Source organism: Hakea prostrata, chromosome 2 (genome assembly GCF_041222555.1).
Source record: "Hakea prostrata isolate BN-2017 chromosome 2, UWA_Hpros_2, whole genome shotgun sequence".
NCBI classification, from domain to species: Eukaryota; Viridiplantae; Streptophyta; class Magnoliopsida; order Proteales; family Proteaceae; genus Hakea; species Hakea prostrata.
The window spans coordinates 39330531-39402619 of record NC_142601.1 but is presented as its reverse complement, the minus strand read 5'-3'; the positions used below and the strand labels follow the sequence as shown (position 1 = coordinate 39402619).

Below are 72089 nucleotides of genomic sequence, written 5' to 3'. Positions count from 1 at the left end.
TGCATACTTTGCTACTATTCAAAGTGAGGGAAGTTCCAGGTTTGGGTTTTCTTTCCGTGTATTCTTTTGTCTGGATACAACTTATTGTTTTGCAGTTGGTTGGTGGTTTTCCAAATAAGCCACAAGAATCCATTCATTCTCAACATGGTCACTTTCCTCCCCCCCCCCCCCCTTATTTTGAAAGGATGTACCCAAGGGGATAGTTTTCTTTGTCAAAATATTATTTGTGCAACGAATTATTAACAATAATTGAATTAGTTACGCATGGCCCCAAAATTGAATTAGTTACCCTTGGCCAGAGCTTTTAGAACATCATAGTTTCTCAGCTTGTGGTGTTGTCCAATAATTTGAGTTTGTGTTACCTTAATCATGTTTACGTATGCACTCCAAATTTTGCTTGTTGACAGGTCTATAGCTTTGCAGCTGCACTTTCTCATTTGTAACCTGAGGCCAAGATGGTGAAGATTTGAGATTACTGCTGCTGATGGAGTCGAGGAAATACATATGTGATACAGTGGTGGTGTTGCTCCATCGATATCAGGTATTGATTCAGTGGAGTTGTTTTTGGGTGAGGAGTTTCAAGAACTGGTTTTTGTGTATCATAGCAAAAGGTGGGTATTTCTTTGCCATTGCCTTTTCCTTCTGTATGGATTAACTAAGGTATCCATTTACACAAGCCTCAAGTTGCAATGGTTGTATTATGGATGCCAAAAGATGCTTCTGTGTGCTACTCCCTGAAGCAGCCTTTTTTTCTGTGATTAGACTCAGAAATTACACTCCTGTAGAGAAATCTCACTTTGCTGGACGAGATCATCAAGTGATGGTACCATTGCATGTGAAATGAAATCACAAAAGTGCACTGGTTGAGTTGCTTTCGCAGTACCAATTTCACCTAGTATCATCAGCAGCGTTGGGGAACTCAACATTGATGGGAGCAATTAATGGTCAATATGCAGTTTGCTTACGCGTTCTCATCGTAGGAAATAGTTGGTGGAAGTGCAACTAGCTTGTGGTTTTGCCCAACATGAGTACATTCTCCAATTTGTGATGGGGGCATTGTTGTTGGTAACCAAGTAGTTGCAATCCACTTCGCCACCGTATGTTTCACCTTTCTCTTTCCTTTTCATCTCGAATTTCCTTTTGCTCTTCCTGATAAAAAGAAAAAGAGAATAAACCCAATTTTAACGTTCTCAGAGTTTTAACTCATCAGACTGAAAGGTTATCGTTTCTTGGTTGCATTGGATACTTGTGCCAAATACAGTACCCAACGGTGCCAAAAGCCAAGACGGATCCACTGGTGTTACTGGAGGTACGCGCGTACGACACATGCAGGTAATCAGGTCAGATCTTTGCCCGAGTAATGCACCCGGCCAGATACTCTGTCAGCTGGTCGGGACTCATCTCGGTCACACCAGACGAATACAAATATGTTTCATTTATGTAAAGGCAAAAAAGGCAAGGACAACAAAAATGACGAGTCTATCTCAGGACAACTGGGCGTGCCTGTAATCGAGCCCATGGTCAGGATCTTGTCGGCTTTAAATAAGGTAATTGATGCACTATTTAACGAGGATTCGCCCCTTGGGTAAGACAAACATTTTCTAGTGAATCCCTAAGCAACACTCACTCGGGACCTTAATCTGATTGCTGATTGACTTAGTCATCGGAGGCGGTTGTCTGGCATCCAAGTCGGCCCGCGCTTGCTCGGGAGTCAATCCTACTACGTCGGGACCAGGATTAAATCTGAGACTCAACAATTGGTTCTGCAATTGCCTAAGAAATTTGTGCAGAAGTAGTGTTGTCACACTAACGATACAATTAAACTCAATCCCTCGAGAGTATGGGAGTCCCATTAAACGATAGCTTAGATTTTAATAACTTAGCTGCTTTCTGTTCCTTGGCATGGACAACAGCGGATCGCGTTCTGGAATTGTGCCTGCAGAGCCTGCCGGCTTCTGTAGTAATATTACAATAGCAAGATAGACCAAGGTGGTCATATTAGATCCCCGTGAATCATTTCCATTATGACTGGCCTATATTTGTACTAGAATGCCTAGTCTTCAAACTAAATAATTCCACCATTGAATCTATAGTTCTGGGTTTTCTAAAGGATTCTTCCAAAGGTTGGGAACTGATTCAAAAGGGTTTTTTTTCATTGCACGCTAGCAGGTAATAAGCTTCTTAGAGGCTTTTAGGAATCAATTCCCGAAACCTATTTATAGTTCTATTTTGGTTCGACCATAATAATTGTTTATAATTTCCAGCTCCAAGGGAAGTCTGTTGTTGAAAAGTGTTTCCTGTTCTTGGTCCACCGGTCCACCTTGGTTTAGTAGACCAAACAGCCGGACCAACCGATCTTCCTAATCACTGATCATCATCCACTGTGATCGCGTGACTTCTATTCCATAAAAAGGTTGCTTCAAAGCTTCCACCCAAAAGGCACAGATAGGTCAATGGAGGCATCAATTCTATATCGAACCATTTTGCTTGTGCATTTCTCTCTTTACACCGAATTGAAACTCATGAAAATACAGAAAACTTCTCCTGGGAGCCCTTTCTTTCCAAAATAAATGGAATCAAGAAGATGGAAGACCGAGTTACCTCATCAAGAAAATACTGAGTTCCTGATCAGAGCAATCAACCGGGTTAAGGAGATGAAACGATTCCGTGTCGGAGTTCCCAACGACTCGTTCATAATCGGCTCTCATGTACATGACTTCACCATCATCGTCGGTAGGATCAGTTGGAATGAAACCAGCCCCAAAAGATACCAATCGAATGGTCTTCAAGATCTTACGATCTATATTCGTTGCCTTCCTTCGCACAGCAAAACCAACCTTGTGTCCGTTACAGTACATTGTCCACACAGGTACTGAGTGCAGTGGTTGGGTTCTCATGTCGATTCGATCACAGTTGAGTGAAATTCGAAGGACCCCAGATTGCATTTCCTTGACAAGATGGTTGGTGGTGATGGAGAATTGCAGAAGGAGAGAGGGTTTAGAACTGATACGTTCATGTTGGATGGAGAACAAGACACGGCCGCGCCGGTGGCCGTAGATGGTGCCTATAACCATTGATTTCGACGGTCTGGCCGGCAAGTGTGGATGACCATCGTTGTTCACACTTTCTTCTTCGTCTTCTTCTGCTTCTGTGATTGTAGTTGTCTTTTCCCTTTGCTTGTTTCGATCTTCTTGGATGTCATCTCTCAGGGACGCGCTCATGCGTTTCTTGTTGGTTTTGGTGGTGGTGGAGGTGGCGGCGCAGCTGGAAAAGAAGCATGGGCAGATTAATCGACAGAGAATGTCGATCTTCGTCATCTCCATTTGGCTTGAAGGTGGGCTGGGAGAGGGAGAGGGAGAGAGAGAGAGATTGAAAGAACCAAGAAGGCTTCTTTCTTTCTTTTTAACCTCTCGAAGACGAGAAAAGATAGGAACTGAAGCAAGGAAACTGAAACCAACTTCCAACCTGAGACTCTGCTCTTTGGTGGGCTTTCGTGAATATATAAAGGTGAGATTGCATATAGATGTTAAAATCTGCACTGCAGGATGATGTGGGGCTGGATGATGGATCATCACATGGTGGTGATTAGTTCAGATTTGAATTTCCTCCAAGATTATTTCGATTTCTGAACATCTACTGAACAAATTGCAACTACTTGGATTCGGTTTTAGAGAGACTAAGAAGGGCGAGCAGTTGCCCTTCAGGCTGCGACTATGCAGTCGTTTTTATTTATTGAGTAAATATCACCTACCTCCTTAGCTGAACAAGTCGCACTTAGAGTGCCCCTCGTGGCTGCTGGATAATGTTACTTAATTCTGGTTAACTAGCAAATATATTAAACACCTCATCATCTCAGTTAATTTTCTCGGTTCAATTTAACTTTTACTGTCAAATATTTTTTTAAAACTCCAAACTAAACTTGGTTAATTTTTTTTTTAGTTTAAATCCGAAATTATTATAATCGCTCTAGTAGTTAAAATACTAAATTACCTTCAATTAAAGTAATTATTAAAACCCAAAATACCATAGTTAAACCCAAATTATTTTTAATTATTAAAACCCAACCCCTAAATTATCGTAATCACCCTAGCAGTTAAATACTAAATTACCCTCAATTAAAATAATTGTTAAAAACCAAAATAGCATAGTTAAAACTTAAATTATTTTTAATTATTAAAACCCTAACATACCTTTTTTATTATTATTTTATCAAAAAAAAAAAACATGTACTACTTTATAACAAAATGCAATTTAAATTGAGATATCTTGACCAAAACACCCTTAATTAACTTCGATTCTTTACTTTAAACATTAAAAAGAAAAGAAAAAAAAAGAAGAAGAGAGAGAGAGAGAATTGACGCTTCATCTTCTCAATTTAAATTGCATTTTGATTATCAAGTAGTGCGTTTTTTTAGTTGTTTGAGAAAATTAAAAAAAATAGGGTACATTGGGGTTTTAATAATTAAAGATAAAAATAATTACTATTATCCCCTTATACTTTGGTTTTATTACTAATCAAACCCCCTTCTTTGTGAAATTACTATTGTCCCCCACATTTCTAACGGTGTTAAGTAATTGTTAACATCAGATATGAAATGTCTATTTTGCCCTTAAAATTAAGAAGTAAAAAAATATTGCATTACCTCATTTATAGAAATTATATTAAATGTCAATTATATCTTTAAAATCTTATATTTTAGGAATAATTACTATTGCCACTTATACTTTGATTTTATTACTACTTTATCCTCTGTACTTTTTAAAATTAATATTCCAACATTTAACTTTGTCAACAATTACTAATGCCCCCTACCATTAAGCTCCATCAATTTACTGATGATGTGGCATCTATATATTTTTTCAAAATCCCAAAAATAACCATGCAATTATCTTTTTATTTATTTGCTCTTTTTTCAAGTTATAATACTACTCTTAATAAGAAAAAATTTAATTTAATTTCACTTTTATTTTTTAAAAAGAAACCACCAAATAAAGAAAAGATGTGAATTTTTTTTCTCTAAAAATAAATTCCAAATAAAGGAAAGATGTAATTAAATAGAAACTAAAATATTAAGAAATATCAAATTTAATTCAAAGCTGAAAATTGAAAATCACCTAATATATGCTAACCATTATGTATGTTACCAAATTTTCTATCAATTAGATTTTATATGCAAATTTGTTTATAAAACTTCCATCATGGTGATTACAAAAAATTTAAATGGAATATGAAAGTTTCAACAATCATAAGTATGTGGTCCCACCAAATCCAAAACTAATTCTAAAATATAAGATTTTAAGGATATAATTGACATACAATATAGTTTCTATAAATGAGGGTAATGCCATATTTTTTTACTTCTTAATTTTAAGGGCAAAATAGACATTTCATATTTGATGTTAACAGCCACTTAACACCTTTAGAAGTGAGGGGGGGCAATAGTAATTTCACAAAGAAGGGGGTTTGATTAATAATAAAACCAAAGTATAAGGGGCAATAGTAATTATCCCTATATTTTAGAATTAGTTTTGGATTTGGTGGGACCACATACTTATGGTTGTTGAAAACACATTCCCCTTAAATTTTTCATAATCACTATGATGAAAATTTTACAAACAAATTAGTATATAAGATGCTAATTGATAGAAAATTTCGTAACATACATAATGATCAACATATATTAGGTGATTTTCAATTTCAAACTTTGACTTAAATTTGATATTTCTTAATATTTTAGTTTCTATTTTAAGTTTTGTTTAATTACATCTTTCATTTATTTTGGTGATTTCTTTTTGGAGAAGAAAAATCACATCTTTCCTTTTTTTTTTTTTTTTGGTTGCCAACCCCGGTTTCCAAGGTTTTGCCCTGACTAATCCAATGTTCGACTCGGGTAGCACACCTAGCTGTGGTGGGTGAGTCTCCCAGCGGGGATGTTCTGCATCCACAAGGTTTCGATACCGGAACCTTGCTTAAGGTGACCAAGTTGCTTACCACTTGGACCAACCCTTGTTGGTGATCACATCTTTCCTTTATTAAGTGGTTTCTTTTTAAAAAGAAAAGTTAATTTAAAATTAATTTTACTCCATAGTTAATCAAAATAGTAAATAAGTAAAAAGATAATTGCAGTGTTATTTTTTAGATTTTGAAAAACATATATATAGATGCCACATCATCAGTAAACTATGGGGTATTAATAATTGTAGACAAAGTTAAAGGTTGGATTAGCAATTTTAAAAAGTACAGGGTTTGAAGTAGTAATAAAATCAAAGTATAAGGGGGCAACAATAATTATCCCTTAAAGATAATTTGGGTTTTAACTATGGTATTTTGGTTTTCAACAATTATTTTAATTGAAGTTAATTTAGTATTTTAACTGCTAGGGTGATTACGGTAATTTAGGGTTTAAACTAAAAAAATGTTTAAAAACCAATGGTAATTTGGGTTTTTAGAAAAATATTTAATGGTAAAAGTTAAATTTAACCGAGAAAGTTAACAGAGGAGAGGTAAGTGACATTATCCAACTAAGAGGGGGTCTATGTGCTATTTTGTTCAGCTAAGAGGGTGGTAGGTGATATTTATCCTAATTTATTTCATTTTTCTTTATAAAAAGTTTGTAAAAGTTATTATTATTATTATTATTATTATTATTATTATTATTATTATTATTATTATTATTATTATTATTATTATTATTATTATTATTATTATTATTATTATTAGGCTAAAGTGTAGTTGGATGGACGTGTGAATAGGTTATATGAATGGCTATAAATATTCACCGGCAGATTTGTTAAACTAAATCTGGATCATCCAATAAAATACCTACTCAGTGGATTCTCGTTGTCGGTAATGTCTCTTTCTTCTTCCTCTGTTACTTTTCTATCGGCTTCACTGAAAACCCATTTTACCTGCGCTCATCAAGCTAGGAGTTCATCACTGAAAACCCTATGACTCAAGTAGTTTTTTTGTTGTCGTCTCGAAGAAGTGAAAATGAAATCTCATTTCACAAGTATTTCATTTTTTCTCGTCTCACTCACAAACCCTCTCGATGACAGAATATCAGATCTCTTGTCCTACTTACATCATTTCCCCTTGTCTCACTCGCAAACCCTCTCAATGTTTCTCACAATGATGATTGTTGCTTTTTTGCTTTGGATTCTCAACTATTTCTGGTAAATTATCTCTCCATTGTCTCACATCCCATTATTCTTAAGTGAATTCTTTAGGTATTTCTCTATTTTCTTAAATTTATTTTTTCGTTTCTGGTTTTCTATGGTGAGGGAATGTGTGGTGAAAAATATCTCATGTGAAGAAATTTTGATTTGGAGCCTTCAATGTGAATTTCTGATTTCGTTATTTCGTATATACATACTAGATATTTATACGGTCAATTAGGAGAGTTGTTTTGCTTGTTATAAGGAACAGATGAAGAAATAGAGAAAGAACAGAGGAAAAAGAAAGAGATGTTACTCTAACCACTAGCGTTGTTTTTCTTCTTTTCTTTTCGAAAATTTAACTGGTGATAGAAGGTTAACTTAACTAACCTATAAAGAATTGGAGGAAAAATAATAATTTTATTGCACGATTCAGATTTAGTTAATAGATTTGATGGTAGCTATTTATAACCGTTTAGCTAACATATTCACACGTACGTTCAACTACCACCTTATTATTATTTTGGTGAAAGTAAGCTTGAAATGGTTAAAGAAAACGCATAGAAATCAAGGTCAAATCTTCCACCGAGGCGGTTGTTCACCTATCTTCCCATACTTGCAATGGGTCTTACACAAGTTTGCCAGTGGTACACGGGATACCACAGGCAGGCCAATGTGTGAGGGTGAAGAGATGGGAGGACGGGTAGTTGGGTAAAGAGGATCTATAGAAATCAACAAACAACAATGCTCACTGGAAGAGGGATACAAGTTTTGGTCTTGATGGCTCGAATCTGCTTAAGACAGCCCTAAGCATAGAGTTTGACCTCAAAACTTTGGCCCTCACGACTGATTCAAGTGGCTCAAAACCTTCAACTCGTCCTAATTAAGGTTAGGGTTGAATGTTTTGATTGGCTCGGTCTAGCTCTGTTCAAGCCTATCTATCTTGTAGGTTATTTTAGGTTAAAGTAGTAGAATACAGATAATATGAGGTGATAAAAATGTATTTGGGAAATTATGGGAACCATCCCCCAAGTTAACCCCAAATATATATTAATTTCACACATACACAAATCAAAATGGTAGGTAGATCCATTATTTCACCCTTTGAATTTAAACAACGAATTCTTTTTACCAAGAAGAGAATGCAAATGCAGATAAGAATAACCTTAAAACCAAACGCTGTGGCAATGATCTCTTGATCAATCTATCTACAAGTTGATTCGATGTTTGTTTTGTTACTCCTTTTAATTCCCCCCCCCCCCCCCCCCCCCTTTTGGGTTGAAATACTTCTTTAAAGGGTTATAAAATAGACACTTGACATTACTGCAAGGGGTATCTTTCTTTGACTAACAAAATAGCTTGTTGACAAGGTGTGAAGTCTCCGCAATATTTTGCCTTTCGCTGGTTGACATATCTGCACAATTTTGTCCAGAATTTAAGGGCGTGTTTGGTTACATGAGTCCGGAGATTTCAAATATATAGAAAATTCAAATCTATAGATTTCAAATCTATGGAGTATTATAAATTAGATGTTTGGTTGGGAATGAAATCTTTGGTTCATCCAAAAACTATTTGATCGCGGTTTTGGTGTGCAATGTAGCTTTTTGAAATCTTGGTTTCCCCTTACCCATATCTCGTTCCGTTGGTGGCATCTCTGTTTCTGATCATTTTCCCACGGGTATTTCCTTCTGTCCGTTTGTCTCGTCTGTCCGCCCAAAAAAATTGATAAGATAATAAGGCAAAGGTTTAAAACGTCAAGTCTTAAAAGGTCAAGTAATTTTATCAACAAAGACTTAACACGTCAAGTTATTTTTTAAATGTCAAGTTATTTAAAAAAATTCTCCATTTTTCTATAGTTCCACCACGTGTGTGGCTAGAAATACCAAATGGCAACTCATTTTCTTCACTTGGATGATGGAAGGAAGACGAGAAGGGGCTTTTTATTTTCCAGAAAAGAGAAGGTGATGAGACTATCTTGAATGGCACTCGTCTTGTTCTTCAAAGTCTAATCCTCAGTTGGATGGTGTCTTTCTTGTCTAAAAGTTCTCCGCCTATTCCAGAAATGCACTTCTGAGTTCTAAGAATCCATCTTTTTTTGAAGATGGGAGTTGGACTTCCACAATAGAGGCCTATGATCTTAGCTCACATTAAAAGGCTTGAAGAACTCCAAAGAGCAAGCGAGGTGAAGCGTCCATGCAAGAACCAGACATTGAAGCACCATCTAAGAACTCGACATACTCACCGGTGATCTACAACTCTACAACTTAAGAATGGAAGTCAAGATGTCCGGTAAAGTTTTGGCAATTTTTGCTAGTATTCACTGGTTTGTCGGCAAAATCAGTGATTTTGGTAAAGCTTGTTTTCGACCAACCTTTCGTATCACCACATAATGTAATGGGCGAAATTCACCATATTTCAGGCAAATTTTTCCGAAATGTTTTACACTACTAGTTGATGGGAGTTTACCTAATATTTTGATTTGTTTTGAAATGGGATTAATATTAGGAGATAATTTAGGGGTGGCACTTATAATTTCCCAATATGTTCTTAGTCTTCCTTCAACTGTTCATAGTCTTGATGTGTGTTTCTCAACAAATTCCATACCTTCTATACCTGACCATACCATATGAGTTTCAAATCCCCATCAACCAAAAAAGCTTTGTCCAAACCCCTATTCCCATGTGTGACCTCAAGAGGTTGACTCACTTTTTGTCCAAATAGGCACACTTACTCTAAATAGACATCTTCATGTATCTTATCTAGTTCAAAAGAGAATTTGTTAATTAATGTTTACAATTATATGTTTAAATGTATTTGAGTGAATTATGTTTTACATTGTGATGTCTTTATTCTTGTGTTTACACATGTCACATCCACCCAGCCGTTATCCTATTTGGCATACCCAAGTGTGTGATCCACAGCCTCGAAGATTAATATCGAGGAAACCAACCTCCCACATTTACAATAGTATAATCATGAACAAGACCAAATCAATGTCATCTATATTAATTGAGATATCAAGACAATATTCAAAAGAATAACAATATAATTAGAGTGCGGAAAATGATACCAATATAATAAATCAAATGTAGAGTGAGGCGGAAAAATCACTCCACAGTACACACAGAAAATGTAGCTCGAAAGTATAAAGAAAGTGTTGTGGGGAACTAAGGTCCCGAGTCCCCCCCCCCCTCGAGAGAGATACACCTCCCTCGGGCTGGTGCACCTCTTCCCTCATAAAGGGTCCCGAGTGCCTCACTCGGGACAGATGCACCCCTTTGGGTTGTCTGATTTCTTCCTTGAAGAAGGTCCCGAGGGCCTCATTCGGGAGAGACACCTCCCATGTGGGATGGCTCACCTCATCCTTGAAAAAGGTCCCGAGGGCCTCATTCGGGAGAGATACCTCCCTCTTGGGCAGGTTCATTTCTTCGTTGGAGAAGTGCCACACTTGGGAAAAATATATATCTATATCCAACTCTAGCATTTCTCAGAAGACTTTCTTGACTAGGTCAAGAAGAGTTAGTTACGCATAAACACTCAGCATATCTATTCCGAAGATTGGGGAGGTGAGTCAGCATAACGGCATTATCAGGTGCGACAAAGAAGGAGCCGTTATTCCACTACTCCACTCACTCCTCAACTATCGATCCGGAACTTAAGGAATCGCCGCCTCCAGGTAACCTCTATATAAACCCACCTCCTACATGGAGAAAGGTACGAGAACTTTCATCTGAGTACTTACTCATTACGTTCTTGAGAACTCCCTCAAGAACCATTATTGTTGCCTAGGCTGACTTGAGCGTCGGAGGCGGTTCCCCGGCCAAAACTAGGCCGGACCGTTCTTGCTTTCTTTGTGTGTGTAGGCATCCCAGATATTCCAACTTGGTTGGAGAGCTCTTAAGGTGGTCATCTCAATATCCGGCTCTCGAAGAAGTTCTAGACGCAACAATTTGGCGCCGTTTGTGGGAACGTCACAGAAAGTCATGACAAGACGTACCACACCTCAGGTGACAAGTTCTCAAATTCTCACTCGAGCGAGAGAAAGGGAGACAGAAAACGGACGTGTTGAAGAACAAACTCTCCCTTCTCTAGATCGACAAATTCCTATTCCAGAGGAAGGTCAAGAAGGAGTTCCGGAGAATCCCCCGTTAACTATTCCAACTCCATTTGGAGAAGGCGGTTCGAGTCAACCTCCAATTCCAGCGACAGTGGCCGATTTGCAGAATATGCAAAGAGAAGTCCAACAACAAATGTTGGAACTCCAAGGAGTTGTTCGAGGCTTAGTCCATCAAATCGGGGTACCATCCGGACCCCCCAGAAATTCCCAAGAGGGACGAAGGCGTGAAGCCGTCCGTCAAACTCGGGATAGGCAACGTCCGGTGAATGAAGAAAGGAGAAATCCCAGAATACCAAGACGACCAGCCAAACGAGTTGTAGAAAGATCTCAAGGAGTGCATATTGAAGAGCCACGTCCCCGAGAGGATCGGTCGAGGGGAAGTGTGTTCCACCGTTTGGCTGGGCTTAGGCAAACTCAAGATTTACCCAGAAAAGGAGTTCGGGAGCAAGAAGGAGAAAGCCACGGAAGAGGCCATTCTAGATCTAATAACCCGAGAGGGTCGGTTAGTCAATATGGATCTTCTCATAGAACAACTTCCCAATATTCTGATTTAGAAGTATTCAGTCTCCGCAAGAACGTCAAGAGGCGCATGGTCTCGGGAGAAGATTAGATGCCATGGAGAGATGGCTTGAGGATTGGGACCTCAATGACGACTATGATGTGGTTGATAGAGAACCCTTCTCAGAAGAAGTCATGAGAGCACCTCTTCCACCGAACTTTATCAAGCCGACATTCACTCCCTATGAAGGTAAGTCCAATCCTCGAGAACATATTAGTTATTTTAAATCTGTCATGGCTGTTATTGGCCGAGAAGATGAGCTATTATGCCGAACTTTCCCGGCATCTCTCAAAGGCCCGGCGATAAAATGGTTTTCTAGCCTACCGCCAAGATCCATCCAAAACTTTTGAGAACTCGGGAGGAAATTTATTGCCCGATTCCGAAGTTGCATCGGGAGTAAGAAGACAGCAGATAGCCTTTTTGCCATTAGGCAGAAACCAAATGAGTCCGTTCGGGACTATCTTCTCAGATTCAATAAAGTAGCTATCGAGGTTGAAGAATTGGATGATACAGTGGCGTACAATGCGCTATGGAGTGGAATGACCCAAAGACGTTTGCTCGAGGTATTGCTCCAAGATAAGCCGAGGACTTATGGAGCACTTCTTAAGAAATGCCAAAAACAAGCAACGGTCGCAGAAGTTATTGAAGCCCGAGAAGAGTCCACAAGAGGCGTAAAGGACAAGAAGAATTATGGAAAAAAGAGGTCAGAATTCAAATGCTCGGGCAAGAGATGACAAAAAGGGAGTTTGGAAAGAAAGACTCGCCAATGGAGACTTTACACCTCTTAATACTAAGAGGTCAGAAATTCTATTACAGATCAGAGATAAAGAAAACTTGAAGTGGCCGGGCAAGATAAGAGCCCGACCCGAAGATAGGAATATGACAAAGTATTGCCGCTTTCACAAAGACTACGGCCACCATACGGATGAGTGCAGAAATCTAAAGATCGAGATCGAGAAACTCATCCAAGAAGGGCATCTTGAAAAGTATCTTTAGAAGAAGCGACAAGATCGAGAGAAGTCCCCACCTAGATCAACTAAAAGACTCAGATCCAAAAGTCCCGAGAGGGCAGATAAGAATCCCGAGAAGAAACCCGACACTTGGGAGTTTTCCCCCATTTACATTGTTTTGGGAAATCCGACGGAAGAATCCATTAAGAAGGCGAAGCAAAAGGCACGGTTCGTTGGATCGATGCAGTTGCCAAGAAAACAAAGAAATGACTTATGCCCAGATCCAATAACCTTCATCGACGAAGATCTCAAGGGCGTCACTTCTCCTCACGACGATGCTATAGTTATCAAAGTGAAATTGGCAAATCGAGAAGTTCACCAAGTTCTTGTGGACACGGGATCTTCCGCCGACTTACTATCTTATGAAGCATTTAAGAAATTGAAGTTTGAGGACGAGATGATGACTCCATGCGGGACTCACTTATATGGGTTCGCCGGGTCGTCCGCCATATCTGAAGGGACCATCCAATTGGATCTAAGGATTGGGACCTCCCCTCGGGATGCAGTCGTCCAAGCAACATTCATGGTGGTTCGGGACCTTTCAGCTTACAACGTCTTACTCGGGAGGCCAACTCTTAACGCCTTAGGGGCGGTGGTTTCTCCAACACATATGAAGTTGAAGTTTCCAACCACAGCGGGAGTCGGGGAGTGCTCTTCTGATCAACGACTCTCCAGACAATGTTATGTGAATTATCTTAAGAAAGTCAAAAAAGCCGAGAGATCGGGCAATACAATGAGTATTGAAATTCGGGATGACCGGGATGAAGAAGCTATGCAAAGAGCCGAACCTGTTGAGAAATTTGAGCAAATTCAACTTCATCCGGATCTTCCCGAGAGAGGGACAACTGATCGAACTTGGAATTCCATGAACCTTCGGAAATTCTATCAATAGAATTAGTCCAAATATGTAACACTTGCAGGTAAAGTCGAAAGACCATTTGATTTTCAATAAATCCACGTCTTCATTGTTGACATCCTTTTTCTCAAGAAGAAAGTTATAGCGAAGAATATACAAGCATCTCTTCAAATTATTCAAAGGCGTTACACTCGGGACCTCGCTCGGGTAGCCACTCGGGAGTTTTCCCCACCTCTTATGAAAGTCCAAGTGAGACTCTCATGAGATGGAATTATTCAATGGCGTTACACTCGGGACCTTGCTCGGGTAGCCAGTCGGGAGTTTTCCCCACTTCTTATGAAAGTCCAAGTGAGACTCTCATGAGATGGAATTATTCAATGGCGTTACACTCGGGACCTCGCTCGGGTAGCCACTGGGAGTTTTCCCCACCTCTTATGAAAGTCCAAGTGAGACTCTCATGAGATGGAATTATTCAATGGCGTTACACTCGGGACCTCGCTCGGGTAGCCAGTCGGGAGTTTTCCCCACTTCTTATGAAAGTCCAAGTGAGACTCTCATGAGATGGAATTATTCAATGGCGTTACACTCGGGACCTCGCTCGGGTAGCCACTGGAGTGTTTCCCCACCTCTTATGAAAGTCCAAGTGAGACTCTCATGAGATGGAATTATTCAATGGCGTTACACTCGGGACCTCGCTCGGGTAGCCAGTCTGGAGTTTTCCCCACCTCTTATGAAAGTCCAAGTGAGACTCTCATGAGATGGAATTATTCAATGGCGTTACACTCGGGACCTCACTCGGGTAGCCAGTCGGGAGTTTTCCCCACCTCTTATGAAAGTCCAAGTGAGACTCTCATGAGATGGAATTATTCAATGGCGTTACACTCGGGACCTCGCTCGGGTAGCCACTCGGGAGTTTTCCCCACCTCTTATGAAAGTCCAAGTGAGACTCTCATGAGATGGAATTATTCAATGGCGTTACACTCGGGACCTCGCTCGGGTAGCCACTCGGGAGTTTTCCCCACCTCTTATGAAAGTCCAAGTGAGACTCTCATGAGATGGAATTATTCAATGTTGTTACACTCGGAACCTCACTCGGGTAGCCATTCGGGAGTATTTCCCCACCTCTTGTGAAAATCCAAGTGAGACTCTCATGAGATGGAATTTTTTCCATGAGATACATTTCTCTCCAAGACCTTCATTCGGGACCATATTCGGGACCATTGGTAATAAAGGCTCGGGAGAAATCAAAACACCATCAACCCTAAGGCATTACGCTAGGGGAGAAGACACATGGGACCAGTCAACAAAGAAGCTTAATGCCTCAGTTTGAATAAAACAACTACAAGTTAAGTTACTATTCAAAACATTTGGCCACAAGGACCAATATTACAGAAAGCACAAAGTTGCGCAAAATTCAACACTGTTTATAAAAATTCCAAAAGTTTCTCAGAAATGGAAGCAAGAAAAGGTTAAGTTTTTCAGTTCTCAGGAGATTCCCAAAAAAGGGAAGATTGTCTTCACCAGGCCCATCGCCATCAACATAGAGAAAAGGATCGGGAGGGCTGAAAGGTTCTTGGCATTTAACCCCTTCGGGTACGGCTCTTTCAAGAGTCTCATAAACTCTACCGTCTAGCATTCGCCTAATTCCTTCGGGTTAGGAATATCTACCCGTCGGAGAACAGCAGTGAAAGCATCATTAAGCCCGAGGCGGTAGGTAGAAGCAGAGAGAGCCACCTGGAGATTCTTGAACTGAGAAGTGCCGAGGTAAGAAGTGATGATCTCTTTCTGGACCACCTCGGGCACTTCATCGGCACTGACAGGAAGTTTACTAGCTCGGACTTCTTCGCGAAGCTGCATGGCAATAGTCTCCATCTCAGCTTTCTCGCGCTTCAACTTCTCCTTTTCTTGAAGGGCCTCTTCCAAATTTTCCTTGGCCTCAGAGTGTTCCTCCTTAAGAGCTGCCTTGCTTCGGGATATCTCCTTCAGTTTCAAGCTCCTTTCTTCGTCACATTTCTTCAGAGACCTAACAGTCTTAATAGACTCAGAGAGGTCTGCGACGGTGCGTTCCTGATCTTCCTTCAGCTCTCGAAGCTGATTAATCAAGTGCTCGGAACGAATCATGCACTCACCCATGTAATGCGCCCCTCCAGAGAAGAACCTGGAGAAAATACGGAATACCATGTTACAGAAATCACTTGGAGAACTATGAAGGACTAAGGACGGAGAATTACCTGTAGGCGTTGGCATAGAATTTGTCATCTGGAAGATCCTTCAGATGCTTTCGGTCCGAAGGGATCATCCCCTCAAGAAGCCAAGACCTGGCAGCGTTAGAGTCCCCCAGCACTGTGTCGGATGAGGTCAGATCCCATCCGGGAATGAAGACAGGGGACTTTCGGGAGTCCTCCTCGGCGGCCTTCTCACTCTCCCGAGGCCTCTTCAATGGCCTGCCCGAGCGGCTTGAAGGAGACGCTTGGGGAACACTTATCTCAGGAGGCCCTCCTCCCAAAGAGATACTCTTCCTCGCAGTCTTCTTGCCCGAAGGCTTGGACGAGCCAGGAGCGCCGAGAGCCTGGACGACGGGACCAGTGTCTGTGGCACCACCTTTCTTCACTGGCTTTTGGGCGAAAGCCTCTTTGATATTCCCAGTTGTAAGTGCCCGAAGAGCGTCGATGTCCAATTTGCTAGACACTGCGACAACAAATGAAGAAAGTCAGAAAGTGCGAAGATAAGAAAAATATACAAAATTGAAGAATATCAATGAAGAAGGGGCTCACCCGGAGAAAAGCCCCACAACTGAAGAGCAGACGGATACTCAGATAAATATCCGTGAACTGCGGCTGAATCTCCTCCAACTTGGATGATCTTTTCTAAAGCCGCTTCTTCGGCGGCGGATAACTCAATGAGATTATTGAGTTCTTTAAGATCAGACTTAGATTTCTTCACAAAAGTAGTTAGGAATGGCGGCGGGATCGGGGCCGGCGGAGAAGAAAAAGTGATGTCTCCACCCTTTGGTGGAGGTAGGCATAGACCCCGGCAAAATGATGTTGCCTGACCAGTCCACAGCGTCGGTTGCCCGACGAAGAAGAGAGAGCCAACCCCCTTTTGATTGACTCTTAACTTCAAAGAAACGCTGAAGAAGGGGGAATGTTGGTTTGACTCCAACATTATGACAGAAACCAACAAAGCAGGAAACACTTCTCCAACTATTTGGAATAAGGTTGGAGGGAGAAATTCCGTAATGAACGAGAAGGTCTTCAAAAATTTTCTGAATTGGAAGGCGAAGACCTCCTAAGAAAGCATCATAATAAAGGGAGAAGGCCCCGTTCGGGGGCTCTCCAACCCGACTAGAGGAAGACGGGAGCTGGAAGAGATAATTCTTTGGAATTTCGCAGAAATCCCTTAGACGCTGGAGATGATTTGGGTTGAGATCTCCGGGATAGAATTCGGGACCCGAAGACTTGAGATCATAGTCAATGTGAGAGGGCGTCTTGGGTTTGTTCCTTTCTTCGAGAGCTGCCTCTTCGGAAAGCAACTCAGAAAGAATAAAAGGTGGCCAGCGATTGTGGCAATCCTGAGGACGAGAAAGGGGTGGGCGAGGCGAATAATGTCTCTGACTCACTCGGAATTTACCAGGAGATTGATTAATACTATCAACCTCCCGCTCATCCGAAGAATCCACAGAAAGACCAAGGTTGACTAAGTCCATTCCTAAATCGGAGCATAGAGGTTCTTGGTCAAGAGGGTCGTCCCTAGCTAAGTCAGCAGTTGCTCTCACAATACGAGAGTCAAAGAACCTGAGAAAGCATCTTCACTGGAATAATGCATGGATTGGGTTCGGGAAGACATCTCGGGACTGGAGATCTCGGCAGTCGGGACCTCCAGTCGGGAGGGGGCTCGGGCTATTTCCTTGCCTTTTCTTAAATTATCCATAATACGGAAATGACAAAGGAAAGAAATGAAGAAAAGTTAGAGAAAACTTACTGGTTTGAAGATTGGAATAGCGAGTTGGAGAAAGCAAGCAACGCAGTCAGGGGACTTCAGAGGGAGTTTGCAAGCAAAAAATTGAAAATGAGGATTGAACCTCTATTTATAGTGAGGAGGAGGAAGATGACACATCCAACGGCTGTGAATCAAGCAAAGCGACGGTTGAGATCTGGCACATGAAAGGTCGCGATCCAACGACCAACAATGAACAGACACAACGGTCGAGATTGAGGGACTCAAGATCTCAATCAAATGGCCCATGATCGAGTAAATCAACGGCTGAGAAAACGTGACCATTCGCATATCAGAAGCAGCAATAAATGTGAATAAGTACGATGGTTGGGAGTTACGAAGGCCTTGGAGAAATAATGGCTATCATTCAAGACGACGTCTTAAAGCCTCTCCAAGAAGAAAGGAAATTTTCTAAGAAGCCTGGGAGTAGCATTCCATACGTTTGAGAAGTCAATCGCACGGAATGGGGGGCTCTGTTGTGGGGAACTAAGGTCCCGAGTCCCCCCCCCTCGGGAGAGATACACCTCCCTTGGGCTGGTGCACCTCTTCCCTCATAAAGGGTCCCGAGTGCCTCACTCGGGACAGATGCACCCCTTTGGGTTGTTTGATTTCTACCTTGAAGAAGGTCCCGAGGGCCTCATTCGGGAGAGACACCTCCCATGTGGGATGGCTCACCTCATCCTTGAAGAAGGTCCCGAGGGCCTCATTCGGGAGAGATACCTCCCTCTTGGGCAGGTTCATTTCTTCGTTGGAGAAGTGCCACACTTGGGAAAATATATATATATATCTATATCCAACTCTAGCATTTCTCAGAAGACTTTCTTGACTAGGTCAAGAAGAGTTAGTTACGCATAAACACTCAGCATATCTATTCCGAAGATTGGGGAGGTGAGTCAGCATAACGGCATTATCAGGTGCGACAAAGAAGGAGCCGTTATTCCACTACTCCACTCACTCCTCAACTATCGATCCGGAACTTAAGGAATCGCCGCCTCCAGGTAACCTCTATATAAACCCACCTCCTACATGGAGAAAGGTACGAGAACTTTCATCTGAGTACTTACTCATTACGTTCTTGAGAACTCCCTCAAGAACCATTATTGTTGCCTAGGCTGACTTGAGCGTCGGAGGCGGTTCCCCGGCCAAAACTAGGCCGGACCGTTCTTGCTTTCTTTGTGTGTGCAGGCATCCCAGATATTCCAACTTGGTTGGAGAGCTCTTAAGGTGGTCATCTTAATATCCGGCTCTCGAAGAAGTTCTAGACGCAACAGAAAGATTACAACCGATTCCCAAAATAAAAGGAACAAAAAAGAAGTAATCAAAACTAAACTAGTGTCTCTTCAAGCCTATAGAGAACACTTCTAAAAGTAAAAGTCTCGGAATCCAGATAACGCGTAACTAGTACATGGGTACGGCTAATCTTGATACGATACTCCTTCATCCAAGAATTCTTCACCGTCATAATCACCGTAGCCAACACCTTGGGTATAGCATGCGTCATCCGCTTGTGCTTCATAGTATTGGCTTTCATGTTCATCAGTGCCTACAAGATAATCTAACAAAGATATTTGCAAAAAGGAGTGAGTTCAAAAGAATTCAGCAAGGCAGTTCATTCCACAACAACATAATAAAGCATGATAGCAAAACAATAAAGATGCATGATGATATGAAACAGACAATGCATGTATGATTATAACTCTATGTATGTTGGTCTCTATTGGCAGACATGCTTTAAATTATAGCACCGTACTCCTCTGGGTAGGTCTCAAATTACTCTCCCTCAACCATCTCGGTATCTTGGGTTCTCCGGTGGTAATTGGGTCTTGAGTCCCTCTCGGACATTCCATGTCTGGGGTTTAGGTCACCGCTCTCTCACATCACCATTGGTTTGAGTATTGGCACATGTCAAGGTTAAACATAGCCCAATGCCAGTCTTCTACTTAGTTATATCAAGTTAGAGTCAGATACTTCCATTCCTCGCCTCTCGCGATCCTTTCCGATATCATTCTCACTAGAGTCAGTGTATCCTATGGCTACAACCAACTCGGACTACGGACTACGGACTCATTAACCCTATTGGTCATCCAGAAATAGTAAATGGGAAGTTCTCATGTCCTCTCACAGGTTGGATACCGGTCTTGAGCGCCCATGAGCCCAAGTCTACTACTGCAACCCTACCAATGAATGGCCCCCACAATGTAATCCATGTCCTCTCACGGGTTGGTTATCGGTCTTGAGCGCCCACAAACCCACATTGCTGCCACGGGTTACTCGGTCTCAATACCCTTCCGAATCGGGTCTGATATAATAGGGACATCCTAGCCAAACACCGCTAGACAAGCCCTAGGTATGACAACCAATAATCTGGGAAAGAGTCAAAGGGCATCATAGGAAATGTCCCATACCACTTCCATTGATGTCCAAGGACAAAAATGTGAAGGACATTCCCCATTCCAAATCATACCTAAACAAATCACATTCCCAATTTAGTCACAACATACACAATTGATATTCCAAGATAATCATATATACATGATCAATTAAATAAGAGAATTACATGAACATGACTGTACTTAAAGTACTTACAACAGTAATATCATAATAAGAAAATGTAAGAACAACAGTAATCTCATGAAATTCCCAAATTAGAAAGTAAGATCATGCAATCTAGGTTATTATGGAAATAACTGTCCTTACCTTAAATAACTTCAAAGAAATTTCGGAGAAACAAGAGATTAGGCCCAAGGTTAACAAACAAACCCTAAACAAACATAATTATAACATTAGGAATAAGCCCTAGAAGAACAGAGGTCAAACGGATCAAAACAGATGAAAAAATCCGTTACTGTCAGCTTGGGCAGCTTGCTGGGTCGATTGGCTCAGTCGACTAGGCAGTCAACCCAGTGAACAGTACGCAGCAGAAATCAGAATTTTGATCCAAAACTCATCTTCCGGGATTCAAAACACTCTGAAAATTCAAAGGAATATTAGAAACAGTAATCTAAAACTAACTAGCATAGATTAGACACCTACAATGATAAAAAAAAAAAAAAAACAAAAAAAAAAAAACATGACTTTCTAAATTGATCAAAATTAAGGTTTACAATGAAAACAATCCATAGATTCAATGGAGAAGCTAGAGAGAATAAGGATTCACTCTAGATTAATATTGTCACACCCCACCCGTCGGTCTCGGTTACCCGCCCAACAACCCGTGGGAGTGATCCATCACAGGATCCACGGTCTTACCCATCAATAATAATAAATGCAAGTAAAGATAATCATATGCAGTGATGAGCATATTTATGTGTGAAATCTTAGGGCATAAAGCATGCATTTTATACACTTAGAGTGGAGTTACCTTGGGTTTTATGTTGTTTTTGCAGATTTTAGGACTTTTCAAGATTTAAGCAAATATTTGGAGTTTTGGGCTTGAATCATGCTATTTTACACGTCAAGAAGTCCATTCAAATTCTCAAATGCGAAAATGAGCCTGATCTGGAGCATGATGGGCTAGAAATGTGTGATTATGGGCCAACTCCGAAATATTGAAGAGATAAAGAAGACAAATTTGATCTACGGCTGAGATTTTAAATAAAATCTACAGAGATATTATTGAGAGAGTCCAAATGGAAAAGAGTCCTTGCATACCTCAATATCTTATCTCCTATCTTGGATTTAATTAAAGAAAGAAAAAGAGGAAAAAGAATTATATTCAGAAAGAAAAGGAGGAAAAATCCCGTTTTTGAATGCCTCTGTCTAGTTTCCATCAAACCCTTCATCGAACGGTCATCCAATGTCCGATCGTGCTGATTTTTGGAGGAGAGCTTCAAGACTACTTAAACCTCAAATCCAACGGTGGAATTATGCATCTGATCTCTCTAAGTCGCCGCGATTAGTACGTCAAAACCCTAATTGGCTGAGTCAGATAGAAACCCTGAGTTTTATTCAAATTCAGCCATGCTTCATATCTCATGTAAACTCTATAAAAGGAGAGCATACTCCATCAAAGGAGAACATGTTCTAGAGCTTAGTAGAAGCATTCTTTCTTCTCTCTTCAGTTTATTTAGGTTTTCTCTAGTTTTCTTTGCTTGCATTAGTGAGATTTAAATTTCTAGATTCAATGTTTAGGTTTAATCTTTTTATGTAATGCAATTCAAGTTTCAATTTTTTTAGATTTGTTTTTCTCTGGGTCTAGCAATTACAGATTTAGATCATTTTAGATCTAGATCTGGTTGTTAGGGTTGGTTGAGATTCGAATCGTTTGTTCAATTCGCAAGTAAGTAACATTTTTTATTAATCTTCTCTCCTCCCTCCATTCCCGCTTCTATCTACCCCTCCATATTCTTAATTTAGGATTTACTTTTAGCATTATTTATTGTTCTCCCTTCCCCTGGATCCTTGATTAGAGATGCTTACAGTCGTGCCTCTCTTTGGTTAAGGCTTCCTTTTCCTTTTATTGCTTTGTTATTTACTTTCTGCCTATTCATTCATCATCTCGGACTACATAACCGGAGCAAGCCTACAGTCGTGCCTCTGCTTCTGGTGACAGGTTGTGTTGCATCTGCATTTTAGCTATGAACTAAATTTTACTGACTGCTTTTACATACTAACTAGTTTTACTTTTTTTTCCTTTTTATTTTTATTGTTCACATTTTTTTCTCCTTTCTTTTATTTATGCATTGATTGTGTTTAATTTATTTTTCGTTTCAATTCGATTGCATTAGACGTATAGATTAGGATCGTTTAGTTTAGTTAATTAGTTAACAAAAATTGAATCATTCCACTCTCGCATTACTATTAAGAAGTTGAATTATAAGTGGCATATCTCCCTAAGATCGACCCGTTAGCTACACGATACCGTGCGTTTGCTGTTACTTTTAAAATACATAAACAAGAATGCCCTCACCATGGTTTGTTGTTGTAGTATAGTGGTAAGTATTCTCGCCTGTCACGCGGGTGACCCGGGTTTGATCCCCGGCAACGGCGCCAAAAACTTGTTTTTGAATTTTAAAAGTAACCGCAAGTGCACGGTATCGTGTAGCTAACGGTCGATCTACACGATATTGATCCTGTATGAGTACTTACCAATTGTTAGAGTTGGAATTTGCAATATTTTATTTTGAGCTGAATTGGAATTTTGGATGTATATTCACTACAAACATCCACAAGACAAAACTTGTCCTCTAGGGGTAACCTAGTGGTTTAAAGGCCTGTTGCACATGCTAAGTGTAACCATGATTCCTACGAAAGTGAGTTAGGATTTATTTTGTTGCACTAGTTTCTTACCTGCATTTGTATTTTTCTTTATTTTTGCTTGAGGACAAGCTTAGTCTAAGTGTGGGGGAATCTCATGAGCACATTTATTTGCGAAATCTTAGGGCATAAAGCATGCATTTTACCCGTTAGCTACACGATACCGTGCGCTTGCACTTGCGGTTACTTTTAAAATTCAAAAACAAGAATGCCCTCACCATTGCTTTGTCGTTGTAGTATAGTGGTAAGTATTCCCGCCTGTCACCCGGGTGACCCGGGTTCGATCCCCAGCAACGGCGCCAAAAACTTGTTTTTGAATTTTAAAAGTAACCGCAAGTGCACGGTATCGTGTAGCTAAAGGTCGATCTTAGGGAGATATGCCATTTATAATTCAGCTTCTTAATAGTAATGGAGGAAGATTCAATTTTGTAACTATTAACTAAACTAAACGATCCTAATCTATACGCCTAATGCAATCAAATTGAAACGAAAAATAAATTTGTTAACTAATTAACTAAACTAAACGATCCTAATCTAAAAAATGCGAAAATAAAAATAAAAAGGAAAAAAAAAAGTAAAACCACTTAGTATGTTAAAGCAGTCAGTAAAATTTAGTTCATAGCTAAAATGCAGATGCAACACCACCCGTCACCAGAAGCAAAGGCACAGTCGTGCTCCGGTTATGTGGTCCGAGATGATGAATGAATAGGCAGAAAGTAAATAACAAAGCAATAAACAAAGCAATAAAAGGAAAAGGAAGCCTTAACCAAAGAGAGGCACGACTGTATGCATCTCTGATCAAGGATCCAGGAAGGGAGAACAATAAATAATGCTGAAAGTAAATCCTAAATTAAGAATATGGAGGGGTAGATAGAAGCGGGAATGGAGGGAGGAGAGAAGATTAATAAAGAAGGTTACTTACTTGCGAATTGAACAAACGATTCGAATCTCAACCAACCCTAACAATCAGATCTAGATCTAGAATGATCTAAATCTGCAATTGCTAATTGCGAATTGAACAAACGATTCGAATCTCAACCAACCCTAACAATCAGATCTAGATCTAGAATGATCTAAATCTACAATTGCTAGACCCAGAGAAAAACGAATCTAAAAAAATTGAAACTTGAAGCTTGAACTTGAATTGCATTACATAAAAAGATTAAACCTAAACATTGAATCTAGAAATTTAAATCTCACTAATGCAAGCAAAGAAAACTAGAGAAAACCTAAATAAACTGAAGAGAGAAGAAAGAATGCTTCTACAAAGCTCTAGAACATGTTCTTCTTTGATGGGAGTATGCTCTCCTTTTATAGAGTTTACATGAGATATGAAGCATGGCTAAATTTGAATAAAACTCAGGGTTTCTATTTGACTCAGCCAATTAGGGTTTTGACGTACTAATCGCACCGACTTAGAGAGATTAGATGCATAATTACACCGTTGGATTTGAGGTTTAAGTAGTCATGAAGCTCTCCTTCAAAAATCAGCACGATCGGACGTTGGATGACCGTTCGATGAAGGGTTTGATCGAAACTGGACAGAGGCATTCAAAAACGGGATTTTTCCTCTTTTTCTTCTGAATATAATTCTTTTTCCTCTTTTTCTTTCTTTTTCTTTCTTTAATTAAATCCAAGATAGGAGATAAGATATTGAGGTATGCAAGGACTCTTTTCCATTTGGACTCTCTCAATAATATCTCTGTAGATTTGACTTAAAATCTTAGCCGTAGATCAAATTTGCCTTCTTTATCTTTTCAATATTTCGGAGTTGGCCCATAATCACACATCTCTAGCCCATCATGCTCCAGATCAGGCCCATTTTCGCATTTAAGAATTTGAATGGACTTCTTGACGTGTAAAATAGCATGATTCAAGCCCAAAACTCCAAATATTTGCTTAGATCTTGAAAAGTCCTAAAATCTGCAAAAACAACATAAAACCCAAGGTAACTCCACTCTAAATGTATAAAATGCATATGCTTTATGCCCTAAGATTTCACACATAAATGTGCTCATCATGCAGGATTAAGTTCAATAATTAAATAAAAAAGATTACAGGAGTCCAAATACTCCAATAAAATAATCAAGGAAAGAATAAACTATCAAAAGAATAATGAGTTCAGCGGAAGCAATAAAAAAGAATTAAATAATCTTCTTTCCAGTTTCTTTCTCTAAAGCTAAGAACTTGGACTCAAGTTTATCAAGGTGAGGGGTTCTCCAATTCTTCTCCATACAATGGGCAAATTGCCTGGCAACCTGTCTCCTCCGTTCATCAATGGGTGCTATAAGTGCACTCCATGCACTCACAGGAGCTCCCGCACAGGCTATCTCCATTTCCCATTGCCTATGCCACATCCTCTTCATACGAGAAGGCTCCTTCATGGGAAACCAATCCATCTTCTAGCGCATATCCTCCCTTTGTATAGGATAATATAACATAGAAAAATAAAGGAATGAGTTTTGACGAACTCAGAAAGAACAACAATAATTCTCATCCGTATGTCAACCATCAAAAATGCATATATGATATGTATGAAGTGCAAAGATGTGAATACCACTAAGATCTAACTATGCCAAGTCTCGACACTTGACATGCTTTAAGTTGTACACCAGCCCTCCTCTGGGTAGGTCTAGTCACTCTGATCCAGTAAGGACTGGCTACCTTTGTAGGGATCCTAGGTAAAAGGGTAAGTCCACACCCCTGGCTCTCAAACCATGGCTGGGGTTAAGTCCACACTCTCACCACGACCATTGGCATGAGTAATGGCGCATGTCGGGGTTTCTAATCCAATGCAAGTCATAATAGTAACATACTACATGAAGTCCAGATACATCTCCTATGGCACCAACCAACTCGGTTCAATAATAACTCCAGAAGCCTCTAATTTGTAAGTCTAGTGAACAGAGCAATTTTAGCTACCTACTCATCCAAATTCTCGATCTCCATAGTGACCTTGTTGAATCTTTTCAAGTATTCCCAAATTGACTCGTTCTTCCCTTGCTTTATGGTGGATAGGGTCTCCTCTGTCTTTTTTTATTTGAATTCCACTCTAGAAACAATCGATAAACTTCTGCGCCAATTCTTCAAAATCAACAATTTTTTCCGAAGGAAGATTTGAAAACCACTTCTATGCCGTCCCAATCAAAGAGGAACCTAACACTCTACAAAGGATTTCATCAAAATTACTAACCATGGCCATTGTCTGCTAATAATAATTGATATCGGCGATGGGATCTCCCGAACCATCAAACGAAGAGAAAGTTGGGAGCCAAAAATTGTGAGGAAACTTAAATCCAGCTATAGCCTCAACGAATGGGGTTTTTTTGATGATTGAATAAATGTCATCGGTCATCCTCCCTCGAGAAAGTTGTCCCAGCCTCTAATTGATATCCGCAAGCTCTTGACCAATATGGACCGAACGTCCACCACTGATCCAAATGTTCTCTCGTCCCGAATGCTTGGAGGTTGGCGAATGAGTGTGTACTCCTCGACCCAACCTCGTTACTGACCGGGTTTGGTTCGCTTGCAACCATTCACGCCGATCGCCCCTTCTAGGTAAATCCCCAGTTCTCAATTCCCTGCTTCGCCCACGAGAATCCCCCCATAAATTCAGGCCATAATTTTGGCCTCCTGCCTGTTGCCTATCTCCTTGTGGGGAATGCCCTCGCAGTGGCTGTATAAGCGTCTCTGCTTCTCCAGCATGCCTTCTAACCTCCTGTTGGTCAAGAGCCTGGGGAGCCACCACCTGTCTGACCAGAGTACGAAGCGTCTAGTTCATCTATAAAAATTGGAGTTGCATTTGATCCAACTGTTGTTGGAGAGGATTTGGGGGGTTCAAGCGTTCGTTTCCGCCCAATCCTCCGTCTTCACGTACTTCACAAGCACAACTTCCTTCAGGGATATCTTATGGAGTATTCCCTTCTGGAAGTCGAATGCTAGGCTCTAGCTGAGCTGCCGCAGCTGCTGTTGCTGACCTAGTAACCATGACTTTTTGAAGCGTTTCCCATAGACGATGCCAAATGATGCATCTAAAACATGCTCAACCCTTAGATCACTGTTGAATGACATGCAAAACAATCGACAGATGTGGCCCGACCGTGGGGGTCTGGAGTCCACCTCCAAAGGCTAAGTTAGTTAATCAACTGATCACAAAGGCTCTGGCTAATCGCAGAACTAAAGTATGAATACAATTACTGGGAATACGATTCAGTTACCTTCTTCGTACATAGGTTATGACTTATATAGTATTTACCTTCTAATCCTGTCTGTTGAACTCGTTCAAGCCTTCTTCTAGTGGCCATCGGATCTTGACAGTTAGACCCGTTCGTGGGGTGATGGACAACTTCCCTTGATCACACGATCTTTTGTTGCGGGTGTGGTAGTTATCCAAGTTTGCACGACCGTCTGCTTCCGCGAGTGTTAATAACCGCCACTTGGTGGGTTATCCATCCCGAGATTCCTAGACGTGTGCTTGCTTACTAAATGTGCAAGGTTTCTTCCTTAACACACCACCTTCAAACCCGGTTCGTTTGAACCTAAAACGGTTATATCGCTCCCAACCGGGGTCAATGGTTGAACCGAAGGTGAACCCGGTTTCTTCATGTTTTTCCCGTATCACAGGGCAACAACATTTTCAAGAGTTGTAGCATTGCAAGAAACTCTTGAAATATCGAAAAAAGCCATGTACAACTACAAGTTAAAATACAATAAAGAAAACTAGCAATTGCTCTTCACCGTGGACGTAGGTTGAAGTACAAAACCGAACCACATTAACTTCTCTTGAGTTCACTTCTGATTTCCTTCTTTTCTTTCACATAAAATATAGATTTTAATATGGCATCAGACGCCCCGGTTGGTCTCCCATCCCCTCCTTTTCCCTCCCTCAACAACTTCCTCTCTATTATGTTGAATGAGAGAAATTACTTGAAATGGAAAAATCAGCTTGTTCCCTTGTTGTGAACCTATGGCTTGTATGGAATCATCAATGGGATCGATCCTTGCCCACCCCTAATTGTTGTGGACATTTCCTGTGAAATCCAGCCCTATCCTAACCTTGACCAGAAACCCTTGTTGTTTGTAGGTCCGAAGTCCCGGAGTGGAAGGAGGAGAGATTTGTGGGCCCTCTTTGTCACATCCCGCCCCAAATCCACCCAGGGGGTACCCTATCTGGGTTACTCGGGAGTGATCCACAGCCCAATAGATCTAGTTTAGGAACGATCATATCCACTTAGCACAATAATATAATCAAAAGCAAGAACAAATTATGGTATTCACGTAATCTAATAATAAAAGTTAAGAATTGATCATAGAAGGATCACAAAGAACATCAGAGTGTGGAATAACAAGTACCAAATCAAATGACAATTATAGAGTATAGCGGAAATATACTCTACAAACGTGTGTGGAAGGTAGATCGAAATAAGGTAAAGGTTACAACCAGATCTCCAAAGGAGGGAAATAAAAAGGTAAGCAACTAAGTTACAGTTTCTTCTAACTTATACAATGTCTCCTCAATAACATAATCATAAGAAACTAAGACAGGCCGGATCTACTCCTGACAAATATGAGTCTTGAACTGATAGCCTTCACCGATGTAGTCACCGTAGCCAAAGTGGTATGAGTCACCAATTTAGTCCTCAAAATGTTGACCGTCATAGTCAACAGTAGTAGTACCTGCAGAAAAGTCTAACAAAATATGTTGCAAAAAGGAGTGAGTTCAAAAGAACTCAGCAAGGAAAGTTATTCCATAATAACATAAATCATATGATGCACAGCATAGCATGATGCAATATGATATGAGACAATGATGATATATGATTCTAACCCTAAGTATGCTAGTCTCTAAGGTAGACATGCTTTAAGTCGTAGCACCATACTTCTTTAGGTAGTCTCAGTCACTCATCACTGGGGGGAATTGGGTCCTGCATCCCTCTCGGACAAATCCATGGTTGGGGGTTTCAGTCACCACTCTCTCACATCACCATTTGGTCTAAGTATTGGCGCATGTTAAGGTAAAGCCTAGCCCAATGCAAGTCATCTACTTAGTCATATCATGGCAGTTCCAGATATGTCCATTCCTCCCCTCTCGGGATCATTTCCGGTATCCTTCACAATAGAGTCACGGATATTACCCACCGGACTCATCAACCCTATTGGCCATCCAAAAATAGTAGACGGGAAGCTCTCACATCCCCTCACAAATCATTTCACCGGTCTTGAGTTCTCGTGAGCCCAAGTCTAGCCATTTGCAACCCTACCAATAAATGGCCCCCTTTTGGGTATCCGCAATGCGATTTATGTCCTCTCACTGGATGGTTACTGGTCTTGAGCGCTCACAAATCCACACTACTACCACGGGGTCGTTCGGTCTCAATGCCCTTCCGATTCGGGTCTGATACGACAGGGACATCCTAGCCATACATCTAGATAAGTCCTATGTATGTCATCCAATGATCCAGGAAAGCGTCGATGGGCATCTTCGGAGAACATCCCATACTATTCCCTCCGATGTCCAAGGACAGAAGTACCAGTAGGGCACTCCCCAATCCCAAATCATACCTAAGCAATCACATGCTTATTTCCATCCATTACATATCAACAATACATTATCATATTGAAAACATGTCATAACATCTCATAATATAGTGTATAAATAAATGACAAGAATAAGTAAACATGATAAGCCAAGTAATTAAGCATGGTGCTACTGTCATAAGGTAACTACAGTAGTCATATGATGTCTAAAATCAATTAATAAGTTAAGTCTACTAAGTTACCAACAACAGTGTAAAAGTCATACAGTCTATGTTATATGGCAATAACCGTCCTTACCTCAAATTGTGAAGAAGATGATCCAAAGTTACAAGAGAATGGTCCAATTATAGTCTTAAAGCCCTAAACAAACATACATGAAGGATTAGAGAAGAAATCAAAACAATCGGAGGTCGAATGGATCAAAACTGGGCAAAAGTTGCTGATAGCAACTCTGTTGGTCGATACCTTGGGTTGATGGTATCGACCCACTGTATCAACCCAAAGGGTCTCGGACAGCAAGTTGGGTTTTTGGCTCAAAGTTGGTCTTCCGGGTCTTGGATCGATACAAAACTTGGGGAGCAGCTTAAACACAATATAGAGACACTAATTATCAAAGAATTAACATCATCCAATGGTCAAATTAGAAATCCCCAAATTGGCATATCAAGTTCAAGAGTTAGAATTCATGGTCTTCAATGGAATCAATTGCAAATGTAAGAGAGCTTAGGAATTTAATCAATAGAATGATGAGCAGCAGAATATAGACAATTACTAACATATAATCAGACCTCATTGCTAAAGAAAATCAGATTAAGAAAATGAACTCATGTTGCTATGAAGAGGAATCGAAGTAAGAGAGCAAGAATATCAAGTTTCATAATGAAATCAATGCAATTGCAAGGGAGATCAGGGATTCAATCAAGAGAATGATAAGCAATAGATTAGGAATGATTATTAACATATAATCAGACTTAGCATACTATAGGAATCAGTTTAGGAGATGAAATCATGTTGCTATGGAGGAATTTCATAAGAAAGACAAGGTTAAGAATCGATATGAGATACATAGCATTGATAGAATGAATGGGGGTTTATAGGAATCACAATAGACATTAGAAGAAGTGGTTGCAAGGTTGCAACACCTCCTTCATAGCCCCAACAGCAAGAATAAGGTGAGGTAGAAGTAGATTAGAGAGAGAGTGAGAGATTCCATACCTTGTAGAAGAGATTAGAGAAGAGAGGCAAAGGATTCTTGAAGAAGATCAACACCCAAGCCAAGGAGGAGGCTTAGAGGAGCTTTCCCACATTCTCAGATGTTGAAATGAGTGAAATAATGTTTTAGGTTCGAGGTTTCACTTAAAAGGAGGAAGGAATATCCAAAAAACACATTTTTATTCGAATCTAGGCTTGTTGGGTCGATACCTTGGGTTGATGGTATCGACCCACTGTATCAACCCAAAGTAGTTTCAACATAATTTTCAGGAATAGTTCAGCAACTTCGGATGTGGATTTGGAGGGCTATACAAGGTCAAATTGAGTGCATTTTTCTCCTACAAGTCAATAAAGAAGTCTAGTTTCCATAAATACCTTTGTATCAAGCATGGGAGTTCATTAGGTCCACCAACTAAGCTCACCTTCTTCGATGCGCAAGCAGGATTTTCCAGACATAGTTCAGCAACTTCGGACAAGGATTTGGAGGGCTATATGGGGTCAAATTGAGTGGGGTTTTCTCCTACAAGTCCATCAAGAAGTCTAGTTTTGGGAAATACTTTCGGATTGAGCATAAGAGTTCATTATGTATTTCAAATAATTCACCCCTCTTCGGTGTGCAGATTCAAAACTAACACTGACAATGCTCTCAAGTGAGGGGCATCATCGTCAATGTCCATGGGCTTGGGCTCCGACACAAAATCATCAACCAAAGGGTCCACAAGTACTTCTCCCACCACTTTGGGTCATTGGATCTACAGACAATACAAATTCCGGGCCGGGTCAGGGTAAGGATAAGGCCGGATTTCACAGGATCTACCCTAAGGAAAAGGTCGGACATGGTCTCCTAAGGCTTTCAAGGATAACAACATTGAAATCAAGGTCCGACTTCAAGGTCTAAAATTAAAAAAGTCTTTCTTTATCCCAAAACAAATAGGGTGTCTTGGTTAGGTTTGGGCTGGATTTTACATTCTTCCCCCCTTAAAATAATTTCGTCCTCAAAATTGGGAGAGTACTAGGGTTCTAAAGAGATGGAGGACATTGCTTTTATCTTGACTTTTCTTCTCCCAAAATCTTTGGAAAACAATTAACAATAAATCTTTTGTAAGAAAACAAGGAATAAATCTAACATGCCTTGAAATCAAATCGAAAGTATGATCATGGCTTCTTGAAGACTTCACAAGGATCATGGCAAAGATCAATATGAAGATCATAAAACCTTAAGAATGACAGGAGATTGTAGAAGAGATGGTTGCAAGGATGTAGCATCTTCTTCTAAATCTCAATCACAAAGGATAAAACATAGTAAGAGTAGATCAGTACAACACAAGAGAGATTACTAACCTTTGATTGAGGAACAGGAGATGAAAAGCTTGAAGTCTTGAAACAATTAGAAGGAATAACAAATCATGAAGATCCAACTTGATTTCTCTTTGAAATCATCATGTGGAGAGTTCACAAGGTTATAGAGTGTATGGAGATCCACTCTAGAACAGCAGGGATAGAAAGATCAGTCATGGGAATGACTTAAGATCACCCTCCTATCAAAGGGAATAGAAGGCACAAGAAGAAATAGTAGAGAGGAAAGATCAACTTCGGGGTAAACTTCTACCAAACAAAACTAGACAACTCATACGACAGTCAACGAGAAACCATTCTTGCAAAAACTGAAAACATCAAAAACACCGAATTTTGAAGTTTCAACATAATTCATAAGTCCAAATGATTTCAAAATTTAAATCATGCTTAAATACATCCATTTAGTCATCAAACAATAATCCATAGGACAAAAATCACATTTTCCAAAAATTCAACAGAAAATGAGGTCACTGGGTCCATTGGTCGATTGATTGGTTGACTGGCCCAGTCGACCAATGCTCACAGAATACAAAAATTCGCATTTGAAGCCTCATTTCCTCATTCTAACTTCATTCTATCTTCTTCCAAACGTGAGAGAGCTCTGGGGAAAGTCTCCAAATCTTCTTCCAAGTATTCTTGAGCTGTTTTGGTGCTTCAACAACAACACAACATCTCACATTCAACACATACAAGGTAAATCTCTCATTCCTTCTTCCATTTCAAAAAAAACCAAGTTTGCTTGTATCTAATGTTAGAAATCATGCTTAGGAATACTTAGAAACATATTCCCTAGGTTTTAAACACAATGACATGCATAGACAACAAGTTCTAACACATTCTTGCACATCTCATAACGTTTTCGTACCGAAATCGTTAACTTTAGAAAAATTTCGATTCCTCACAAACCGCTAGGAGTTTTCGCACGAAATCAAATGCTGCATGCTAAAGATGATATTGTAGATATGCCCATATAATTTGATTCAACCAATTTCAACTTTTCAAAAATTCCATTTTGACCTAAATTGCAAAATCTCCAAATTTCCTTCTTACTAAATTTTCCACTTTTAACCAAGTTTTCGATCGATTTTCTTCAAATAAAGTTCATGATCATGCAATTCCAAGTATTGTGCACATGTTAGTATCTTCAAATCAAATTTTCCCCAAATTTGAATTTTTTCGAAAAATTACGAAAATACCCTTTTGGTGAAAATCATGAAATAACACTAACTAGCAATGTCTTTTGTCTCTTCCACATACATACACTATGCAGAGAGGAGGACGAGGACGAGGTAGAGGTCGTGGTCATATTGTAGGGGCACTCAGGGGTAGAGGTCAGGAGGTGCGGAGACCAGACATGTTCGATACACCACAGGCCGAGTTCTTGTACGGGGCCTACTTCAGTTATTGCAACATCGAGCTGGGACGTCTACTTCACCTACGTCAACTCAGAGTCTTTAGGATTCGGCAGAGATTCAACACTATGCAGTGGACACATCTCTTCACCGAGGATTTGCCGGTATATCTGGAGCTGGTGAGGTTGTTCTTCAGCAACCTTACATCTACAGAGGAGTCTAGAGGTCCAGGACATCCTCTTCGGCTAGTCCTCAGGAGAAGGGTCCTTCAGACACGGATCCGCTTCTCCATGAGATCATTGGCTGAGATCTTGCGGGTTCCTTACTACCCACGATAGTGCGTGTGGATACCTGCGGGGGCAGGAATTGACAGTTACTTGATGCCATATAAGCTGCACGAGATTTTCTCTACACTGTGGGATAGTCGCCAATGCCACACTCCATGGACCAGCGGGTGGATGACCAATTCAACACGGATCATCGGTCGCATTGTCGGCCGAAACATTATGTCGAAGGTTGGACATTACCATCGAGTCATAGTGATGGAGGCCTTAGTCATCTACCGCATCTACATGGACTTCGAGATCGACCTTTCTTACATCATTCAGCAGGTCATGCTGGACCTGGTTCTGCGGCCTAGCATGCGGAACCTTTGCTATGGGAGACTACTAACTTTGATCTTCCAGCATTTCGGAGTGAGTTTCGAGGATACACCAGTGGACACTGGTTCTCGAGAATACACGATCGGGACTAGGACCATTCGTCAGATGAGGCTGAGACAGACAATGAGATCTCCTGGTCCAGAGGATGAGGATGATGAGGAAACAGAGGAGGAGGATGAGTCTGATGATGGAGGAGAGGATGTCGGTCCTAATAGTGATGATCAGGCAGAAGATGATACAGAGATGCATGAGGCTGAGCCGGGGCATTACAAGTTTCCTTCTTCATCACACTTCGAGACAGGTGGCCCATCCCATGCAGTTCCAGAGACTTCAAATCTCGGTGCAAAGATGAGATCGATGACTTCCATGCTGGAGAGGATGGAGGTCAGACAGGAGCAGATGTATGAGAGGATGGAGTCACGACAGGATAGGATAGAGCATCAGGTGACTCAGCTAGCAGAGGACTTCAGATCTTTCAGAGATCAGAGGAGATCACCTAGATAGATTGTACTTTAGGATTTTCATTTATGCATTATCTGATGTAATCGTTGTAAAAGCTTTTGAAGTTAATGAAGTTCATTTTGTTTCACTTAATTATTGTGTATTATGCACTTTTCTTTTATTGCATTAAGTGACAATTGTCTAAGTATAATTATGGTTTGTTATTTAGAAATATTCAATTATGCTTCATTGGTTAAATTTCTAATCCAAATGTTCTATTATTCACTTCTTAGAGTAGAGGAGTCATTTTAGATCTATGACTCAGGAATGTTCCGTTATTGTTTTCTGTGGATAGGATTTCCTCGAACTTTGGGCTCTGATACCACTCTGTCACATCCACCCAGCCGGTACCCTACCTGGCATACCCGAGTGTGTGATCCACAGCCCCGAAGACCAAGTATCGAGTAATCAACCTCCGACATAGACAATAACACAATCATGAACAATAATAATCAATGTGCAAAAGATAAACCAAAGATCCAAATAAGGAAAGAATAAACCATATATATATATATATAATCAGAGTATGAATGACAATTAGAATGTCAAATCAATAAAGTAAAGTGAGGTGGAATAATCCCAATAGCAGGTACAATAGGTAACTAAATTGTTCTCAATCTTATAGACAACATCTCTATAAGTATAAATCTCAAAAATGGCGCAAGGGCGCTTCCACTGTATGGTCGGACTAAGCATCGTACGCACCATAACCACCCGCGGAATCTTCAGTGTAATTGTCGTAACCGCAATCACCTTCCTGGAGATATGCCTCTTCAGTTTGTGCTTCTTCATACGAACAGTCAAGATACTCGAACCCTGTAGAGTAGTCTAACAAAACATTGTACGAAAGGAATGAGTTTCAAAGAAACTCAGTAAGGCAGTTAATCCATAACAACATAAATAGCAGGATTTCAAAGCAAAGTAAAATGCTGTATGATATGAAACACATGATGCAATATGATTCTAACTCTATGTATGCTGGTCTCTATTGGCAGACATGCTTTAAGTCATAACACCGTACTTCTTTAGGAAGGTCTCATCACACAATGCCTTTTGGTAGTGGGTCCTACATCCCTCGGGACATTCCATGGCTGGGGGTATAGGTCACCACTCTCTCACATCACCATTGGTCTAAGTACCGGCGCATGTCAGGGTCAAAGCCTAGCCAAATGCAAGTCTCCTACTCAGTTACATCAAGTCAGATCCAGATACGTCCATTCCTTGCCCATGGCGATCCTTTTCGGTAGCCTTCACACTAGAGTCCTCATAGTCCCTAACTACGGACTCATCAACCCTATAGGTCATCCACATATGGTAAACAGGAAGCTCTCACGTCCTCTCACGGGTTGGTTACCGGTCTTGAGCGCCCATGAGCCCAAGTCTAATCATATGCAACCCTACCGATAAATGGTCCCCACAATGTGATTCCTATCCTCTCACGGGTTGGTTACCGGTCTTGAGCGCCCATGAATCCCCATTGCTACCACGGGTCATTTGGTCTCAATACTCCTCCGATTAGGGTTTGACATAATGGGACATCCTAGCCAAACACTACTAGACAGCCCTAAATATGTCAATCAACAGTTTAGGAAGGTGTCCAGAGGGCATCTCCGGAGACATCCCATAATATTCCCGTAGTAGTCCAAGGACATAAGTGTCAAAAGGGCACCTCTCCTTTCCAAACCATACTTAAGCATACACAAGCATCAATCCATAACATCACATATATGGTAACTTCATATATGGAAAGAAATCAATAATAACATCCATCTTGTATAAAATTGGTAAGTAAATCATACATGAGTCAATTTAATATAAACAAGCAATGCTACTGATATCAAGATAGTACAACAATAGTATAACATTGTAAGAATCTAATCAAAGAAATAAAGTAACAAGATTCAAATATAGAAATTAAGATATGCAATCTATGTAGTTAAGGAAGTAACCATCCTTACCTTTTATAACTCGCAAAGGAATCTTAAGAATTCAAGTAAGATCTTGACAAAACTTGAGAAGAAGGTCCTAAACAAGTGTATACAACATATTAGGAAAGATACCTAGAAGGAAAGATATCAAAACATCCAAAACAAACCAAATATGGAGTTGTTGTACTCATTGGTTGATTGGATTGGTCTACTGTCTCAATCAACCAATCAGTCGACCAACCGAGACAGTGGCCTTCAAAATCAGAGTTTTTAGAATATAGAACCGAATTTGGTGGTTCAAAAGGGTACCAAACAAGGGGGAAACTACTATGACAGTATCCTAGTATATAGAGGACTTCAAAACACTAATCGAATCAAGTCTTCAAGTTACAAATTAGGAAACAAAAGTTACCATAATTAGATCAATCATGGTTCTTGAAGAATTCATAGTAAAAATCATGGACAAGAACGATAGGATGATGGATCATTGATTGTGATAAAGAAATCATGAAAAGCATGCATAGATTTTCAAGAAAAATAGATCTAAGACTGAAGAACATGAATCTAAATAAGGAAACAAAACTTACCATAGATGTATCGATCATGATTCTTGAAGAAAGCATGGTATGATAAAGGAGAAATAACTAGAGATTGATAGATTATAGATCTTGTAAAGAAAACACAGTGATTGACAACTAATATGATCAATAAAATAGATCTAAGAAGATCAAAATTTAAATCAAAGATGAACGAAGACAAGATCATGATTCCTTCAAAAGCTTGCAATGATCATGATTAAGATCATTGCTTTAGCCATTAATCCTTAGGAAGTCATGAGGGTTAAGTAAAGAGATGTTTGCAATAGCGAATACAACATCTTCTCTACTGTCTCAACCCAAAAAGGAAAAAAAAACAAAGATGATGAAGAAGAAGAGAGTGTAGACATACCTTTGTGTGTAAGAACACGAGTTTTGACGAAGATCCGTCAAGATAAACACAAAGGACGCAAGGGAGATGACTTGCAGAGGTCTCTGCTACGTTCCAAAGAGTTTGGAGGCAGCAAATACGAAGTAGACTCGAGATTGAACTTAAATAGAGCAAGCAAGACCTACTTAGCAAAAACAGAACCCATTGGTCGATTGGATTGGTCGACTGGTCCAGTCGACCAATGAGTCGACCAATCAAAACAGCAAGACCAAAACAGGGAAATGAAGGCTCAGATCATATCCGAACATCAAGGGGTTTTGCACACACACCAAGTGACTTACCTAGTAGGTAGAAATGCCTTCAAACCATGATAGAGAGCACTCCAAGTCCATCAACAAATCCGATCTTCATCAGGATTCAGTTTCCATAAATGGAACACTGTCATCAACACTCATGGATTCAAAGCCAGTTACCAAGTCTTCCACTGGGATGGCCCATAGCTGACTTCTTGCTTTACTTCGGGTTGTCGGACCTACAAACAACAGGGTTTCCGGTCAAGGTTAGGGCTGGGTTTCACAGTTCAATTGGGGACTCATCAAATGTCCCAGATTTAGTCTATGAAGAAACGGGCCTGCATAAAGAAGCTCTGAGAGCATTCATTGATGCACTAACTTTCAAATACATCCATGTCCCAAGTCTGGTCTCTTTTCGTGCTCTTCATAGAAAGCTTCGTTACTTGTCAATGGATGCAAGAATCCTTCTATCAAAAGCCTTGGAACAATAATATGCAAATTGCTCTGCTTGGTACAACCTCGAGCTGCTATGCGAAGCTGCTGGTGATGCATTAGGAGCAGGAGGAGTTCATCCCTCAATGTCATCTTCTACAACTAGTTGGTGCATTTTTCTTTGAAGGGCAAGAACCTCCCTTGGAAAAGAACTCATCTGCCGTCATCATGGTGTTGTTGTTGACAGAGAATTCAAAGTTAGAGGAGGCAATAGGAGTCTCTCTTAAACTGCGGTCATACTTGATATGCATCTATTAGCATCAAACAAGTCATTTGCGAAGGAGATCCTTGGGCTCATGGGAACATAATGACCTTGGTGCTCTAGGTTGAACATATGTCTAAGCATGCCATAAGAAGCAAGCATAGCCTTGTGAAAGTAAACCTGAAACAGATGACCCACCAAGAAGAACATAACTATTAGGTTGCTCAGGAATCTATCTCTTCTTTGCATCATTTTATTTGCCAATTAATAGACTACTCCACACTTGGGTGGGAATCTTTGTCACATCCACCCAGCCGGTATCCTATCTGGCATACCCGGGATGTGATCCACAGCCCGAAGATCCGGATCGAGCGGCCATGCCTCCCACATACACGATAACATAATCATGAACAATATAATCAATGTATAAAACAAGCAATAAATAGATCAATTGAATAAGAGAAGATAGTAAATCAGAGTGCGGAAATATTAAGTATCAACTTCATATAGAGGTAATCTCAAAGGGAAGAAGTGATTAGAAGTCACTCCTCCAGCAATAGCGGAAATGTAGTTAATAAAGTTAAGTTTCAATCTGTGCCGAGAACAGATCCATAATAAATAGAGGGAAGATAACCAAATGATTACAGTTATCCAGGGAAATGGGGCCTACACATAGGTTTCTTCTTCAAAAGTGTGGATGAAGTAAACCCAACGTGGCCGCTCCCTCACTAATGTGGGACTAACCCTGGTAAGCACTATAATCCTCCTCGGTATAGCAATCCTGACTCTCCGTGTAGCCATCACCCGAAGGGTAGTATGCGGGATCATAGCTCGGGTCATAGGACTTGCCATCAAGGTCTTCTGTACTGCAGTATAATCTAACAAATTGCACAAAAGGAATGAGTTCAAAAAGAACTCAGCAAGGCAAGTCGTTTCATAATACACATTTCATTTGATACAAGTCACAATATGATGCAAAATGATATGAGACAATGATGAATTATGATTCTAATCTTAAGTATGCTAGTCTCTAAGGTAGACATGCTTTAAGCCATAGCACCATACTTCTTTGGGTCATCAGTCACTCCCCCTCAATCATAAGATATCTTGGGTCTGCCGTGGTAATTGGGTAAGGTCCTCATCAAGCCATGGTTGGGGATTTAGTCACCACTCTCTCACATCACCATTGGTATAAGTATTGGCGCATGTCGCGGCGAAGCCTATCCCAATGCAAGTCATCTACTTAGTCGTATCATGTCAGATCCGGATACTTCCCCTATGGCACCGACCAACTCGGTTCCGTATCCTTCACACTAGAGTCAGCGTATCCTATGGCACCGACCAACTCGGACTACGGACTCATCAACCCTATTGGTAATCCACAAATGGTAAACGGGAAGCTCTCACGTCCTCTCACGGGTTGCTTACCGGTCTTTAGCGCCCGTGAGCCCAGGTCTATCCATTTGCAACCCTACCAATGAATGGCCCCTTTCGGGTATCCGCAGTATAGTTCAAGTCCTCTCACGGAGTGGATACCGGTCTTGAGCGCCCTTCAACCATACTCTACCACGGGTCGCTTCGGTCTCAATACCCTTCCGATTTGGGTCTGATACGACAAGGAAAATATCATAACCATACACCTAGACAATCCTATACATGTCATCCAACAACCCGGGAAAGCGTCGATGGACACCTTCGGGGAATATCCCATACTACTCCCTCCGATGTCCAAGGACAGAAATGTCGAAAGGACACTTCCCAATCCCAAGTCATACGTAATCAATCACAAGCTCAATCTCATCATATCATACCAAATCAATGATTCATCATATAGATAATATATATCATAACATGATTGATCATATACAAAATCATAAAGTAAAATTGAACATGATATTCTAAATGATATATACATTCTATTACTGATAAGAAAACATATAACAATCATTTATAGTAAAGGAATACTCATATGAACATAACCATTAAGTTCCCATAATGTAAGCATGTTGGTATAATTAACATACTTGAGTTAACGACTGTCCTTACCTTAATCAAGTTGTAAGTAGATTCAATGATTACCAAGTATGGTCCCAAAATCAGTGTTGATACCCTAGATAATCACACAAGTAATGTCAGAGAAGAAGGCAATCAAATCGGGGTTCAAACGGATCAATTCGGCTAAGTACAGGGCCTTAACAGCTCTTGGTTGACTGGCTTGGTCGACTGATGAAGTCGACCAAGACTTGTTAACTTCAGGACAACAATGGAAACTTGATCCGAAACTGCCCTTCCGGTGCTTCGATCGTCATGAAATTTGGAGGGCATGCTTATAACAGTAAGAGGATACTACACACTAATTTTCATGATGATCCAACGGTTCAGTCAAAAATGCCCAAATCGAAATTTTAGGCTCTATATGATACTTAACAAGAATTAAATTGGAATTGATAGAAATTGTAAAGGATGATAGGAATCAATCAAATGAGTGTTAAGAATCAAGCTAGAATCTTAATTTCATTATAGTCTAAGCTTATCATGCATCTACATATCAGATTTGAATCAAAATAGGTTAGATTGAATAGAATCAAAGTGATGGAGTGCAATTAATCTCATTTGAATCATAGCATAGCAAGAGTGGGGGAGGATTAAGGAATTGAAAGGGGGAAACTCATGGTTAAGTGTTTACAAGGTTGCAGCACTTCAGCCATGGTTTCAAGATCATTAATTGATAGAAAAATGAATAGATTAGAAGAGGAATAGAAGAAATCATACATTGAGTTGGTGATTAGTGTATACAATAATGATTGGAGTCAAAGATTTTCCCAAATATCAAGGAATAGCCCAAGAGAGTGTCCAACCTCGAGCTCTGGGGTGCCAATGATTAGTTTAGGTCCTCATTCACGAGTTCCAAAAAGGTAGGGGCAAAATGGGAAGAGATTTAGTGAAATTTCGAATTCCATTACTCCTGCTCGACTAGCTGGTTGACTGTCAGTCGACCAAGCCATGACAACAACTTCAGGAGTGGATTCGGGAGGCTATACAGGGTCAAATCGAGCGGGGTTTTCTCCTACAAGTCAATCAACAAGTCTAGTTTCAAAAAATACCTTCGGATGATCACGGAGTTCCAGGAAGTGCTTCAACTAATTCAATCTTCATCGATGCGCAGATTTTCACTCAACATTGACAATGTGCTCAAGTAAGGGGCATCATTGTCAATGTCCATAGGCTCAGCATCAAGCATCGAATCATCCACTAAGAGGGCCCACAGATCTCTTTTACCACCACTTCAGGTCTTTGGACCTGCGACAGTATAAAATCCGGGCCGGGTTAGGTTTAGGATAAGGTCGGATTTTACAATCTCTATCAAAGCAAATTCATGAAAATTTCTAGACCAAGACAATGGACAGCATAAGAATATCCATACCTACAATCCATTTGGAGAAATTTTTGCAACTCATTACAACTCACGAGAAATGTTAGGGTTTGGGGATACCTCAACAAGAACATCCTTAAATAACTTATCATTCTTTAATAAGCATTTTAAAGAAAGGCAACTATACATCCTTTTGAGTGCTAAAGCCCAATCCACAAGCACCTTGAATCCTGTTGCAGAAGAAAAATGTTTGGAAATCTTAAGGGGGAGATGATGATTTAAGTACTGGTGTGAACTTGCTTTGGAGTGCCAAGGGGTTGGCATGTTAATCTGATTTCAAGACCAGCCTTCTAAAAATGGTTTTCTTTCCCTTGGCCTCAATGGAAAGCTTCACCCAACAAGTCAGATTTAAAAGGAAAGAGTGTAGGAGAATTGAAGCATAAGTAAATAGACTAGATTTAGGTCTCAATTGAAAACTTAATCTTTCGTAAGCTAGTTAGGTAAGAAAAGACAATAAGAACAATGCAGAATCATACCACAAATAATGGATAACGGAAGCATGGACTACTTAAAGAACTGAACAAGGGAAATCTAAGAGCAAAATAAAGCATTCTAAGCATGAAAAAATTCACTCCACATATTAGTTGTTCAAGATGAACAAGCATCCAACCATTGGCCTCAACATAAAGCTTCACCCAACAAGTTAGATTAGAGACAAACATTTCCATAGACATCTTTTGCAAGCAACCGAGAATCCATTTCTAACTACTTGTCTGAATTTTAACTTAACAACCAAGAACATGTTCTAAGCATCCACCCACAAGATTGTCTACAAGACAATAGGCATAAGAGCAAGACATCACAAAGAGAGGGAAAGAACCCTCTAATCTTAAAATCCAAATGCTTCAAATTTACAAACCCTAACAAGTTAAACTAAGAACCATCAACAAACAAACATGAAACAAACTTAGAAAGTATAAAAGTCAAGTAGTTTAAGTTCAAACCATTAAAAAATGAGGTGAATAACATGTCTAGGAATTGCATAACAACATCAGCCAAAAAAGTGTGTGCAACTGCACTACTCATTTCCATATTTCTCTAACTAGAACTTGATGACAATTGCCTTAAGATAAACTGAGAGTATCATACACAAGGATCTCTACACATGAGGTATTCTGAAATGAATTTGATAAGCAAAGGAACCCAATTCAAGCCCAAGAGAGAAAAACCAAGGGAATTGGAAGTAATTGATATGTAACTCAGTATACCCTTAAACCTATCCCATTTGAAAAAATAGACAAGAGCACAACAACCTTTAGCCTTGGTAAAGTCTTGCCAAACAATCTTAAAATATAATAATATATAGTTGGAGATGGAAAATCTACTAAAGGAAAAAGCAGGCAAGAGCACAACCGATAAAACAGAACAAATAGGACTATGAGCACCAATATTACTATCTAGTTTTCTGGCATGTGTCTGCCCTTGTGAGAAGCATGAAACAAAACAAATATGATAAAACATTTCTTTTTCAATTACAAAATAGAAATAGAAAAAACCCCACCAATGTAACTAAGTGATTATGCCAAAATGTGAACCCTAATAATAGAAAGGGTCTTAGGAACCAAAAGACTGGACTCAATGTTGTACGCTAAATGGCTGAAAAGATTCTGTGGTGACTAGAAGTTCAAAACTGGAGCTTAACATTAGTCACTATATGGCTGTATTCAATTCTCAGATAAATCTAAAAGTTTAAAACCAGCAACTTTCTTGTACACCATTATATCAAAGCCAATGTATTGCAAACCTTAGTTCTATCAATATAACTCCTGATTTGCTGGTGATCATATCTTAACTTCTAAGCCAGTGAGAAACCCCAAAGAGAGTATTCAGTACAAACTGAAAAAGATCACCAAAAGTCTTCAACTGAACCCTTCAAATAGAAAATACAGATAATCTAATGCTTCCCTTCCCCACCCTTGAAGAGTAGGTAAGATCCTGAACATCACCATTCAATATGAAGGTAATCTCACAATAGACCTATATGGTAGCATCTCAATGACTAGTATACAAAAAAACTCAATCATGTACTACAACATACCAACACAAGTCTTTGCTAGAACGAAGTCACGAAGATACAACTTGATGGGAAAACCATTCCCAGCAAGTTCATAAGTTTAAGAAAATAATGAAATAAAACTCAGAGGAGCTAGTCCAGATTGCATGATATAATATTTAGCAAGAGATACGTGTATATTTAGAATGTCATTTCCCTTGCAACCAAACAAAGTCTAAAAAGGAGAAACAATAGTCCTAAGAACAAAACTTCTACATTTAGAAATCCTACATTAACCGGCTCTTAATGACGTGATAACGCCGTTCGCATTTAAAGAATCTAATAAAAAAGCAGAAGAGAATGGACAGAGTGTCTCTGAATCAGAGCACTCACCAAAATTCTGTTAATCGTCTTTCTTCTAATAATATACTGCACAACCTGATCGTGCAAGAAGAATGCCTCCATACTCAGTTTAAAATTCTGCAAACTAAGTGATACAATTAGAAAAGAGAAGTTCCTCAAAGACAGAAGACAGAGTGTTCGTGGAAGAACGAACATACAACACAATCACTTCGCAAATTGTCTTCCTTCCAATTTTCTGCAATAACCTGCAGAGGAGAAAAGAATAAAACCTTCAAACGTCACCCATACTTATCCGGAAACTCTGAAATCAGTAAAAAACCCAAATTCCAAAAGCCTTAACAGCCGTATCGCTCAAATGCCAAATCCAAAGACTATATCCAGAAGAAAAAAAATCACACAAAGAGAGGAAGAAGTAAAAGCTTGGAAAATAAACAAAGGCAAAGAGCCCTAGGGAGGAAGAAGTGAAAGCTAGGTTAATAATTTCAGTTGTTCTTAATGAGCGTTGGAATCACTTTGTTCTTCATGAGCGTTGGAACCCCAATTTAGGTTGTTTAGCTCAAATGGAAACGCTGGAACGAGTTGGAAGACTAGGGCTTCTTCTTGTTCAAGCTGCTTCTTTATCTTCTCAAGATGTGTTTTCTTCAAAGCTTCCTCTAAAATTAGGTATAACCAGGGAACGACATTCGAACATTCAAACATTTTCCGGTTTTGTGCTTTAGAAATTTCGCCCTAATTTTTTTTGAGTATTTTTATGCAATAATTTTGGTAAATTTGATGCTTATCCTAATCTGATGCAAATATGTGGTAAATTTGAATTATTTTCTAAAAATTATTCCATTTAAATTCTCTTACCTAGTCACATTTAATATGTTACCTTATAAAGCCTACATCATTAGGACATAATTGGAACGATTATCAAATCACTCTGAAGATTATTTTATAAGATTCATTACTAATTTAAATTGTTTCCATAAATTATTTCATGTATACACTCTTCCCTAATCACATTTGGCATGTTGACTTTGATAATTTAAATTAATTCTATATATATTTCCATTTAAATCTCCGCCTAGCCACATTTAATGTGTTACCTTCAAGGCCTAAATCATTCGGACATAGTTGAAAAGATTAACCGCGATTCTATTACAAAATATCTTCATAATTAAATTGTTTCCATAAATTATTTCATGTATATATTCTTCCCTAACCACATTTGGCATGTTGACTTTTGAGGACTAGATCACTAGAATATAGTTGGTAAGATTGCTCATTAATCTTGATGATTTTACTATAAAAAGTTTTTCTATTTATAAGTTATTCTCTGTAGATTTTCTTCCGAATTACATTTAACACATTAACTTTTGAGTCTTGAATCATTGTGATAAAATTGGTAAGATTGTGATACAATTGCAAATCGCCTAAGTGCAAGAAATGTATAAGCATCACATTTAAAAATATTTTTTCCATATCGCGATATCCGCGATATCTCTCGCCGATTCTTGGCGATTTGAAATCTCCAGAAATCTAATTCGAACTTCTTTCCATGGGTATAACATGAAATGAACATTCAAACATTTTGGTTTTGTGTTTTTAAATGAATTTGAAAACCGTATATTTTGAAAACGATTTTGAAATTATATATTTCCTGGGTGTTTGAAACCGTATACTTTGAATCGTTGAAAACTAATAAAGACCGGTTCGTAGACGGTCTAGCGGTTTGTATTATTAAACCGCTGGATTTGCTCAAAACACCCCATTACTTTTTCTCTTAAAAATCTATTAACGGTGCAGATTGAATGATAATCAATCGGACGGACTGCATGACCGTCTGCGCATTAACTCAAGCAAAATCCAAGAATGTGTGGATAAGGACGTGAATCATAGAGGTCTCATCAGGCTTTAGGAGGTTGGGACTTGAACCCAGCTAAGGCAGACACAGAGATTGTTTCGCGTCTCTCTTTCCTCTCAGAGTTCGTCGGCTGGTGCGATCGGAAACATGGCGTGCCGCGTTCGCACGAACTCGGTTATCCAATCACCTTCTGGTTCGCCTCTTTTCCCGGTGAATTACTCCCGCCAAAAGCTTGGCATGCTCTTCTACTCTCCCTTTAACTGTCCCCAAAAGGTAATAAATTGAATGCAAATTCTCCTTTTGATTAATCTATAGATTGAATTAACTTCACAGCACTAGCTACTCACAGCACTAGCTACTCTTTCTGATAATCGCCTTCACTACCTTAGATTTCTTGCTCGAGTAGAATGCGAGGCAGCCCTTTTGTTGTGAAATCTCAAATGGCGACAGTGGACCGCACCATTGCTGATGAAAGAATGCTGGTTATATACTTCCATATTAATCTTTGTTTTAGCAAATTTCATTTCATTTGGGGTCTTTATGATCGAGTAATCGGATTTACAGGTCCTTGTTCCTCCGCATCCACTGATTAAGCACTGGGTTTCTGTGCTTAGAGACGAACGAACTCCTTCTCCCATCTTTAGTAAGTGGAAATTCAACTATTAATTCGTAATAACTTTTTCTTCTAGCAAGTTGTTTAATTATTATATTTTTTTAACACTTCCTCGTGATGGTTTTTGTTAAGATGATTTTGTGTAGAAGTTGGAAGAATATTTCTATCCAAGATCGCATATATCGACTTAAAACAAGATGATGATGATGATGAACATACCTTTTCATAGGATCTATTGGAGACGAAGCGCAGTGGAATATCTTCTTTATGTCTCCCACTAGGAACGAACTTGAGGTGGAAGTTGATTCTATGATCAACTTGATATTGGATCTTCTCCTCTAAACTCCTCCCTGTTCATTAGCTTGATGGTATATCTTTTCTGACTAAGCAGATGTGATTATGATTATAGTTAGAGGAGGGACCTAGCATCCTTTATATAGGAAAATTCGTTAGATCGACCATCAAGATCTAATGGTCCCTATTAGCCCACACTAGCCACTCCATATAAGAGTTTTAGTAACCGTATATTACCCATATCAGACCAATAAGAAACCAAATCAAAGTGTAACACAATCGATAAAGCCCATCTTATGTGGAATATTTAATTAATATTCTAACATTCTCCCACTTGGGCTAAATTGATTGTGACACAGTCGAGCAAAACAAAACATCTCTTTTGTTTTAAAAAAAAAAACATTTGAAAAAGCATGTTGAAAACATTTTGACCTTTATGTGCACAACTTTATATTGGTCTGAAGATAATCTTAAAACTCAATCCCTTCACATAGAGCCTTAAGTACCGAATCATGGCAGTGACTGCATCTTTTAAGCGACACAGGACCATCCATGGTCACAAATACTCTTAACTTTACTGAAAATGGATGCAATATGGTAATGTGACAACTAATGACACTTAATAGAAATCCTCATGTGTCATTCTGTTGTCAGTCCAAATCTCTCACTTTATGGTTCCCACGAACCTGACTCAATGCCACGAGATAATATACTTTACGGTTCCCACGAACCTGTGACTCAATGCCACGAAAGTATACACTTTACGGTTCTCACGAACCTGTGACTCAATGCCACGAGAGAATATACTTTACGGTTCCCACGAACCTGTGACTCAATGCCACGAAAGTTTACACTTTACGATTTTCACGAACTTGTGACTCAATGCCACAAGAGAATATACTTTACGGTTCCCACGAACCTGTGACTCAATGCCACGAAAGTATACACTTTATGGTTCTCACGAACCTGTGACTCAATGCCACGAGTGAATATACTTTATTTTGTATTACCTCTTCATATGTATATATAATACAATCAAGTAAAGAATAAAATAAATGTAGCATGCTATACATGAGGAAAGAAATTATTTGCAACGGTCATATTATCCAAGATCTCCAACGGTCATATTCTCCAAGATCTCCAACAATCATATTATCTCCAACGGTCATATTATGGCTAATACTCCCTTTCAAGTTGGAGAGTGAATATTAAGATCTTTCAACTTGTCCTTGAGGAATAGAAAAGAATTTTTGCCAAGGGATTTGGTGAAAATATCATCAATTTGGGTATAACTAGAAGTGTGAACGGTGCGGATGAGGCCAGTGCGTATCTTATCACGGATGACATGACAATCAATTTCAATATGTTTGGTGCGCTCGTGAAACACAGGATTGGCGGCAATGTGGATGGCCGCTTGATTGTCACAAAAAAGAGGGATTGGTTGCTTCAGATGAACACCAAAATCTTGAAGGAGCGAAGTTAACCAAATTAGCTCGCAAGTGGCCATTGCCATGGCTCGATATTCCGCCTCGGCAGAGGATCGAGAAACTGTATGTTGTTTCTTAGTCTTCCAAGAGATAGGGCTAAAACCAAGAAAAACACAATAACCGGTGGTGGAGCGGCGAATCATGGGACAACTGGCCCAATCAGAGTCACAAAAAGCATGAAGTGATAAGGTGCTATTAGATGGAAGTAAAATACCCTGGCCAGGTGAGTTGTGAAGGTATCGGAGAAGGCGAGTTGCAGTGTCCATATGTTGTTTGCGAGGTTGGTGCATAAACTGGCTAAGAATGTTGACAGTGTGTACAATATCTGGACGAGTGATGGTGAGATAAATCAATCGTCCAATCAAACGACGATAAGATGCAAGTTCAGGAAGGATATCACCATCGGAATCCGTAAGCTTGAGATTTTGTTCCATTGGAAATGAAATTGGGTGAGCACCTGTGAGGCCAACATCCGATAATATATCCAAAGTGTATTTTCGTTGATTGAGGAAAATACCTTTTTGTGAGTGAGCCAATTCAAGACCAAGAAAATATTTCATGGGCCCAAGATCTTTGATACAAAATTGTTGGTGAAGGAAACTCTTTAAGGTGGAAATCGCCAAAGCGTCAGAACCAGCAATATGGATGTCATCCACATATACTAATACAAAGATGGTTGAATTCCCGTGGCCCTTAGAAAAAAGGGAATAATCTGCAGTCGATTGAATGAAGCCCACACTTATTCAGGCAGTAGAAAATTTGGCGAACCAATTACGAGAAGTCTGCTTTAAACCATAGAGAGATTTGTGGAAGCGGCAAATAACATTCTCCCCCTTACGATGATAACCAGGAGGTAGAGTCATATATACTTCTTCGTCAAGATCGCAATGTAAGAAGGCATTATTAACGTCAAGTTGATGAAGTGACCAATTTTTAATTGAGGCAAAAGCAAGCAAGACGCGTACAGTAACGAGTTTGGCCACAGGAGCAAAAGTCTCATGAAAATCAACACCTTCAGTTTGGGTGTACCCCTTGGCCACCAAACATGCTTTGTACCGTTCAATAGAACCATCAGAGTGTCGTTTAATTTGTAGACCCATTTACAACCAATGGCTTTCTTTTGAGGCGGCAAAGGAACAAGTGACCAAGTGTTATTGGTTTCAAGAGCCTCAATCTTTGACTACATGGCATCTTTCCAGTTAGGTGACAACATTGCTCAACGTTAGTGGGTTCTTCAGAAGAGGAAAGAGACCTGATAAACTTAAGATGAGAAGGTGAGACCTTTTTATAAGATATAGAAGAATCAAGAGGAAAGAGTTTACCGGCATCCGAAGAAGATGATGTGGCGTGAGTAGCCGAGCATATGTAGTCCTTCAAATGGGAGGGGGGATTATGCGACCGGGCAGAGCGACGTGCCAACAACACAACTGGAGGTGGGGAAGGGTTGTGTGGTGGGGTTGGCGGGTCCAGTGGTGGAGATGGGAAAACTTGGTTGGTTGGGATGGAGGAGGATTCAAAATTAGGAACTGGAACAGGGAGGGTAGGGTTAATAGATGAAGGGGAAGTCTTTAAGTGGTAAGGAAAAATAAGTTTAATAAAAACGTCTCTACTTGTGTAAACCTTGTGAGAAGTGAGATAAAAAAATTTATAACCTTTTTAAGCAAAATGGTACCCAATGAAAATTCCTGGAGAAGCATGGGGTCAAATTTGTGCTTGATGGTGGAATGGTTGTGTCCATAACACAAACAACCAAAAGTATGAAGATGAACATATGTGGGGGTTTTATTAAAAAGAAATTCAAAAGGAGTTTTCTCTTTTAAAAGTTTGGTAGGCAACCTATTAATAATGTGTGTGGCCGTAAGAATGCAATCACTCCAAAAATCTTATGGAAGATTGGCCTGAAATAAAAGGGCCCGACCAACATTGAGTAGGTGCTGGTGTTTGCGTTCAACAACACCATTTTGTTGTGGGGTGTCAACACAACTATGTTCATGGATAACTCCATGGTTGGAAAAAAATGAGGTGGTGGAGTGATTAAAAAATTCATGAGCATTATCAGTGCTCATGAATTTTTTATTTGAAAATTGAATTGAGTTTTAACTATTGCAAAAAAATCATGCAAATAAGACCAAGCGTCAGATTTGAAGTTCATTAGAAAAACCCAACCCAAGTATAGCGAGAATAGTCATCCACAATAGTCAAAAAATATTTAGCACCACATATAGAAGGAATATAATAAGGACCCCAAACATCGCAATGTATTAAATCAAAAGAAGATGAAGTGGATATGGAGCTAGATGGGAAAGGTAGCTAGGTTTGTTTTGCCAAGGGGCAAATAGTGCAAACACATTTATTAGAAACTGAAATGCAAGAATTAGAACGTGATAAAGAATTAATAATGTTGCGAGATGGGTGGCCTAAGTGCCAATGCCACACATCAAAGGAGTGGGAATGAGTGGATGAGGCTGCAATAATGGAGGGAAGCAACTCTAAATAATATAAGCCATTATCCTCTTTACCCAATCCAATCATCTTCTTCGTTGGTAAGTCCTGAAAGACACAATGATGAGGAAAAAATGTAATCTGAACAATTGAGAGCTTTAGTGATTTGACTAACAAATAATAAATTAAAACGGAATGAAGGAACATATAAGACATTATTAAGAGAGATGGAAGGGGTGGGGGTGCAAGTCCCTAAATGGGATACAGGGGTTGTTTCACCATTGGGCAATGTAATCGGAGATGTATAAGGAACCACCGTATCATTGTTAAAGAATTGTAACTTAAAAGCCATATGAAAATTTGCCCCAGAATCAATAACCCATGGGGAAGGGGAATTACCTGCAGCATTTGCTAAAGGAGTGGGATTACCCGATTCAATCAATGCCAATAATTGATGATACTGCGCTGAAGTAAAGGAGGGGGCAGAATTTGTTCCTGGGTTGATGGCGGCAAAGGATCGAGCAAAGAGTCCAAGTGATGTTGATGTAATGTGTGTATTGTTGCTCTTGGGAGGATAACCGTGTTTCTTAAAACAACGGGAATCTGAATGGCCGTCCATTCCACAAAAATCACAGTGATACATAGGCTTCTTACCATTTTTAGAATGTGTACGAGGAGCAGTGGCTGCAAGGGCAGATTGATGCAATGATGGATTCGGTAACTCATGGAGGGAGCAATGACGCTCCTCTTGCAATAGAAAAGAATAAGCACGATTGATGTTAGGCAAGGGTTCCATCAAAAGGAGTTGACTCCAAACAGAAGAATAAGAATCATTAAGGCCCATTAAAAATTCAAGTAAGCGATCTTGTCGTTGAAGATCAGTGTGTTTTGACAAAAGACCACAAGTGCAGGGCAGGAACGAGTGGTATGAGTCGACTTCATCCCAAAAACCCTTGAGAATAGTATAATAAGATGCCAAAGAAGAGGTTCCTTGACGATGATTAGAAATGCTACGTCGGATCTCAAAAATTCAAGGAGCATTTTTTTGAGAAAAACGATCACGAAGATCATCCCAAACCTCGTGGGCAGTAGAGATGTAGAGAATACTATTAGCAAGATCAGGTGAGAGAGCATTTAACAACCAAGAAAGGACCATGTTGTTGCATCGTGTCCATGCGTGAAGCTCCAAAGAATCAGCGGCGGGTTTAGGCAATGAGCCATCGATAAATGCAAGCTTATATTTGGCCTCAAGAGCCATCCGCATCGCACGATTCCAAGTGGGATAATTATCGCCGCGTAAAAGCTGCGTGACGAGTATAGCACCAGGATTATCCGAATGATGTAGAAAATATGGAGAAGAACCATCAAAGTTGATGGAAATGACAGTATTGGAAGCAACAACAGCTGTAGCAAGAGCATTGAGAGATGGATCCGTCATTGTAAAGGCAGCGGAAAGAAAACAACAACGTAAGGATCGTTTACTGCTCTTGAAAAAAAAATAGCTTCACTTGAAAAGGTTTGGATCGTCCTAAACTGATACCATGTTAAGATGATTTTGTGTAGAAGTTATTTTGTATTACCTCTTCATGTGTATATATAATACAATCAAGTAAAGAATAAAATAAATGTAGCATGCTATACATAAAGAAAGAAATTATTTGCAACGGTCATATTATCCAAGATCTCCAACGGTTATATTATCTGCAACGGTCATATTCTCCAAGATCTCCAACGGTCATATTTTCCAAAGATCTCCAACGGTCATATTATGGCTAATATTAGTGGCTGGAATTTGGAGGATTGAATTTGTTTACAGTTAGAGTGTAATTGATTTCTTGGAAACGCTTAAAGAGTTTTAGGTCCTTGACACTAGAAACACTTGATAAAATACAGATGCTTGCTGATTTTCTTCTTGGTGTTACATCAACATGAAAGTATTACTTTGAGACGCTATTATATGTTATGAGAATCTTTGCAAATCAGTTTCTTGAGGTCCTTTGTTGATAATTCCTTCCTTCATCTCATTTTTCTACTTAACTTTTTTTCTTTCGGTGGGCAGGGAATGCTATGGCAGAGCTAGGAAGGCTTCTTATATATGAAGCATCAAGAGATTGGCTGGTCAGTTATTTTTGGTCCATGAATGCTAATGCATCTGTTGATGGTTTTAGTTGGTTAACTATTTTGGCAAACATAAAACTTGCAAATCAAAATGTTTTATGTTAACAAAGTCGTGCCACTGTATGGTAAATATTTTCAACAATAACATCACCATAAGGAAACCTAAAGATTGCTTTTTTCTTTCTTTGTTTATTTTTCTTTTTTGGGTTAGGACCTTGGGGAAGAAAGGGGAACTAAAATAAGTTGGAACCTTGAAAACATTAACTAAAATTTTGGCAAATGAAGGATCATGATAGATAAGTGTTCTGACCACTTTTGCACACAAATTTTGCATATTCAAATGCATGTCATGTTATATAAAAATTTTAGGGATCTTATTTTTTTCTTTTTGGAAAACATTTTAGGGACCTTATACCACAAAGGTTTCATGCTCTTGTAGATAGACCCTCTAGATTGACCCTTAAGGAAATCAAATGGTATGGTATCAAAAATGAATTCTTGGTTGAGTCATTTTCATGCTTTGGATTATTTTGTTTTATTTAATTTCCCATCACTAGCTACTTGTTTATAGAGGATAAAGCAACCACCTAGAGAACAATGCTGTATAAATAGGATTCCTAAAGATTTTACTGCAAATAGGTATTCGTCCCTTGGGATGAGGTTGTTCTGATTTCATATTGTAATTTCTATTGAAACTCATCAATTGGCTTTACCATGGTGTGTTTCGAATATTTATTGAATTATTTTCTAACGAAGAAGTAGTAAGAAAGGATACGCATGTGCAAGGACTAGATGCCCATATGTGTGCTGATAGAGCTATCTGCAAAACACCTGTGCTGTTGATCCCATATAAAGAGATGTTCTTGGAATGCTACCTTGACTGGGTGTCCTAATTATCTTGATACATGCATGAGGTTACTGTTGTTACTTCATTTGTCTCGGTTACTTAACTCTTGAAGATCCGTGTAGCAACCCCATTCATTAATGATTTGGTTTTAATATTATTCAACTGTAATCAGTGAATGCAAACTTTGGGAAACCATTTGTATTAACATTGAGCCTTATCATGGATTTTTGATTCCGATTGGAAGGGAAACTTTCCATTAATGTAAAAACAGGGGAAACTTTTAACCCCAAGAGCAGTGGCTGAGTTTGGCGTTGACTGGTTGGAAAGAATTAGCATTTCTATTTTGTCAGTATTTTAATACTGCCTTACATATGTTCTGGGGGTTTAGATGCAGCCAATTTATTTCTTGTTAGATGTATTCGCACACAAATCTTTTTACACCAGCTTCTGACAGGAGCTTCATCTCATGAGGAAATTGTTAGGAGTTACCCTCAAATGAAATATGCAAATGCATGTTTTATCATAGATAGAGTTCTTAAGTAAGATTTTCATAGCTAATTTGATTATCACTGCTTACATATATGTAAAGCTAATACCAAGGATGACTTAGCCCTGTCAAGTCAGACTGTACAAGTTCAATCAGGCACCTCAGTCTAATGGAGGACAACAACAGTCATCTACAGCAGCAGCTTGATGGAGGAGTTGATCTCATTTTGAAGCTGCCTTCAGTCAGCAGCAGCTCTATCGCAGGCTTGGTTTGTACGACAGGAAAGTGAAAAGAGATAGGGTTGGATTTAGCTCTCAACAGCATGGTTCCCTCATCCTTATGTATTTAGTTCTTATAGTGAGGGCTGGCCCTTCTTCTCATGCAAGAGACGTCAGAATAAACTCAAAGCAAAGCTTTGTCTAGTTCATTAAATATATAGCTTGAGAACAGCTCATTTGATACATATGGAGTGCTGAAACTTGCTCTCCAAGCTACATAGAATATAGAAACTATAATCCTAAAATAGAAATTAGACTTTGTTGACTTAGCTAATATTTTCAGCAATAACAAGATAGATGTAGCACAACTGTCACCAATCACGCTATAGTAACATGAACAGTAACCTTGGTGGGTCCCAAGTTCATCTGGCAAGGAAATAAAATAGGAGAATTGGTGTTTTGAGTGGGAATTTTAAAGATATTTTAAGATTTTTATTATTTGTTTATCGGGATAATTGTGTAAGCAAGATTTTAGTTGGGTAGTATAAAAATGATCAGTTTTGGTTAGTTTCAAATTAAGTCCTATTATAGCTTTGTTCTTATTGAGGTGTCTCTCTTTTGCTATTTAAACATTTGTAATCAACCTTTTGTAAAAGAATGGAAAGGAATATAGAATATGAATTAAAGCTTGAGGCATAAAGTAAAATAGGATACAAAAGTATAGGCAATAATGGACCAAAATACAAGGCCAAGAGGCAAGCTCAACAAAGTCGAACTTAGAGAACTCACTATTTTCTTTTTGACTTGGCAAGGGTCGTAGGTGGCAAACATCAAATTTTAGAGCTATCCTAATATTAGAAGCCCTAATAGCAGCAGTCACAGAAGAGGATGCAACATTTGCAAAATCTTCAACTTCATTGCAAGCAAGGCCATCAACAGAGTAGACTTCAGAAGCATCGCATCGATCAACGGTAACAGTTGAAATAGGTAACCAGGGCATAGCACAACTAAGGCAACAGGGGCAGGGAAGGAGGGCTCGAGGCGGCTCTTAGCATGAGAAGAAGGAAGCAAGAGGAAAGAAAGATAGACGAAGCAAAGCCAGGAGGAGACAGATAAGAAAATTAGAGAAAGAATCAGAGGAAAGAGAGACAGAGCACAAGAGAAAAGGATTGATTGCACCTAGAAGAGGGGAGAACGAAGAGATGTAGAGAGAAGAAAGGGAAGAGAGAGATTGAGAGAGATAGAACAGACAAATGTCCCTTTCTACATGGATATGCCTGCTCTAGCTTCCTGCGATTTTTAGAAGAAACAAAAGACAAAATGAAGAGGGGGTGAGAGAGACAACGAAGGAAGAGAGAGAATGAGAGAGATAGAGCAAGTAGATATCCCTTCTCCCATAGAGATATGCCTACTCCAGCTCTTAACAATTCTCAAAAAATAGAGAGCAGGAAGAGAGAGAGCGAAAGAAAGACAGAAGAAAGGGAAGCAGGGAAGAGAGAGAATGAGAGAGATAGAGCAAGCAAATATCTACTCTCCTATAAGGATACACTTGCTCTGAATCCCAGGAATTCTCAGAGAATAGAGAGAAGGAAGAGAGGGAGTGAGAGACAGAGAGAGAAAGAGGAGTGAGGAAAGGGAAAGAGAGAAGAGAAGGTAGAGAGGGAAGAGAGAGAGAGAGAGAGAGAAAATGTAGACTTCTTCCCTCGGTGCCATATTAGGCAGGACCACATTGTTGAACTGTTACCTGCTACTGATAGCCTTGAAGATGCTTTAGCTGTCACTGACTCTTACAATGGAATCTGCACCTCTTCCATTTTAAGCATTCTCTCTCGAGATCTTGAAAATCCATCTACCCTAAAAGATTACGACGACATCTGTAATGAAGCTCCTTCAATAACCTGACCTATCGAAGAACCTTCGCTCAGAGACCAGTTGAAGATCCAACTGGAGGATCACTAGATGCAGAACCGTCGGTCCATTGCTGTTGCTTGCCCTACAGTCTTTTGCAACAAGCTCTGAGAAAACTAGGAAGGTTTTGCCCCCTCTCTTCCTTTTGTGTATGAACGAGAGAAGAGAGGGGGCAATTCTTAGTGACCTAAGGTCTTCGAACACTTCCCTTTGGAAGGTTAAAGTTATTCCACCCTCCTTTTCCATCTTCTTTATCCTTCTATCTTCTCTATTCTATCTCCCTATTAAGAAACTTCTCAATATTCATGTTGGTGGGGGTGTTAGCTAGTAACTGGTTGATGTATTTAATATCTATGTATTCAGATTTGTTATATAAAGGGACTTATGTAAGGAGGTTGATCACCTCCCTTGTGAATTGAAATTAATATTTGCTTTTACTAGTCATCCTTTCTGTGGAGAAACCTTGTGGTGTGAAGCCTTGAGTGTTACTTTGTTGTCTTTATTGTTCTCTCACTTCCCTTATATTATTCCTTTACTTTCCTCATCTACTAACAAGTCTATATTAGTCATTAATCTTCTGTTACCGGTTACTAATCAGATCTGCCCTTCTGCTTGATATCATGTTCTCAAGGTATCTTTCTCATCTCATTTTGGTGATCAATTCTTCAGCTTAGCTTTATTCTGATCTACAGTTCTGCCCCCATTTGAATTACTATTCTGTCCCTATTGTCATAATGTTATACTAGGTTTATGACCCCAATTAGTCCGCTCTCACAGTCACTTTGCAGCTCAAAACTCACTAACACAAAACAACAACTGAATGGCATGCATAGAGTTTGAGGGGAAGTGTAAAGAGTAATTCTGTTAACTCAGTAACTATAAATGGCTAACATTAACCTGAGATATACTACAGGCAATTATGAAAATGACCTATTGAGTTATATCTGCTCGTGGCAATATATCCGGCATTGGATCTTACATGTGCAGGATCTTCTCAATCAACAAGAGATAGAGGTTGCATGAACTACCATCAGAAGAGGTCATGGTAATGACATAAGACCTTCCTCTTAATTATAGAGGCAAGAAGAAATCAATGAGAGAGTAGATCAATGAGAGAGTATGAGTGATTACCAACCTTGAGGAAGAAGATTCACTGAAGAACTTTGGTGAATGGTTGAGGATCTTCCAAAGCTCCAATGAGAGTGCTAAGAGATGCTTCCCACATTCTCTAGAGGCTTTAGAACATTATGGGGCAGTTTAACACGAAGTTATAATAAATAGGGCTTCAAAAACCTAAAAGCTCAGAGATTAACAAAACAGTCCCTGACACCTTTGGTTAGTCAGGGTTGGTCGCTTGGAGCTACCATAGCTGATCGACCAACACTCACAGTGAGGCCAAAGAACTCTGAAAACCAAAATTCCAAAGGGGGCTTTTCCCAACTCAAACGAAGAGTCTTGCCTAGCATTGAGGGACCTTCCATAATGTGTCAAACTAGGGTTCAAGTCCATCATACAAGCTCTTCCTCGATAATTTGCAACTTCTTCTCCAAGTCAGGTTAGGTTTCCATATAAGAAACTTCATCATCAATCTCCATGGGTTCTGAGTCAAACACCATGGGTTCTACTGAGATGGTCTACAATTGTCTTCTACCTTCACTTCTCAATCGCACTCCATCATGAGAACCACTTGGTCACGGGGCATCTCAGTTTTAGTCATGGCAAGAGATACAATCAATTAAATAAAGACTGTGTTCAAAAAGTCCAAGGTCAAAAAAGGAAAAAAGGGGAACACTTTTAAATGCATTTAGTATGGGAAGGTTTTCTATTTGCCCTTTATTACTGTGTACTACACAATGAAACAGCAAACAGTCTTTAAAACTGTAAAATAGGGGGCATATTTTTCTTAATGAAAGTTATTATGTGTGAAAACCCAAAATTGTAGAGCAGAGGCTTCTGCCTTCCAATGCTGGTTTGATGCTTTAGTATAGGTCTTCTCCCCATGCAGTGCATCAGTCAAATGCAGTTCTCATAACATGTCTGTTCTGTGCCTGATCAGAAAGCTGCATTAAGTGAACAGTTTTCTATGACTGCTGTAGCTGAAATCGTAAAGTTGTTTATTATCATCCTGTGAAAAATTTCTCTGTTTTTATTGGAGAAAGATATCTGTTTGGCTGATATCTATCTGTGTCCGGGTATGTTTTTCTTGTAATTTTTATCAACTGAAACTTCTCTGGTATTTGATTCTACTTTTGGAATTTATTTTCCTAATATGTTGTCATTTCTACGATTGCTTTACTTTAGTGGTATCACTCATTGGCCCTTCTTAAGTTCACTTTGTTCTATTTCTGGAGCTTAGAAAATATTAAACACCTATGGTGGAAATAAATATTCTGGTTGTACTCTCTTCACTTCACTTCCAATTACATTTACTCAAAATCCTTGTATTTCTGTGTGATTGCTCACAGCCTACTGTCAGCGGGGAAATTCAATCACCAATGGGTGTTGCTTCTGTTGAGTTCATTGATCCAAGAGAACCTGTGCTGGTTAGTGTTTAAAAGTTTTAAGCACTATTCTTCGTGGTGTTTGCATAATATTCCATGCTAACAATTCTGCTTTTATTTCCTGAATTTATTCTTCACATGTGATTTCCCTTTTTGTTTGTGTAGATTTGAAGATTTTTCGTTTGCTTTTTGTTAGTTTGGAGATTTGGAGAACTTATATTGAACCATCATCTAACACAGGATTCTTTAGTCTAACAGGTTGTCCCCATCTTGAGAGCTGGGCTTGCTCTTGTTGAGCATGCGTCATCAATCTTGCCTGCAACAAAAACATATCATCTTGGTAAGGAAAAGTTAATGAAGCTCTAATGGAACATAACTGGGGTTTTTCTCTTAATTCTTATTTAAGCACTATGTATACTGCATGTTCAATTTAGAGTATCTAGAAAGGAATTTCTGTTTGAATTATCCTCATGGAATCCATATAGTAATAAACCAGTCAGAGATGGGTCGCTATCTATCATGTCTGAGCATGCATTTAAACCAAAATCCATGGGTTAGACATGGATTTGGATTTGCCTTTTTTTTTTCTTTCTTTTTTTAAAGAACATAAGGTTATTGTAAGTGCAGCAATCTAGTTGTCCACTTGTTTCTGTCATGAGGTCAGCTTTTTTGTGCCAGTCTGAAGGCTTTAATCTCGTGTATGGCTCTTTTGTAAATAAACTTGCAGCAATTGAACTTTTCATATTTGCAGCCCGAACAAGTGTTAGAAGTGTTAAATAGTGAATTTACTGTTTCATAAAATTTAGGGAAAATTTCTGTCTCCCTTGTACTTATTCTCTGTTTACTCTTACTCCCCTCTCGAACGTTTCACCTATGATTCTCCCAAGAAAATGAGCTTCTACCTCTCCTTCTCCCCTGATATTTTAAAATGACGAAATTACCCTTTGTTTTTATCTCTTTAATCTGTTATGTTGATCTATTTACCATTATTTTTTCCCTTCCTTTTCTCCATCTTTGTTACCTGGATGTATTTTTATTTTTTATTTCTTCCTCATTTATAGAAATTTTTTATTTTTATTTTTATTTTTTTCTTCCTCCATCTTTTATTAGAATTCATTAAACAAAGAATTTTTGTTTTAGTTTCTCCCTCTTAATGAGAATCCATCAAAGGAAAAATGAATAAATAAATAAAAGTTAAAAACAAAAATCCATAAAAGAGGGGGAAAGGAAAAAATAAAAACATACCTAATCAGATATAATGAATTCAAGGAGAAAAGGATGAAAAACTTTGATTTGAAAAAAAGAAAGAAATTGCTTTAATCAATTAAAGAGACAAAAATAAAGGATAATGTGGCCATTTTAAAATATCAGGGGAGAAGGAGAAATAAGAGTTCACTTTTTCAGGGGAATCAGATGTGAAACTTTTGAGAGGGGAGTAAAAGTATAGAGACTAAGAACAGGATAGGCATAAATTTTCCATAAAATTTATTAAACTGCTATTACTATAAAGGAATTTAGTGGCACTTCTATAATTTTTATTACTCCAAACTCACTTTTAATGCACTTTCCCATTTATTTTGGGCTGAAACTAGACCAATGAGATGGGAGTCGTCTATGTTATGGTCCCATCCCTGGTTGCTGACATGGAAAATATTGATGGATATCAAACAGAACGAACATTCATTGCTCATCTAAGGCCCCTTTTATATCTGATTTTGTATGAAGATTATCCAAATGGTCCCATATTTAACCACCTAGAGGTTAGTGTTTATAAAACCAAGTAATTTTCACAATGTCCTAGTTAGGAACTTGAACCAGAACGTAGAAATCAAAGAACAGAAAATCAGCAGGTCCTATTTAGCCAATGTATAGGTTGAAAGCTCAGAGATTAAGATGTTAAGATATATGGCACAATCCTTTTTTTTTGGGGGTTCTTACTTGTAGAGTTAAAAATAGTCAATGGGTATAGGCAAACTTATGGTCTTTACAACCTGTAATCAGAGAGTGATCTGGTATTGATACTAACTGGAATCAAGCTAGGTGATGTGATCTTGGGTTGTGAAACCCTCATATTGGATTGCTTTGCGCCCACAAGAATATTAGATAATTCAAATTAAGAATCTGGTAATAATTCTTTTATTTACATTGTTCAGCTGCCCACAATGTAGGCCAAGATTCTCCTGGGCTGGAGGAACACCCATCCAGGGCCTCAGTAAGCAAGGGAAAGGGGTAAGGGAAATTGATGGTCAGTTTAAACTGCTTATGGGTAGCACTGGGACACAGCCAGGGAAGAGTAAGGAAATACAACAATAATGGGTAGCATGGAAATGAGAAGATGAGGAACAGATTGCATCTGAGATGGGGAAGAAGCCAGAGTCGGAAGTTTGCAGTGTCTGTCATTTTTGTTGAGCAGAACACAAACAACAGAGAGAAAACTCAGTTTTGTTCAATCTCCAACTCAATTTTTGTCAATCAACTGGTTACATATATAGACTTGGAACTGAATCCTGGTCTGTATCCTGGTTCATTTCTGTCAGTCTCTCCAGATAGTTTCATGTCTGTCCATCCACAAATATGCAACTGCATCGGCCCAACATATATGTAACCGAATAGGCTTATTCCTACTAGAATAAGCTTATTTTCTCTGACTTATCTGCATTGAAATACAAGCCCCACCATAATGGTCCAGAGTCTCTAGATTCTAATCTAGTTCCAATAAAAACTGAATGCGTAAACTGAATCCCATGCAGATTTATAAATGAACTTAAGCCTAATTTTCAGATATAAGTGGGCAAATCTTGGTTGTGACCAACACCATTTATTCCCTTCCATATATTGTTGTTGGACTAGGAAGCTCCCTTCCAAAGATTATTGAGACATCGGTGGAGTCTATCTCTTAGTTTCCTAAATGTCCTGTTCTTATTTATGGTACTCATAAACTCTTACTAACTTACATCTCTCTCTCTCTCTCTCTCTTTGGAACTTAAATCTTACTTTCTTACATGACTTCATTACCTTTTTGTCATGATATCTTCAAATGTCTCATTGTATTGTGGATGATGTGTTCTTTTTTGGCAAATTTAGGGATAAGCAGAGATGAGATGACACTTCTGCCAAATATATATTTGAATAAGTGAGTATCTCTCCTTGTTGCTCCACTTCCATCATCTACTATTTTTAGTTGTGTACTTTCCTGCACTCACCCCCGCCCATTCGTTGTCAGCCTTCTTTTATATGAGCTTGTAAAAGTTACCCTATTTGAACTGACCAATAATGTTCTCAATGCAACCAAACCCCACCTAATTTCTTTAAAAGCTTCATTAGGTCCTGTACTGATGCAAGGAAGAAATTCAACCAAAACAGGATTTCGACCTTGCAAAAGGCCGAAATTTCAATGCTTCGGTTCGAAATTGGACACTTTTTTTCTTCTGGAAATTGGAACTTCAATTTCAGGCCTCATGTAGACTCAAAATGATTTGGATTCTTGCATACTATCTATATCAAGCATGATAAACACAATAAACTAGTATTTTGCAAAAAAAAAAAAAAAAAAAAACCATTGAAAATTTATCATTCAAGTATACTAACAAATGACTGGTTCCGACAAGTGTAAACTATATTGCATACAGGCATAGAATCATCAGCATACATGAATTGTTTGGTAGAATGGTTACATATACAACAAGTTAACAAAATAAAATGACCGACTAGATCAAGTAGTGGTGTCTCACGTATATTAAGTTGAAGTCTATATATCATATATACATAAAATAAAAATACATAATTTTAGAAAATAATTATTAAAATCAGAAAATGAAAAAATGGTAGCAAATAATAAAAAGATAAGTTTAACAAAAGTACAAAACACAATCATAGATCATAGTCCTAGGCTAAACATATATTAATTTCAAAGCAATACAAGATCATTTAAGGCATGAACAAAACAAAAATACAAAAAGGGGAAGTTTGGAACTATTGGATATGGCTCATGCTTCACATTCTATTGTTGCCGGAGTTTCCTTTGTAGCTATTGTGGCTTAGGAGGTGTTTGGAGGCAAAAAATGAACAAAAGAGGTGTTGAAGGCAAAGGAGTCGTGGAAATTAGGTGAAAATGGGATAGAAAATGAACTAAGGAAAAATAAATTGGAATGTTGAAATGGTTGAAATTTCAGTCAAAACCTCCGGAATGGTCGAAATCTCCGAAATTTCGGTCAAAATTTGACACTTTTCTGAAATAATTGGAAATCCGTGTCGTTGTTTAAAAATGTAGACATTTCGACCGAAATTTCGACAATTTCGGTTGAAATTTCTTCTATGTACTGATGTAGGGGAACCCTAGGGACTATGGGCCTTACAAGGCTTGTTAGTTGTAGGGGGGTGATGTACTGAAGAAAATGTTGTAGATCACAAGTCCATGTACCCATAGGGACAAGCCCAAAACCAGCCCAGTAAGGTTGTTGTGTACGACTGCTGTGAGAGGCATTTAGTTTGATGATGTGGTGAATTTTTTGTTGGTTCAATGGAGCATTATATAAGACAACTGTACTCCAAATAGAAGCACAAGTGAAGAAGAAAAAAAACCAAAACACTATTCATCTCAGTGCTCAAATGATCACGGTCATACCTGTGGCCATGGCCCACTAAATGCTGAGCTGTCCTTGGAAGAGGAAAGAAATCAGACTTTGTAGAGGAGGTTATACACTAAGGATGAGAGTATGTATCATAAGAGTAGGATCTAATTCTTGATCTGATTGTTCAGCCATTGTGTGGGCTTACAGTGGGTAGAGTTTATCCTGGGACTTGTCTTTCAAAAACTATGCCCTTCCTAAATCGCTCCAACATATTAGATCCTCATCAACATAACAAAGGAAGTAGAAAACTGAAAAGAGCAAGGAAATCGATCAACCAACGGGCTTTCCTCACAATTTCAAGATGGAGTTTCACTCAGGGAATGGAAGGAAGATAAGTGACCCTTTATAGCTTGTACTTCTGGATCTAGCCTAGACAGGAAATTTGAAAAATAAATTCCATTTTGCTGAGTCTTCAGCTTCCCAGTATTTGTGTTATGTCGTTGAAAAACATTCAGCTCGTCTACACCGGATAACTTGTCTTAGAGATAATAAATTCTGGTCATTTTCTTCTTTGAGAAAAGGTTTGCTAGAAGTTATCCCACATACCTTGGCAGTGATGTGAAACATAAGTCATCAGCAACTTGTCTTGGGATAGTAGCATTATCTTTCATCTATTCTTGATGATCCTTGATGGCAGATTGCTGATTGTCTGATGCAGGAGGTGAATATTTAAGATACTGAAGTTTTTCTTTAGCAATAATGTACACTTTCACAGTTTGGGCCCACAGAAAATAATTTGAGCTTCCCTCTACCTTGATAGAGATTATTTGGACATTAACATTGTCTGAAGCAGTCTTGGAATCAGTCATGATGGGGCGGACCCAGGATTCAATATGGGGGGGCCGAAGAATGAAAGCCCGATAACCTTCCCGTTGGGGAAGCACTAATGTTTTTTGCCACACATCCTACTTTTTTTGCCACACATAAGAGTAGACATTTTATTCACAAATCACAATACAAAATCAAATAACAAAAATTGCAGAAGAAATAAAGAAACATAGAATATAAAATAAAATAAAAAGAATAACAAAAAAAATGAGAAAAAGAGAAACGATAAATAAATTGAGAAAGAGAAAGAGTACCTAATTGTGGAGTATATTTTTTTCCAAATTTTATTAACCCACGCTTATAGAAAGGAAAGAGAATAAATAGGAAGAAAGGAAGGAGAGAGGAGAGAATAAATAGGGATTGAGGAGTTAGTTTCTAATTAGGAATGAAATTTTGAAGACCTAATAAGATTTTTTTTCAAAAATTTCCTTAACCCACACATTTATAGAAAGAGAAGAGAATAAATAGGAAGAAAAGATGAGAGAGAAGAGAGGAGAAAATAAATAGGGATTGAGAAGTTAGTTTCTAATTAGGAATGATATTTTGAATACCTAATAAGATTTTTTTTTCAAAAATTTCTTTAACCCACGTTTATAGAAAGAGAAGAGAATAAACAGGAAGAAAAGATGAGAGAGAAGAGAGGAGAGAATAAATAGGGATTGAGGAGTTAGTTTTTAATTATGGATGACATTTATACCCATTAGTTTTTAATTATGAATGACATTTATACCCATTATTTTACCTTTAAAAACTATTCTCAATATTTGAGAGGGGGGGGGCAAATAGTGACATTTCACATGTGGGAAGAGAAAAAACTGGAAAAATTAAGGAAATTTATATAAAAATTAGAAGAAAAAAAATAAGGGAATTAATATAATTTTTTTTAAATCTAGGGGGCCCATGCCCCCCCGGGCCCCTCTATAGGTCTGCCCCTGCATGATGATAAGAACAATAAAAAGAGAGCCAACAGTACCGATGACAAAAAACTTTCACTGTAGAAAACCCTAGATGAAAAACCTTCAATACGGGAGGTCCTAGACGATCAGATCATCAACAAGAGATTCAACATAGAAGAATCATGAATTGACATCACAGCGAGAGAAGAAGTCAATAGATAATTCATGGCAGCAGAAACAAAGTCAAAATATGACCAGCACAATTGTACTGTGCTAGTAGGTCTTCACCATCAAACTTGGTTCTAAACTTCATCATGAACAAATCCATGCATTAGGGGTGTTAATAAAACCTTGTTGACTTGGCCCGGCCCAATCCTGGCCCTGAGCCCGGCCAATCCTAGCCCGATTTTTTCAATTTGAAGGGTGGGCTTGTTTTACAAAATAATCAACCTTGACAGGGTCGGGTTCGGGTTTGGTCCTCAGGCCAACCTAGCCCAGCCCAACCTGACCCTATGGTAGTTTAGTTTATTAAAGTTATTACTGAAAACGTAATTTTAATACCAGCGCAAGGATGGTCAATTGGCTAGGCTTACACCTCTCAACAAAGAGGTTTTGGGTGCGATTCTATCTCATAGCAAATTATCATTTTTTGTTTCCCTAAAAATTAGAGTCAGGCCAGGGTTGATCAGGGCAGGGGGGTTGGGTCAGGTTAGGGTTGGGTAGGGCTTGGTTTCAATTTCAGTCACTAGGTCGGGTTAGGGTTCAAGGCTGGCCTAACCCAACCCGACCTATTGACACCCCTACCGTGCATGCACTCCCGAACTTCTATTGTCAACAGCTTCATGCTTTAATGTCAGAGAGAACTTGTGACATTGATTAGTATAATGAGAGGAATCCTTGCCGGCATTTTGGTGAAGCTGAATACCAGATTGTAGGAACCACTTCTATTTATAATATAAAACTAGGTAGCAGCGGGACAAACCTTCCTTTAGCCTAGCCTACCTACTTATGAAACAACAAATAATACAATACCAAAAACACTTCTCATGGGCGACTCATATTAAATCATCTTCAATTGGCTAAAACTCTCGTACAATCTCAACAAAACTTAAGATGTGACATGTTTATTATTTGAAGATTTTTTCTTGAACCTCTTGACCCAAAATAGATTATGCCGGTCTCCACTTGGTCAATCTGATGGAAGCTTGACCATACTATTTGGCTTCTCTTCGTCATGTCAAATGCTGACATACCATTCTGCATACTATGATTCCTTGGGGAGAGATTAGTAATAGTAATAAGGCTAATGTCTTTATTCACATCCTATATAATGAGACTATCTTTTATTGTTAAAACAAACACCCCTAAATAGCGAATAAAAAAGAAACAAAGCTAAAACAGAGAGATTTAACGTGGTTCACACACCAATGCGGTATGTTACGTCCACGGGCGAAGAGGAAGAACTTTTTCATTATGTGGAAGAAGCACAGAAAGAGATCTCAAAATCAACCGCCAAGAAATGGCGTTACAAGAACTCTCACCCAAAACCCCAACTGAAAATCCTATATCTCTCAAATAATGTGGTGGGCTAAAACATAAGATACATATATATAAACTTCAATGAGGTAAACAGGTCAACCCATCGGGTTGGGTTCGTACTTACGCGGGGGCTATGCCCCTACACCCCCTCCATAGACTGAGATCAATGTTGGGCTCCAGGCTTGGGCTACGCTTCAACCACAGATCTCCAAAAACAGGTCACTCGGGTCACCCACCAAAATATATTGGTGTGGGTCCATCTTCGAAATCGGGTGTGACAACATAATATTTATTCCCCCCCCCCCCCCAATATTAACACAAGAAATCACCAAAAAAAGCATTGACTTATTGCCTCAAGACTCGCCCATGACATCAATTGTTCATTTCGTTGCATTTTTGCTTGTCTTTTTTTGTTCTTAAATAGTTAAATGACTCTGAGTTCTAATCTGTTTTGCAGTTTACCTGAAAAAATACCAGAAGGATCTCGTGTACTTGTTGCAGATCCCATGCTAGCAACAGGTACTGATGCTAATGCAGCTTTACCTCAAGAGCATACCTTTTCCTGAAAAAGTTTAATTGGAACTTTGATTCTGTTTCAAAATGCATTCCTTTTTTTAGTGAACATTTTTCGTGCATCAGTGAGCTGCCTATTATATTTCCACTGGATTAGAAATTTTGTTTCTTAAATCTACAATGCAGTGACAGTGTGATCATACTTCATCTTGATTAATGGAATTACAAACAATGTGTATTCAGGTTTTTATTTTTAATAAATAGTGAGGATTTTGTTATTTTCTGCACCATGGTTGTCCGGTTGCTTGCTTTGGTGTCTATATTCTGGTTGATATGGTCAGCATCACGAAGTACTAGGTTTTGTGATTGTTAATTTATGGTCAGAGAGGGTAAATATGAAGTTATCCTTAGTCATTATAAAGAAATGGAAATTTTTCTACTTTAGTGGAATACCTCTATTACTATATGTGGATGCTATATTGTTGGATAAAAGATATATCCAACTTTTAACACCCCAATCTTCCTTAACTCAAAGACTCCTTTGATTGGAATGCATAACGATGTTCTACAACATTCATTGATCTCAGATGCATTTTTGACCCCACACATTCCAATCAAATCAAATATCAGAGCCGTAAAAGCATAAAATTAATTAGAGATCGGAGTGGAAGCTAAATGTGATATTATTTACAATAACAATGTCTTATTGTCCAATACAATCAAGACATGTGTATTAACTATACCACAATTTAATACATTAGATAAAAAGAAGTAATTACAATAAAATGAAATTACAGCCAAAAGATGTAATATCAAAGGAGTGGAATCTGCTTGCATGCCCACTCCCTAATCAGTTGATACCAAACCACCACAGTCTGAAATCTCGTTTCGTCTCAATATCTTTGGGGGTCGACACCATGAGATATCAAGATTTCAACTAGTGGTAGCCTGAGGTTAAGGTGTCGAAACAGCCTCTCAGCAAAAATTGCTGGGGGTAAGGCTGTGTAGGAAAATTCCCCCCCCCCCCTTCAAACTCTGCTTGTCTGGAAGCCTTCAGCACCGGGTATACCTCTTTTTATTCAGTTTCTAATGAAGCAATGATTTGAGTGTGGTTAGTTCCTTGAAGACAGCTGTTATATTGCCAAGGTGATGGTTGCTGTCATGATGCCTAGGTGAGGCCAATCCCAATAAATTGTAAACCACCCCACCTCTTTCTCACCGTCCTCTTCCGCTCCTCTCTCATTTCCACTTGGTTCTGTGTTGGGAGCTTTTGCACTCAAGGCAACCTTTAACCCTGCATACATAGAGCTGCCTTTGTTGCCTTGGTGATCTTTTGTCAGCTTCTACAATTTAATCTTCCTGTGTGTTGAAAATGGATATTTATCACCATCATGTGATTTCAAGTTGACTTAGTTTTGTATGTGGAACAAGAATTTAAATGGTTTTAACCCTATGTCTTTCTTTCTGTCTCTTTTGATTATGAATTTTAGGTGGCACAATAGTTGCAGCAATTGAACTGTTGAAGGATTGTGGAGTTGACAAAAAGCAAATAAAAGTGGTAAATTAATCTACTTGATATTTTTCATTCTCTTTGTGCCCAGACATAATTAAACTTCAAAATGTCTTTCTTTTTATCAACAGTGTATACTTGAATTTACACCCCATTGGGACATTTCAATATGAGGAGCTGATTGCCATTTTTTAAACTGTAGCAGTACAATTTTAAAATTTGAGTGATTTTATTTCCAAATTAAAACCTGAAATGCCAACCTTAGAAGTATGTTATTTTGGAAATCTAATTTTTTGTACAGTTGTAGGCTGCCTTGGTTATAATACAAGTTAGATGTCCAAACCAATTATCATAGCTAATTTGCCCTTGAGTGTACCAGTGTTTCAGCAGAGAACTTGCAGTACACTATCCATCATAAAACTTTTTATGTTCTCATGGGGCTTATACAGTTCATAACTGTATGACCAACCAATTGTTTTTTTCAAATTCAACATATTTCTTAGTATTTCACATCATGGTGTGTAAGATACTCTCATCTGATTGCTCTCATGTCTTGCGTTCTTTTTTATATTTCAATCGCCTCAGATTCATAGGATCTGCCAAATTGTTTTATTTTGCAGATATCTGCAGTAGCTGCTCCTCCAGCTCTTCAAAAGCTGAGCGAGAAATTTGCTGGGTAATGATATTCTTCTGCCAAAACAAATGTGATATTAAGAAATCTGCCCATCTGCCCATCATTCATATTGAATTGATATTTGGTGGTTCTTCAGGCTTCATGTGTATACAGGGATCATCGATCCTACTGTAAATGAGAAAGGGTAGGTGTCTCGGCTTAAGCAATACAATTGGTCATACTTGGATTTTTCCTTTTAGAGGGTGTGGTTCTTTTCCTTTTCCCCTTTTTCTTTGTGTTTCTTGTTGCTGTTAAAATAATTGTTTGAACTGATACATTGTTACAGGTTTATAATCCCTGGGTTGGGAGATGCTGGCGACCGTAGTTTTGGCACCTGAAGTTGCACCAGTATGCAGAGTTGATTTAGTGAATCGATTTTTTGCAATTTTGAAAAGAGATTTTAGAGTTGGAGAAAACTATTCCCTATTTTGATAGGGAAAAAGATGCCTGCCAAGCTTCATGTAGCCTGGTATAAGACAAAAGACAATGTCCCTATTTGTGCTCATTTTGACATCACACTTAGGGGCCACATGGCCTGACAGCGATTCTCTATCCCCCTTTATTAGAATGATGAAAATGACAGTGCCATTTGTTGTCTGTGGGTTTAGAACAATTGACATTGATTAGAGGGTCCTTATGTTGATCATTGAGCAAATTGAATTGTAGAGGTGAAGATTTGCTAATGAAAAATGTTAAGGGTAGGGTCCATCAAACTTGGTTTGGGTCGTTCTAGTCTGTTTTAATTTTTATTGGATCGTTTGCATTTGTTTGTCTGCCACTAGCATGAGATGTGGTCTTCCTGGTCTCACTTTTCATTCACTATTTTGCCTACTTAAAAGAACCTTAGTGTTTTTTATGCTTGGGTCATCCGTCAGATCTGGTTTATTTCCAGCTCGCAAAGATGGTAATAGGGCTGCAACTGGCCGGGCTGGGCCGGGTTTTTGCAATCCCAAACCCAGCCCTATATGGTAAAATTTGAGCCCATCCCTGCCCTGGCCCTAGTTCAGGGCCAATGATTATTGTCCCTGGCCTAAGCCCTACTGGGCCAAGCCAAGCTCATTCCCGCCCCTAATTGGCCCTAATTGGGCCTGGTCGGGATGGGTTGGCCCTAATTGGCCCTGTCCCTGACCCTGATTGGCCCTGTCCCTGGCCCTGATTGGCCCTTTCCCTATCCCTAATTGGCCCAGGCCCTAATTGGCCTTGTCCCTAGCTTTAATTAGCTATATCTTTGGTCGTAAATATCAAATGTAAGACAGGTGGTAATTAAAATACATATTAAAGTAATTAAATTCTTAAATTCCAAACTCAGTTTTGGAAAATAAAATAGTAACGATGTCAACAAATAATCCAAAACTTATATTCAATATGTATTTAACTATTTATACTCATTTAGATTTTAGAGAAATAGAGAAATCCAAATTTCTAGGGTTTTTTAATTTGCTATTCGATGAAAATTATGGTTATTATATGTAAGCTCGAAGGGAAAAAGAAAAAGATTTATCTCAATTCTCAATTAATTTCTAACTTCTAAGATAATGGTCAAACTTCATTTCAAATTTCCAATTTGTCTTTTCCCCAAGTTTTTTTTTTTCTCCCCCTCTCTCTCTTTCTCTCTCTCTCTCTCTCTCTCATTCTATTTTTTCCTTTGGTGTTTCTCCAGCAGCAAAGAGTTAAAATTATTCATGAAATAGAATAATCAAAGATAAGAATTGTAATTAAATTTAGGCATATTTGAAAGTCAGGTCAATTATAGAGAATGTCACTCAAACTCTTTTTATAAACTTATAAACATCAGAGATTCAGAATTCAAAAGGAATCTGATAAATGAAAATTTTATCTTCAAAATCAAGAACTTAAGCCGTAGGTAGGTATGTTTACATTCACAATTGTTCAATAAATTGATATCTTTATTCAATACAAAAAAATTCATATTCAAAACCTTGTTAACAAGTAAATCGACGATAATTTAGTATTCAACAAAAAGTATTTTTTTCATAGTTAAAGAAAATGATGTTTTAGTTACAAACATAGCTATATATTTTTAATAAATTTTTTTGAAATATCATAGTAGATTTGTTAGATATTCATGATGAGAAGTTGGGGGTATAGATTTGTTAGATATTAATTCTTTATGTAATAGTTTTTATTATTTATAATATATTATCTCTCCTTAATCAAAAAACAAAATCAATATTTTATTGAACTAAAAATGACTTTGTTGGAAAAATAAAAATTACCTTAAAATAATATAAAAATTGAATTTATAGTCTAATATGATCAAAGTGACTAAATGTCAAAATCAAGACTCATATCAATGTTAGTATGAAGATTAGGGTAAAAATCTAGTACTGTAGTACATGATCATCGTCAAATTAATATTAAGATTAGAACCAAAATTAGGGTCAGGATCAGGGTCAAAATCAAATAAATGCTTATTACATTGGTAATGAGGTTATAATTTTTTTTTTTATTAATTTTCTACAAAACATGATCATGTTTCTAAAATTTGACACGTGTCAAGTATCCACCCATATG

The 72089-nt window shown here is 38.8% G+C and overlaps 2 protein-coding genes across 5 annotated transcripts; one reads left to right on the top strand and one right to left on the bottom strand.

Annotated features, from left to right (window-relative positions):
• Positions 1-2349: 2349 nt before the first annotated feature.
• On the bottom strand, positions 2350-3331 carry LOC149024326 (MIZU-KUSSEI-like protein (Protein of unknown function, DUF617)). The gene has a single exon (XM_089144623.1). The coding sequence runs from the start codon at positions 3321-3323 to the stop codon at positions 2598-2600; it is 726 nt and encodes a 241-aa protein (XP_089000749.1). The 5' UTR covers positions 3324-3331; the 3' UTR covers positions 2350-2597.
• Positions 3332-46085: 42754 nt separating this feature from the next.
• LOC149024325 (uracil phosphoribosyltransferase-like) lies at positions 46086-70883 on the top strand. Of its 4 annotated transcripts, none has more exons than XR_016171623.1 (12): positions 46086-46322; positions 46439-46531; positions 46614-46692; positions 52945-53003; positions 58929-59006; positions 59223-59304; positions 62049-62097; positions 67316-67377; positions 68862-68929; positions 69502-69557; positions 69652-69757; positions 69841-70880. XR_016171623.1 is itself a non-coding variant. In XM_089144621.1 (12 exons), exons 1-12 carry the CDS (start codon positions 46197-46199, stop codon positions 69890-69892), a joined length of 852 nt encoding a protein of 283 aa, XP_089000747.1. In that variant the 5' UTR covers positions 46086-46196; the 3' UTR covers positions 69893-70874. The 4 variants fall into 4 exon arrangements, 2 of the variants coding, with proteins under 2 accessions (XP_089000747.1, XP_089000748.1); XM_089144621.1 differs by having other exon boundaries at positions 69652-69699; positions 69841-70874; XR_016171624.1 differs by lacking the exon at positions 68862-68929 and having other exon boundaries at positions 69841-70883.
• Positions 70884-72089: the final 1206 nt, after the last annotated feature.

Bases quoted from the DNA above. Each gene is read 5' to 3' on its own strand.
- LOC149024326 (XM_089144623.1), bottom strand. From the start codon at position 3,323: ATGGAGATGACGAAGATCGACATTCTCTGTCGATTAATCTGCCCATGC.
- LOC149024325 (XM_089144621.1), top strand. From the start codon at position 46,197: ATGGCGTGCCGCGTTCGCACGAACTCGGTTATCCAATCACCTTCTGGT. The intron at 59,305-62,048 runs GTAAGGAAAAGT...TGGCAAATTTAG, and splicing joins AACAAAAACATATCATCTTG to GGATAAGCAGAGATGAGATG. The intron at 62,098-67,315 runs GTGAGTATCTCT...TCTGTTTTGCAG, and splicing joins CCAAATATATATTTGAATAA to TTTACCTGAAAAAATACCAG.